The sequence below is a fragment of the Balaenoptera ricei genome, chromosome 3 (assembly GCF_028023285.1).
Source record: "Balaenoptera ricei isolate mBalRic1 chromosome 3, mBalRic1.hap2, whole genome shotgun sequence".
Taxonomy (NCBI): domain Eukaryota; kingdom Metazoa; phylum Chordata; class Mammalia; order Artiodactyla; family Balaenopteridae; genus Balaenoptera; species Balaenoptera ricei.
In genome coordinates, this window is record NC_082641.1 from 27,608,661 (window position 1) to 27,680,749 (window position 72,089).

The window sequence follows — 72,089 nt, forward strand, 5'->3', positions numbered from 1 at the left end:
ATTGACTGCTCATAGCCTCTCAATGTGCCTTACTCATTTTGTGGTCATACCTAGCTCAGAGTTTTCCTCTTTTCCCACTCCAAATGTTCTCTCTCATCTCCCTAGGTCAAGCTTAAGGCTGTTCTCTTCAAAGCATCCTCAGTCTATTCCAATTCAGAGGTCCAGCTCTCTGTGAAGCATTTGATAGCATTTATGGTTATAGCTTTCATTTGACAATTACATGGAGTCTTGCACTATTTCATGTATAGTGATACCTCAAAAAGCAAATTCTCGGCTGACATAGATCTATTCATCTGAGCACAGACCCAGCTGGAGGGAAGCTGCGGGATTCCTTGGTGCTAATTAGTGGTAGTAATAGGTGAGGAGGAAGAGGCAGTGATAGGTGAGGAGGCGCTCTCTTGGATCTTGGAGAAAGGCCAGAACTGGGCTCCGGTAACTCTGCAAAGCCAGCGCTTCCTGGGGCTTGGGCAGCCCTGGCACTGAGCCTAGGGAGGTGCTGTGTGGGCTCCGCCTCTGTACAGCCCATGGTCTCCAGTGGAGTTCCACATCAAGAGAATTTTCCGTTCTTTAGACTCATCTTAACCCTAGGGTCTTTGCACAGCTGCCTTCTCTGCTTGGAACCCCCAGCACCCAAATTTTACCCTGGCTGCTCTTTTCATTAGGGTCCCTGCCCGAATACTCCCACTTCATCCCTTTCAGATCTCAATTAACCTCATCCCAACACTCTTTACTGCATCATCCTGTTTTTCTTTTATTTTTTATAGCACTTATCTGAAATTACCAACTCTATTTAATTCTTTACTTGCTACTGTCTGCTCCATGAGTTTACAGTGACCCTGTCAGTCTTGTTCATTCCTGAATTCCCAGCACTTAGAGCAGCACTGGCGTATAGTAGGTGCTGAATACATTGTTTATGAAATGAGTGAATAAACTGGGGAAGGACCTTTGGGCAGTTTCCTACACTTGAGTAAAGAGAGTTGTAGCTCTTTCTTGGAAGATAGGGAGAGGAGGTTGTGAGTCACATGACTCCAACCAGTGCCCTGAACTCTGTCCTTTCTCATCCAGCATCCAGATTTCGAGAGAGAACCATATCCATGGCTACCAGGGCCCAGGCCACCTGCTGATCTTCTAGTTACCCCACTGTATTAGCTCATCCAATCAGACACCCCCTACAAAGTCCAAGGGAACTTAGGTCAGCTGGCCATAGTCATTGAAGGAGCTTCCTTAACTGCATTTGGGTGTGTAAACTCCAGGCTGGCAAGCTACCATGCTGGAACAGTGGTTCCTGAGTGAGTTTCATCTTTTTACAGTCTAATTTTCATATTTTTATTTTTGACTTTTTCATCTTTCTCATTGAAGTGTATCTTGTATAATGTAAAATGCACGAATATTAAGTGAAATTTTTACATCCGTACATGCCTGTCTAACCACCACCCAGACCAAGATGTATTCAGCATCCCCACAGGTTCCGTCATACTCACTCCAAGTGATATCCCCCAAGGGTAACCTGACCTAGATCCCCATGGGTTATTTTTGCCTTTTTTGGAATGTTGTATAAAAGGAATTATACAGCAAGTGTTTCATTTTTAAAAAGTGGTCATCTAACCTGACACTGAATGAATAGAAGTGGCCTAGAGCATTTGCAATCTGCCTCAGTCTGCAGTAAGCAGTGGGACTCAGGCAGTGCCGGGTTTGAATCATGATTCACTCCCTGTATAACCTAGAGCAGAGCTGATTTAAACTTTTTGACCCTTGGTCTCTTCATCTAGAAAATGGAGAGAATAATCATTCCTACGTTGGAAAGTGCTTGTTAGGATGATAATTATATGTAAAGTGCCTCATTGCAGTACCTGGAACATAGTGGGTGCCTGATAAATGTGTGTTGAATATATATTCTTGGCTATAGTCGGCATTCTTTAAATATAGATTCAGACTCTATTAACCATATTCCTGCTTATAGTATGGATTTCTCTTGCCTTCTGTGAACTACCTTACACCTCTAGGACTTCAGTTTAGGTACTTTTTTTTTTTTTTTTGCCCAGTGGCTTTCCGGATCTTTGTTCCCTGACCAGGGATTGAACCCAGCCCTGGCAGAGAAAGCGCCGAGTCTTAACCACTGGACCGCCAGGGAATTTCCCAGGACTTCAGTTTAGGAATGTGTGTGGGTGTGTGGCCAAGGACTTCTGCAAAGACTTTTCGCACTTTCTGGCATTAAACGTTATGACTTTGGCTTCCTTCCCTCGGATTATACTAGCCAGGATTAAATACCAGAGTAGGGGGTGGCGGGCAAGGATCATTTCTCGGAAAATGGGCCAGAAGTGTTGACCTTTTTCGATCTTTTTCAGACATTTCACTTTAATACGAGAAACATTTATGGAACAAGTGCAAAGCTCGGTGCTTGTCATTCATGTTTTATTCGTTCCCTCACTCACAAGTCAAATCCAATCTTCGCTGCATCTCACTTCTGTGGCATCGGTTCAGGATGAGGGGCGGTCCCTTTAAGGCCCTGGAAAGGGTCTCGGTGTTGGTTTCGGAGGGGAGGCCACGCCCCATCACGTGCGCGTGGTCTCAGCGGGGCGGGGCCGGCGTCTCTTTGCTGCCGTCACTTCCGTTTCTCTGTCAGTAGCGAGCGAGCGAGCTGGAGGCAGTTCGGCTACAGGAGCAGAGCGTGAGTGCTCGGACCCCGCCCCCACCCCCTCGAAACCGCCCTCGGTCGGCCCTCACCTTGCCAGCCCGGCGGCTGCGCGCCCGCAGCGCCGGTCCCTCTCGTCGACGACGGCCGCGGGAAATGGCGGCGCTACCTGACCTCCCCCATGCTTCCTCGGCCTCCCCGGTCCCCTCCTCGTCCCCGACCCCGCGCCCCACGCGCTTCAGGCCTCTCGGCCCCCGAAGCTGGCTCCCGGGAACGGCCCAGGGGCGGTGGGGGAGGCGGCGCCGGGCGGGGGCGAGGAGCCACGGGAAGGGGGCCGGGGTGCCCCCGGGACAATGCAGCGGCGGCCCGGGCGGGGGCGCGTGCGGGGCCTGCGCCTCCCCAGGGTCTCTCCGGGGTCCTCATCCCTGCCCTCAGGAGGGGGGACCCGGTCGGAGGAAGGCCGGCGGTGCGGCGGGGGGGGGGGGGCGACTGGCGCTGGGGGAGTGAACGGCTGCTTTGCTGGGGGGCAGTGAGCTCTTCGAGGGAAGAAAATGGCGCTTGGTGCAAGTCCCTCCTCTCCCACGCCGTCTCCTCCGCATTTCGCCGCCTCCCACGCCCCCTCCGACCGACCTGTCTCCCACCGCCCAAGGCGTTGTCAGCCCCGGGGTTCTGGCGGCTGCCTGGCGTCGCGCGGCCCCCTTCCTCCGTGTTGGTGCTTATCCTCCTCGTGATGTACCGAATTCGCGTGCCTTTTAGTCCTAGTTTGTTTTCACCTCTTGTTTTCTAATCCCTCCTTCCCCATGCCTTCATCAGAGATCGGAGATTTCATTTTTTAAGTTGTGTTTTGTATATATTCCACACCAACGCTCTTAGTAGCGCCTCGCCAGAATTACGAGCCTGCCGCCCTCCCCCCCGCTTTTTTCCTTTTGAACGGTAAAGGCTCATTAAGTAAAAGTGAAAATATATTTTGTTAGAAGTTCAAACAGGCTGGCTTTAGTTACCGTTACCTTGTTTTCTTGTCGGATGGACTTAGTTGGGTTAAACACGAGGTGGTTCTTTGAAATGATCTTAGGCCCCCAGGAACCTTTCATGAACAGATGGTATAGTTACGCCTGACCGTTTCCAAGTGAAAAACAGGGTACGTTCAGTTGGATTACCTTTTAAAAAAAAATGCTTCTTGGCATTATTAGCTAGCATGAAAAACAACTAAATTGATTTTGGAGATTAGGTTGGAAAACGGAGCAGTAACAGGATTAATGTATAAAACGTGGCTATAAATGTTGCTTGCTCCCCTCTGAATTTACTACTCTTGGCATCAAGAAATTGCCAGATAAAATCAACATGGCTGGCTTGGGCATGGTTTGAGCTTTTTGAATTTAGTGGCTAGGCTAGGGATGGCTCATTTCTTTTACCTTGACTTCCTGTTTTGGGATACATTCAGTGCCCTTGCTAATGGCAAGTTTAGTCGAGATCTGGATTATTTATGGTTTTTTTGAAGTTTTTTTTTCCCCTTTTTTCAGCAAACATTATAGTGTGTGTTGTGTATATTGGATCCTTTAGGGCATACATAAGTTAATAGGACTCAAGTCTCTTCTGAGATGGAGGTGGAGAGAGCAAAAGATACTTGTTTTGAAAATAAGCATTTTACCACTTGGTATTATAAGTGCTTTGGAAAGAGGTACAGTGTGAAATTCCTTGCATTTTGGGAAACATAGAAGCACAAGACTCTGCCTTGGCCTCAGGCACTCTGTAAACATCCACAGGGAAAGCAAGGCACTGGCCTATGTACCTCTGTCTGGGGGGACCTGGGGAACTAGGGTCATAGTAGGAATTGGAGGAAAGGTTTTGCCCCTCCCATAAGCAGATTCTTCAAATTTTAGTTGTATTCCAGAGTAGAAAATCAGTGTAAAATGTAAATGAACTGTGAATTTTGTATAACTTTGATTCAGTACTTGCTCCTTTGATTGGCATGGTCAAAAAGCTACAAAAATTAAGAACATATACAAAATATGAAAAATAGGATTATAATGGTAAAATTAATTAGATATCCACATCTGTATAGTACAGTTGTTCACCATGCTGTGTGTAAGTTGATATCATAAGTCTCTTCAGTGGCAAGTATAAAGCAGTACTGAGAATTATTCATATTTCTTCTTGGTTTTAACAGTGATTGCTGTCAGCTGCCTTTTTGCAGTTTACCCTAAACATAAACATCTAACCCTGCTAAAATGAAGTATAAAAAGCCCCACTGACTTTGAGAAAGAGAGAGGTGTAGGAGTATGAGATGTGTATGACATTTAGGTCTTCTTGGCTGGGTTCAGAACTCTTCACTTTGCATGTTATTTTCAATTTGGAAGAGCATAGATTAAGAACATAACTTCTGTGCTCAGTGTAACAACTCCAGTACCAAAAATGGTAGAAAGAACTGTGGAACTTCTTGAATCTTTGATTGGGGGAGGGTTAAGTTGAAGGTAATAGAGCAAGTTATGAATTATTTACATAATGTATTTTTCTTTCAGAATGCCGAAGTCAAAGGAACTTGTTTCTTCAAGCTCTTCTGGCAGTGATTCTGACAGTGAAGTTGACAAAAAGGTGACTATACACCATGTGATTTTTGTGATACTTAATTCAGCAGTATTGCCCACATCCAGTTCTGAAGGACTGCACAGCATATCAGAATTTTAAAATGAGAGCCTGGATGGATGTTTCTGAAAGTGCAGATGTCCCCTGAACCACTTGACTAAAGCGCCTAGGGTGCTTGTTGTACACGCACACGCCAAGCCCCGCGTCAGACTTGAGCAAGTCTTCTGACATTACCAAACTTCCTGTTGTGGCCTTTTAGGACTCCTAAGGCTCCCTAGTGGAGCCTAGAGGAATAGTGCTAGATTTAGGCCAAAGCCATTATTTGCCATTATTTAGTAATCTTCCTAATCTGTAGGTATTCTGTGTAGTTGTTGAGCCAAATTATCTGAACTCCTTGAAAGCAGATGTCAGTTTGACAGTCTTCTCAGTCTTGATGTTTATCCAGCCTTCAAGGATTACATAAAATTTGGCTTGGTACATTTTAAATTAGAATATTATTTACTCTGGTCCCCTCCTTTTAGTTAAATCAACACCCAGCAAAGCTAACATGAAATTACCCATTTTGATGGAAGAGGCTTTTTCTGCATTAGGTGATAATTGTGCCGTAAGCTTAACTGTGCATTCTGCTTAACTGAGCATCTCACACTGTAGTCAGGGCTTCTTCCACGCAGAATTGTCCTTTATCTCCTAGAACCTTACATAGTTGTGTCTCTGAGCTCAGTAGTGTTAGTTAAGAGAAAAGAGAGCTTATATGAGAATCTTGGAGGAGATGGACTTTTATAGGGAAGTACATAGTATAATATCACCTGGAAGGTTGAAAAAAAACTTCAAAGAGCATGCATGGCTATATTCGAGAAGGGAATGTCTCTTAGTTTTTTAACTTGCACACAGTATAGCATTTGAATACATTGATTTAATAAGTTTTTTATTGAGCTTTTATGTGCCAGGTATGTGCCATTCCACAGGGACTATATAGACCCTGACAAAAAGAATAATTGCTTTTTGCTTATTGAGCTGAGGTAATTTTTGCTATTTATCCCAAATAATACTGTTAATCCTGTAAGCACTTACACTAAATGAATCCAGTCTTTCAGTTTGTATACATAAATACATACATTATGTCAGTATTTTACCTAGCATCACATAATTTGGTAAAACATTAATAGTTTATACCTTCCACTAAGGAACATGACTGCCCTCTACTGTTTGGATTGGGAACTCTACTGGATTTCATGGACTGTTGGCTCATTTTTAAAATAAATAAAATTAATTAATTAATTTGGTTGCACCGGGTATTAGTTGTGGCAGGTGGGCTCCTTAGTTGTGGTTCCAGGGCTTCTTAGTTGCAGCATGCATGTGGGATCTGGTTCCCTGACCAGGGATCGAACCCAGGCCCCCTGCATTGGGAGTGCGGAGTCTTATCCACTGCACCACCAGGGAAGTCCCTGTTAGCTCATTTTGAGAATGAAGCTATATGAAAAACTTTTAGAGTAATGCTGCTTTTAAAACATTGTTTTGATTTTGAATGCTAGTGTAACACATTACTGTTTATCTTAAGTGATTTTTTTGTGATGAGGAAGTTTTGTGAAGAGTTGTTGACCTCTGGTGCCCAGTACAAAATACCTTTCTTAGCTTTGCCTACTCATAAACTTGCTAAGCCAATTTAAGTCCCTTTTGGAATTGGCAGAGGCATAAATAATCATAAGTTGGTTGTATTCTTCCTAATTAGTACATTTTCTTTGTAAAAATAAGTGACTAGTTTACTAGACTTGTGGTTTCCAAAAGTTTAAGTTTATTCAAAAGCAGCAGCCCCCGTACCCCCATCTTTTTTCTCTCCCAAAGAAATTTTATGAGGGATCCTAGTCTATAAAATAACTGTTTCTCTGGTGAATACCACTCTAATGCCTGAAATATCTTTTGGGTTTCTGAGAGCACAGTTTGAAAACACTGTATTAGATAGCAGTGCTAGGTTAGTTTCATAGTTCTGTTGTCAAGTGAAACTTGCTTGTGTATATATTTATGATTTTTTTAATTAATAAATGGAGTGTTTTGATCCTTTAAGTCTTGAAAAGTAATGGAATCTTTTGAACCTGAGATGTGTTTTGTTCTTATGCAGATTTTAACCATATTCTTGTTTTTCTTTCAAGTTAAAGAGGAAAAAGCAAGTTGCTCCAGAAAAACCTGTAAAGAAGCAAAAGACTGGTGAAACTTCCAGAGCCCTGTCATCTTCTAAGCAGAGCAGCAGCAGCAGAGATGATAACATGTTTCAGGTAAAGTGGGTTATTTCCTTAGTTCCAGAGGAATTATTACTTGGCTTGATCTAAAGAATGTTAGAAGTACCTTAATCTGATAATGCATAATAATCTTTTATGTATGTTATAATTCTCTTGACTAAGGATATTCCTTGAAATATAATAACAAGTTAGTAGAAATGAAAGCAATTTATATGATGCTAGATGATTGTTGAAATCTAGAGTTCTGTAGTCTTGCTGTATTTAAAACAATGGGAATTTAAAAGTTAGAGAAATGCAAAAGAAGATTGAGAACTGCACGTTTAGAGAGCAGCTTGGAGGAGGTAGGTCTAGTATTGGGCTGTGAAGTATGGATAGGATGTTACTGGAGGGGAAACAGCAATATGACCTGCCTAGTTTTGGCTTGATAACAGAAAGGGTGAATGGGTTTACTAAAATGGGCCCTCAGTTTATATATTGTGGGGATTAAGGTTGAGTAGTGAGGTAAAGTGAGGGAAGTTCATTAGAGGGCTTTGATGAAATTACTCAGGACTGGCATAGCTTCTTTCCTTGGGTTTCTTATCTTGTTTTAGGGAGACTTGTTATTAGCATCATGGTACAAGAAGGATTTATGGGAGAGGCAGTGGGGATAAATTATGTGCAGTGATAAGTGCTTAGATGGTTTTTCCAGAAGGTGAAATAGTGATGATTAAGATTGTTGGTGAGGAAGAATGGACTAGAGGAATGAAGCAATCAATGAAGACTGGTTTTAAATTTGAGAGACAATAGAGATGAAGGTTTCATTGATAGATATGAGGAAAATAAATTAGTTTTAATGGCAGAGGTGGTTAAGTTTGGCCTTTTGGATCTGATTGTAAGTGTGATAAAGTGTCTCTGCTTTAGAACCTAGAAGGCTTAGTTGGGAACTGTTCATGTGGGATCATTAGTATGGTTGACTGAAACCTTCCACTGAAGTAAGTTATAAACCAGAGGGAGAAGAGGAGGTGACTGAGGACATGTCTTGTGATATTCAGGATGGAAGGAAAAAAGGATATAGGTTAGAGAAGGTGAAGGAAAATAAGAAGAGTACAGTAATGGGAGCAAGAAAAAAAAGTGCTTTGTGGGAGCATAAACAAGATAAGCGTTTCAAGGAGACATTAGTATTAGTCAAAGTCAGAAGGTTGGACAAAATGAGACTGCAAACATTTACTTGACTAGAAAGTAAGGCTTGTGTGTGTGTGCACTTATTCTTTTTTTTTTTTTTTAAACTGACTGATGAAAGACAGTACCAGGATTAATGTGAGAATGGGAAAATAGAAGTTGGATATTTTTACTCGGTTTTGTCTTGTTATAACTCTAGATAAAGAAATAGACACATGCTAGCTATGCTTAATACTGTATTGAACATTGGAGATGTACTAAGTAGATTTTTTAGGCGCACTGATCATACAAAAAATGGTAAGTATAAGGAGATGATATGTTAGCTTGAGTGTAGTAGTCTTTCACTCGGAATATGTACATTGAATCATAAATCTTAAATACATACATTTTTTAATTAAAAATTATGTAAAAAAGAAAAGTGACAAAATGCAGATCGATTTTTACAGGTTTTAGTCTTCTGACTTTTGTATATTTTAGAGGAACTAGGAGCAGATTAGATTAATTTGATAGAGAACGTGCAGATGCCTTGAAGTGGGAAAGAGCTTAGATTGTGCAGGAATTATGAAGCCCTTGTGCCTGGAGCCTAGAAAGTTGGCTGAGAGTGTAGGTAGGAGGTCTAGCTGATAAGGAAGGTGAAGGCCAGATCTTTCAGGGCTTTCCTGTTGGGAGCCCAGTTTTAGGAGTTTTAGTTTTATTCTAAGTGTAGTGGGAAGCTATTTTAAGGGGCAGAGTGAAATGTAAAATCTGCAAGAAAGTATCCCTTCCTTTCATAGACTTTCCTCCTATATAGAATGAAGGACTGCTTTGGAATATTTCAACTTATTTTGTACTAAAGGTAAAAACTTTCAAGTATTTGCTTGGCAATTATCTTGGGCTTTTCTCTGATCAATTCTGTTCACTGTATGCCTGCTTGTACTTGGGTAATAGAGCATCTGTGGCCTATTAATGGATTTCATCTTGTCTCCCTTACTCCCGATTGTACAGATAAAGAAACTAGGGCCCACATTTAGAGATTTTATTCTATTAGAGCAGTTTTGGGAAACCAGTTCTTTTTTTTTTTTAAATGGTAAACTTACTGACACAGGATATTTAATATTTTTATTTATTTATTTATTTTTATATTTATTTTTGGCTGTGTTGAGTCTTCGTTTCTGTGCGAGGGCTTTCCCTAGTTGTGGCAAGTGGGGGCCACTGTTCATCGCGGTGCGCGGGCCTCTCACAGTCGCAGCCTCTCTTGTTGCAGAGCACAGGCTCCAGACGTGCAGGCTCAGTAGTTGTGGCTCACGGGCCTAGTTGCTCCGCGGCATGTGGGATCTTCCCAGACCAGGGCTCGAACCCGTGTCCCCTGCATTAGCAGGCAGATTCTCAACCACTGTGCCACCAGGGAAGCCCCAGTTCTTTTTTTTTATAGGGAGGTTATCTCACCAAAAGAAGTGAGTTCAGTTCTTAAGCCCTCATTTGGAAGGTTCCCAAGCCTCAAAGGCTATTAGACTCCTCACCCTTTTGAAAGTGCCTTTAGGAGGATCATATAGGCCTGATTTTCAGAGTGACTTTTCACAGACCTAGTGAATACATTGGTTATGTAATTTAAAAAGAGGACTTCATTTTTATTAGTAATAATGGTTTGATAATTTTATTAGGAAAGACAGGTGAAGGATGGGGTTTTTGGAAGGAAAATCAATTTTGCTCATTGTGTTCTGTAAAGTTTTAAAAAATTCTATTTATTTAATTAAAATAATAGAGATATGGCTTCCCTGGTGGTGCAGTGGTTGAGAGTCTGCCTGCCAATTCAGGGGACACGGGTTCGAGCCCTGGTCTGGGAAGATTGCAGATGCCGCGGAGCAACTAGGCCCGTGAGCCACAATTGCTGAGCCTGCGCGTCTGGAGCCTGTGCTCCGCAACAAGAGAGGCCGCGACAGTGAGAGGCCCGCGCACCGCGATGAACAGTGGCCCCCACTTGCCGCAACTAGAGAAAGCCCTCGCACAGAAACGAAGACCCAACACAGCCAAAAATAAATAAAGAAACCCAAAGTTAAAATAATAGAGATATATATTTCCTATATTTTTCATTTACAAGAAATGCCTTGAAGACAGCTCCCAGAGTGGAACTTTTTTAGACATTGCTAGTATCTTTAAGGACCTGGGTTATCAGGTATACTTTACGAAAGACAAATCTAAAATCTAAATTAAAGTTGTTTGAGTATTGCTTAGTAGCCATAAGGCAGGGTTTTTTTTTTTTTTTTTTTAACCTAAATACCCATCTCTTGAGAATAGAACTGGAGGAAATGATCTCAAATTTTGGAAAAGCAATGTGCATCAAACAAAAGCAGCTCTCTAAATGTAATATTTGAAGAGAATTGTGCCCAAGGAAAGTCACTATGCTAATCTTTTAAGCTGTGGAATGATTTGGGCAGATTCCTGAGTAGAGAGGAGATACTACTAGATGCTTGCTTATGTCTGGTTTCTTCAGCTCTGAATTTTGAGAATTTGGTTCCAAAGGGATATAATTTACCTGAGATGACTTATGTGATGTGGACTGGAGAACTATCTTGTAATTACTTAGTACCTGTGTCTTAAAAGGTCAGAATGATTGAGGCAGGGGACTTTGGTCCCTATTCTTCTTCAGAGGGATCCCTATTCGTCTTCAAAGTTCAGCACAAAGGATCAGTCATACTGCTTTAGTTGATTTGATGATTTTAAGGATAAACCTGTTACTTTTTAAATTACGTTATTACAGAGTCAAGTGTCCTTAACCTGGGGGTTTATTTTGGGAGTCCATGAAATTAATATTTTATTTGGATTTTTTTGTATTGAAGGGATTATTTATAACCATCAGTACCCCAAAGGGGACAGGAAATCAAAAAAAATTTAAGAATCACTGTTCTGTATGACGTACATATTATTTTTTTCCTGTTAACCTCCAGATTATGTGTGTGTAAAAATACATGCATTCTGTTGTGTGATTGTTTTCTTTTATGACATGTAAGTGCAGTGATCTTTATTCTTTCTACCTTTAATTATATCTATGCTACTACCTCCTCATTTTTCTGTGGTTAGTTTTTTTGTTTTTTTTTTTGGTAAGAATTTGTCAGCTTTGTTTCTCCTCAAGGAAGAGGTGACTATTGGGCAAGTTCTTTTCTTTTTTTGAAAATAAACTTTACTGAGATACAGTCCATATACAATAAAATGCACACATTTAAAGCATAATTTGGTGAGCTGTAAAAAAAATACATGCTTTTTAAAATTTTATTTTATTTTTGTTTTAATTTTTATTGGAATATGGTTGATTTACAGTGTTGTGTTAGTTTCTGCTGTACAGCAAAGTGAATCAGTTGTACATATACATACATCCACTCTTTATTGGGTTGGCCAAAAAGTTCTTTCGGGGTTTTCCTAACATCTTACAGAAAACCCGAACGAACTTTTTGGCCAGCCCAGGTAGATTCTGTTCCCCTATAGGTCATTACAGAGTATTGAGTAGAGTCCCCTGTGCTATACAGTAGGGTCTTATTAGTTATCTATTTTATATATAGTAGTGTGTATATGTCAATCCCAATCTCCCAATTTATCCCTCCCCTCCCTCCCCCCACTTGGTAACCATAAGTTTGTTTTCTACAACTGTGACTCTATTTCTGTTTTGTAAATAGGTTCATTCGTACCATTTTTTTAGATTCCACATATAAGCAGTATCATGATATTTGTCTTTCTCTAAATGTACATGCTTTTGTAGTGAGGCCATTTCCATCACCCTGGAAAGTTCCCTCTAGACCTCCCTTTATAGTCCTTTATAGTCCATTCCCTTTCCCCAGGTAAGCACTGATGTAATTTCTGTCCCTAGAGATTTATTTCGCCTGTTCTAGAGCCTCATATAAATGGAATCATACAGTCTGTATTGTTTTGTGTCTGGCATCCTTTGCTCACCATAATGTTTTGGGATCATTCCTTGTTTCAAGTATCAGTGGTTCTTTTTTATTGCTGATTGGTATTCCATTGTATGATTGTACTACAGTTCGTTTATCCATTCATTTTGGGTGGACATTTAGGTTGTTTCTAGTTTGGGGATACTAGGAATAAAGCTGCTGTGAATATTCTTGTACAGATCTTTTTGTGGACATTTTCGCCTTTTGGGTAAACACCAGATGTATTTGCTGGGTCATAGGCTAAGTGTATGTTTAACTTTAAGAAACTGTCAAACTTTTCCAAAGTAGCTGTACCATTTTACAGACCCACCAGCAGTGTATGAGATTCCAATTGCTGCACATCCTCACTGGGTATTACCAGTCTTAAAAATTTTATCCCCTTTAATTAATGGATGTGTAGTTTTACTTTGTATTTCCCTAATGTCTTATATTTTTGTTTGAAAATTCTATTCAGATCTTTTGCCTATTAAAAAAAGGTCATTTGATTCATTGAATTTGAGGGTTTTTTAAAAAATATTTTAAATACACGTCCTTTGTCAGATACAAGTATTGTGAATATTTTCTGAGTCTGTGGTTTACTTTTTTAATTTAAGTATCTTTAAAAAGCTTTGATTTTGAAAATGTCCGTTTTCATCAATTTTTTGCTTTTTTGGTTAATGCTTTTTGTTTCCTGTTTAAGATATAGTTCTCTACCCCAATGCCACAAAAATTTTGCCAGTGTTTTTTTTGCTATACTTTTTATAGTTTTAACTTTCATGTTTAGGTCTCTAATCCATGTAGAATTAGTTTTTTCTGTGTATAGTGTGAGATAGGGGTTGAGACTGATTTTTCACCCCTGTACAGATAATCGAGTTGTTCCAGTACCATTTGTTCAAAAGACTATTCTTTTCCTGTTGAATCACCTTGGATCTTTAAAGAAAATCAGTAAATATACAAAATATTTATCTATTTCTAAACTCTGTTGTAGTCCATTGATCTCTATGTCTGTCTTTAGTACTACACTGTCTTAATTACTATGCTTTTATGGTGAGTCTTGAAATCAGGTAGTGTAAGCCCTTTAACACTGTTCTTCACTTTCAGAATTATTTTTGCTATTCTATGTATTTTGTATTTTCATACACATTTTATAATCAGCTTGTCAATTTTTATCAAAAAGTCTACTGGGATTTTGATTGGGACTGGGTAAAGCTGAAGATCAATTTGGGGAGAGTCGGCAACTTGACAATATTGAAGTTCCTGTTCATGAATATGGTATCTCTGTCCATTTACTTAGATCTTTTTTGATTTCTCTGTTTTGTGATTTTTCTGGTACATCTTTTGCGAAATTTATTCCGAAGTATTTTGTGTTTCGATTCTATCGCAAATGTATTGTTTCTTTTTTTTTTTGATTTATTTATTTTTTTTAACATCTTTATTGGAGTATAGTTGCTTTACAATGGTGTGTGAGTTTCTGCTGTATAACAAAGTCAATCAGCTATACGTATACATATATCCCCATATCTCCTCCCTCTTGCGTCTCCCTCCCTCCCACCCTCCCAATCCCACCCCTCTAGGTGGTTACAGAGCACTGAGCTGCTTCCCACTAGCTATCTGTTTTACATTTGGTAGTATATATTAAGTCCATGCCACTCTCTCACTTCGTCCCAGCTTACCCTTCCCCCTCCCCGTGTCCTCAAGTCCATTCTCTACGTCTGCGTCTTTATTCCTGTCCTGCCCCTAGGTTCTTCAGAACCACTTTTTTAAGATGTGTTGTTTCTTAACTTCATTTTCCAGTTCATTGCTAAACAATATGTACAATATTACATAATATATGTTAAGTATACATATAACATATATTCTATATTTTATATATTTATTTGTTACATATGTATTTTTTAGGACTTCTTAGATTTCTCTGTGGATGATTTTTGTTTTTACATCATCCTTTTCATTCGTTTTCTTGCTTTATTGCTAGTATTTCCAGTACAATATTGAAAAGAAGTGGTGAGAGCAGACATCCTTGCTTTATTCCTGATGTTAGGGGCAAAGTATCCTTCTGACTCTTCTTTTTCCTCTAATGCCTCTATTGCTTAAACTCTGGAATGAATGTGCATACTGTGGATTTGGTGCTTTGGGCTGGGAGAATGAAAAGTCATAGGATAAACGTGGTGCAGTTTTCTGTAGGGCCCATCTTTATTTGAAAATTCGCGTTAAAGCTTTTTATGCTAAAATGAACACTGGAGAAAAAAATTAAAAAATAAATAAAGTGAACACTGAATATATTAAGGGACAGTATACAAAAGAAAACGCACAGTGAGTTTTTGGTTACAATAAGGGGTTCAGATGTTGGTAGAGCAGCGTCGGTCTGCGTCCTCAGGCTTCCCCTCCTTTCACCCCCACAGTTCTTTGGTGCTGGTGTTCCCTGAATCATTATTGCCAGATTTTAAGAGAGTCAGTTTATTGACCTATACCTTTTCCCTACTTTGTATAATTTCTTACTTAGAATAGTCAAACACAAGTTATTTGAGGAGTGATTAGGGACTTCAACATGTGAATTCACAAAGTTTTAAGTACGTGGAGGGTCAGTCACGTTTGGGAGAAAGAAAATGCCTCTTTTTAAGTTCATCTGTAGCAAACAAAAACATTTATACACACCTCATTGAAACTGTGGGTGAGGAAGCTTGTTAGAAGTTTCTAGGGATCGAGGGTAGAAGTGAAGCTAGCTAACAATGTGTTGTGTTAACTGTATTGTACCATGCTTTTTACATAAAATAACTGAGTACTTGTTATTACTAATTTAAGACTGGTAAAATGCCGTTCATGTACTTATAACTGTTTTTTAAAAAAAGGTTGCTTTCAGTCTTGATCTTTAACTTTTTTTCTAGTGAAATTTTAAAGTTGTAACCCTGTTTTTCTGCTTCTGGTTTTCTTTTTTTCTTTCTTTTTTGTCCTTAGTTCAGGGACCTATAAAGGCTTCAGAATTCTCTTCCTGGCTTTTCAAGTCCTTTTCAGTATAGCTCCATCTATTCAGCCTTTTGAATCTCATCAGTATTGTATCTTTCACTTTTTTCTCCCTTTTGCTTAATTAACAGCCTGTCATTTTTCAAGGTCAAATTCCACCACTGGAAGTCTCTTCCACTACTCAAGCCCACACTGAATGCTTACTTGACTTACCTGATCAATATTACTCTAGTAGGTTTTCAGTGTATTTTAATTTCATCTATTCATCTGTCACATGAGCTTACCTTAAAAACCAAAATGAAACAATGTTCAGTTCAGTGCTGTAGGTGCCTGAGATACTTAAAAATATGTTAGGAATTAAATCAGTGTTATAAATCACTATTGGGAGTTTCACTGTGATAATCATTTTGGTCTTATTTATTTAGTTCATCCATTAAAACAGTTTGCTGGGAACGGGTATGACAGGCACTAGGGGACACAAAGAGGACTGTAAAAAAAGCCGTTAGGGCTTCCCTGGTGGCGCAGTGGTTGAGAGTCTGCCTGCCAATGCAGGAGACACGGGTTCGAGCCCTGGTCTGGGAAGATCCCACATGCCGCGGAGCAACTGGGCCCGTGAGCCATAATTACTGAGCCTGCGTGTCTGGAGCCTGTGCTTCGCGACAAGAGAGGCCGTGATAGTGAGAGGCCCGCGCACTGCGATGAAGAGTGGCCCCCGCTTGCCACAACTAGAGAAAGCCCTCGCACAGAAACAAAGACCCAACACAGCCATAAATAAATAAATTAAAAAAAAAAAATGCAAACCTTTAAAAAAAAAAAAAGCCGTTAAAAATGACAGTAAGATCACTGGTGACTTTAGCATAGGCATTGGGAGTTTAATCAATGGAAACAGCAATTCTTGCCTTTCAAAGATTAGCAATAAAGGGAGGAAGGAAACATGAGGAAAGTTATACAATGCAGATTAGGGAAAATGCCTTATAGAAAGAGGAGAATGAGCATGTTTGGAAATGGTAGATAAGAAACCAGCGGAAAGGGAAAGAATGTACAGTTGACCCTCATAATGCAGGTTTGAACTGCCTGGGTCCACTTGTACACAGATATTTTTCAATACTAAATACTGCATGGTTTGTGGTTGGTTTAATCTCGGATGTGGAGGGCCGAGGTATAAATTATACTTGAATTAACCTCTGAGTTGTTCAAGGGTCAGCTGTATATGCAAGAAATGGGATACAAAAGGTAAAGAACTTAAGAATTGATGAAGATGTGGGTAAGTACTGAGAAGAGAGATTTGAAGGCACTTAACCACACCTGATGGACTGTATTTTCTCCATAAAGCATGAGGCATACCCTGCAAATAGGGGCCACACCAGTGGGACGAGAAATTTGAGAACGAAAATGAACAAGACCTGAGACAAGAAAAAGCAGCCTGAGAGGACATAGGCAAGATGGAAGCCATAAATGTGTACTTGTATCAGCACAAATGTGCTTCTACTATAGCAATACTTGATATCCCAATAAAAGGGATTATTTAATCATTAAGGGACCCAGGTTTGTAGGGAAAGCAGCTTTTACATGATGATGTGTTTCAAGCACAAGATCATAGCTAGTATTTAAGTCAGGAAGATTGAAGAGTACGTTTAAAATGAGTCAGATAGGTAGAGGTAGTAGAGGTTTTGATCAGATATCCTGGAAAGTGCTTATAGACACTTAGTTGAGTAAGCCTTTTCCTTCCCTGTGCAATGTGTAGTTTGTGTTAAGCAGCAGTAGAAGGTTTTTGAAAAATAGTTTTCTGTGGACAGTTTTAAGTTCTCAGCTTGAGACTGTAAGTGGAGTGTAATTATTTTTTAGGACTTCTTAGATTTCTCTGTTGATGATTTTTGTTTTTACATCATCCTTTTCATTCTTTTTCTTTATTGCTAGTATTTCCAGTACAATATTGAAAAGAAGTTATTTGAAATGAATGTCTAAAAGGAAAAGCTATCTCATGTTACTATTGACTGGAACTTTGGATTCTTATATTCAGAATGGTTGCTAAACCAATGTAGCTAGCTGAGTCTATGGATTCCTGTGGTCGTAGTTTGTGCAAGATTTTGCTTTGTAATGATCTTTATGGTAAAAAAAAAAAACACTTAACATAAAACTTACCATCTTAACCATACAGTAATGTTAAGTATGTTCACTTTATTGTGAAACAGAGCTCCAGAATATTTTCATCTTGTAAAACTATTATATAACAATTCCCCTTTTCTCCTGATCTCCCCCCAGCCCCTGGTAATCACCATTCTACTTTCTATCTTAATCTGACTATTCTAGGTACCTCGTATTTTTTTTTTTTAAAGCATATGAAATTTAAAAAAATTTATCTATTTTTTGGCTGCGTTGGGTCTTTGTTGCTGAGCGGGGGCTTTCTCTAGTTGCGGCGAGTGGGGGCTACTCTTTGTTGCGGTGCGCGGGCTTCTCACTGCGTTGGCTTCTCTTGTTGCAGAGCACGGGCTCTAGGCACGCGGGCTTCAGTAGTTGCAGCACGTGGGCCCTAGAACGCATGGGCTTCAGTAGTTGCAGTGTGTGGGCTCAGTAGTTGTGGTGCAAGGGCTTAGTTGCTCCGTGGCATGTGGGATCTTCCCGGACCAGGGTTTGAACCCATGTCCCTGCATTGGCAGGGGGATTCTTCTTGACCACTGTGCCACCAGGAAAGTCCCTAGGTACCTCATATTAAGTACTGGAATCATCCAGTATGTATCTTTTTGTGATGAGCTTATTTCACTTAGCATAATGTCCTCAAGGTTCATCCTTGTTGTAAATAGCATGTGACAGAATTTCCTTCTTTTTTAAAGCTGAATAATACTCTGTTATTTATGTCCCAATTTAATGTAAAAGTGATTGGAAACGTGAGATATGCTTTGTTTCATCTTTTTAGAAAGATTTCTTTTTAACAGTGGTAGTTCCTTTGGTGTAGTTTTGATATTGAGAATAGTAATTATTTTTGTGATTAAAAGTAGAGTGAGTGTGCAGCAAGTGTGAATATAAATATGGATGCCATTGTTGAACACCTTTTTATGTTTTTGTTTCTTTTGCAGATTGGGAAAATGAGGTATGTCAGTGTTCGGGACTTCAAAGGGAAAGTCTTAATTGATATTAGAGAATACTGGATGGATCCGGAAGGTGAAATGAAACCAGGAAGGAAAGGTAAGATTTAATTTCCGGAATTTGGTCCTAATGTTGGGACTAAATTTAAAATTATCTAAGCTTGAAATTGTTTGGACTTTATTTGAAATTGAAATAATGTTGATGGTGCATAGGGCATGGGAGATCCTCCTTGAGCTGATTCTCTTTATCTTCTGTAGCCTTTTTGTTTTTTTTTTTTGTTTTTTTTGGCTACACTGTGCGGCATGCAGGATCTTAGTTCCCTGACCAGGGATGGAACCTGTGCCCCCTACAGTGGAAGTGTGGAGTCTTAACCACTGGACCACCAGGGAAGTCCCTGTAGCCTTTTTGGACGTGACACTTAACTTATTTTAATGAAATGTCTTAAATAAAGCTTGTTGAAATATCTCCCTCCCTCCCCCCAGTAATACCCCTAATATCACTTCAGTTGGCTGCTAATTTACTTGAATGTACTTTTAAAAAGATTACATCAATTCTGAAGTAGAATGGGGGCACTGGGAAGGTGTAAAATCAGGAATGGAAAATCCTGGTTTACAGTGTTTCCTTTTGGTTCATCTCCAAACAGATATTCTTTAGGGTGGTATCCTTTAAGTGGGTCTTTGTCCTCCTTCCATTTTTGCTTCATCCAGTCCCAAGCATGTCATCATCACAGAAGCATGCTTTATTCATTCACCAAATAGCTACAGAACATTTGTGTACCAACAGAAATTCATATATTTGGCTGGTTAGCTGCTTTAGGTTGATCCTTAGCTAATGAAAAAAATGCCTTCTTATTTTCTTCTACTCTGCCTGCATGTCATTTTGAAAAGTACCACTTGTTTGCTTCATGTAATTTTTGACTGTATTAAACTTAACCTTTATATGTTTTCCTACCCTTTTCTTCTTCAGGCTAATTTTGGATTGATCATTCAAGTTGTCCCAGTGTAGCCAATGCCAGATTTCTTTTCTTGTTCCTGCAAACATTTACTAAAATGATTTGATTAGCCCTTCCTAAGTATTGCCCTAATATATTCTCCTCTTTCCTCTCAATTTCATGGCCTCCCAGCAGTTTTCTGAGAATTCATTAATCTTCCAATTCTAGTTTATTTCTGTGCTTATAAGGGTCAAGCATTAGAACATTGTAAGTTTAAAGCACAAAGTACTTTCTGTTCATACTTTTATGTCTTAAATAGGAACATGTCATTAGCTAATGTTTTAAATGTTTACGTGTCTGGTGATAGGCTGAGATCTTATTCACATTAGCTAATTTAATTATTCACAACAACCCTTTGAGTTATAAGCAGCATTTTACTGATGAGGAAACTGAGGTTTAGAGGTAATTAATTTTTTAAAGGCCATAGAGTTAGTGGCAGTGAGGCTGGGATTTGAACCCTGGCAGCATGACTCCAGAGTGCATTCTTAACCAGTATGCACAGTCTAAGAAATCCTGTTTGGATCGTGTCTCGGGGATTTTTCCAAAGTGAAGTGAGTGCTTCTGGAAGAACTCAGCACAAAGTCATTCATGCTGAGTTCCTGTGGAAATTTTGAGCAAATGTTGGAAACAACTGGTTGTAGAAACGGGGTGTCACATACCGAATCTGGGTCTGGCCACATAGCCTGGAAGTTTGCAAGCACTTGTGAGATAAATCTTCAGATCATCATTTGCGCTCACTGGGTATAATAGGCATTATGCAGGATGCAGTGTTGAAAGTAAAACTGGGTATAAGATTGACCTGCTAAGGTAATTGTGATGAATGTGTAATTAACAAATGTAAGGGATTTGATTCTTAATGTACTATTGTGCCATTCAAAATGGCAGTTTAGATAAAACAATATTTTAGTTGGAAGTATGAAAATCCTCAAGAGAGCTTAAGTAGATACTCAATTTTTGATTTTTAAACTTTTCTTTTAGGTATTTCTTTAAATCCTGAGCAGTGGAGCCAGCTGAAGGAACAGATTTCTGACATTGATGATGCAGTAAGAAAACTGTAAAATCAGAGCCATGTAAAACCTGTACTGTTCTAGTTGTTTTAATCTGTCTTTTTACATTGGCTTTTGTTTTCTAAACATTGTTTTCCACGCTATTGTATATTTGGATTGCAGAACAATTTGTAAGATGAATACTTTTTTTTAAATGCGCATTATTAAAAATGTTCTGAGTGAAGCTAATTGTCAGTTTTATTAAGGAGGATTGCTTTTGTGTCCACCACCTAGTGTAAAATAAAATCAAGTAATACAGTCTTAACTGTTGTGGCCTTCTTTGATCAGAAAAGTTGGTACTTTTTAAGGCCAAAAGTAACAGTTTATCGACCTTTTAGTTTCAACTCAGCTTTTACGTTCAAAAGGATTAGCATTGCATTGAATTTAGAAAATTTTGGTTTGTGAAATTCATGGTTGATCTGTTTCCTTCTAGTCAAATATCCGGACTTGTTTGATTTTTTTCTTTTCCCCCCACCCCAATGATATTTCACTTTCCCCTTTTTTTCTTCACTTCATTTTCCTTTTAATAACTTGTTATGTTCAGTTTTCATTTTGCCTTTTGCTCTTTTTCTTGAGTATATTATGCTAATTTGGAAAGTCTGAAACTGTCAAAATGTTACTTATCTCAATAAGGTACTTGTAAGTAAAATATTATATGAGAACTACAATCACTAATTCTACTGTATTAAATATTAGGAGATATAGTTTGATAAACAACATGGCTTGTATGAAAACTCCGAGCAAGTAAATGTATGTATGTCATTACCTGTAGTGTTCTGTGTAGTTGTTATCTTATTGCTTAGTCTGCAGAAAATAATGACTTAGATGTCTGATTTGCTTTCACTTATTAAACATATTCACCATGGGATGATGTCTATAAAATCAGATATTGTTAAATTAGACTAGGATTTAATAAAAATTGTGAAAGCTTACTGGCCTAACATTTTATTTTATGACATTGAGAATGGATTATATATATATAGCCAGAGATATAACTGAGCTTAACTGTCATAGTAGATAACGTGGTCAGTTTTTAGGGGAAAGAGCACAAAGAGCACATACTTGCGTTTTTTGGCCTTTGCTTCAGTAGACTTGGTTTTTTTGCAGTTCATTTATGGGACAATAGCATTCTAGACTTAATGTTACTAAGTTTTAGCAGGCACTCTCAAGTGATTTTCATTGAACCATAATGATGAAGCAGACATAGGTTGAGACACAGATTTCAGGGGCTTTGCAGCAATAAATAGGGCATGGTGTGCCTTAGGAGAAGAATGTAAAGAAACTATAACTGAAATTAAAAAAGGTGGCAGTGAAGAGGAAGGAATTCTCTTCACACTAAATGATAACACATGATATTTTGATCACATTGATAGGACACAGTTCTAGATAGAATAGTAAAAAGAAAGGTTTAAAGACATGTAAAAAAATTATTGCTGACATTTGGTAGCTAATCTCAAATGGTTACTGCCATATCAGAAAGTTGCACTATTATACCAAGTTTGATTACCATGTCTAAAACATTTTATAGTAGAGTTGTCAAGGACTTGATTTCAAAACCATCTGCCAGGCCACATAGAGTTATCAGTTTTTTTCTGGCAGCTGTTCTAAGTGTTTCTTTTACATTTTTAAGATTTTTAAAAAGTGTTTTTTAGCAGTAACCCTAATATGTGCATAATTGGGAAAGTAAATCCTCTTTTCTGGTATTTTAGCTTTCATCACATAATAGATACCAAAGTGTTCAGAGTACGTATTTTAGACAAATCATACTTGTTTGAAAACTTTCCCCTTATTTGGGAACATATTAACTGAATTGGGTAGATTTGTAAAGTATTCCTTATTGTATATACAGAAAGGGTAGTTAGAAAACAGAACTCTGATCTTGGTGTAGATGAAGAGGGGAATAATGGGTAAATTTCCTAGGTTTATGTGAAATTACAAGGTGTATGCATTTTGAAACAATCTGCTAATACAGAGATGTGCCGAAATCTGTTACCTAGGCATTTTCTAGCTGTTTAGTATTATGTCATTAAAACTTTCAAATAAGGAGTGTTTCTCTGGCAGATTTTGGTAATGTTCTTGGTAAATTCATTTCAGTACATTACTGGATATGTAATATACAGAAATTATTAATCTCGTGTGTGTGTAGAAAAGGATGAGAACTGGGTTGAAAGAAGAGACTTTTTAAAGTAACTTGTGCTGGAAAGAAAAGATAGGGTATATTGTTTTCTATTTAAACTTTACCTTCTTGGTAAGAGTTCTTCCAGGAAGAAAGTGTGACATTTTCAGGCACTGGTTTCTTACCTGATAATGCCAAAATGAATTTAATTCACTCCAGCCCATGAATCTGTGCGGTAGCAGGGCCTTTGTAGTGGATTTTTGTCTTTGTCTTTTTAAAGTACAAGCAGCATTTGACCAATTTCTAATGCTTTTGGCGTTTGAAGAACAACCACTAAAGAAAAACTCTTATAATTTTATTCTTTTTTATTTTGCTTCATAAATTCTTAAGAACTTCTTTTGAAAGAGGAATACTCCTACCTCATTAGCTAGTCAAGATGCTGTGATGGTCAAGCCTATTCTTCATAATGTGTTTAGGAAAAAAGACAGGAAAAGTAAGTACGTCCTGGCTTGGCTATTGAGGGGAAAAGAGAAAGAATTGAGTATTAATTATTTAAATGTTCCTGATGGGGGTATGTTAGAAGAGAACTATAAAAGTTTGAAATTTTAAAAAAAGTTCTGATATTTAGGTATCGCTCCTTAAATTCTTTGCAACTCACTTTTTATGGAAAATCCAGTGAAACACTCAAAAGTTTTTGCTTTTTTTCTTTAAAGCGGTGTTTTTCCAGATAAACTCTAGGGGTAAACATTCACATAGTAACAAATATGTAATTCTGTAATTGTGGAATACCTGTCTGCTTGTTTGGTACATCTTCCATGGAGATGTCAATGAATATACTGCATCTGTGAATATTTTAAATGTTGAAATAAAAGCAAGAAATGTGCCCTGTGTGTCATCCCAGTTTCACAAACCCAAAGGTGAATCGCTAAGTTATCTGTTGAATGGGTTTTATTAACAAATAGGATACCTTTCTGTGTGAATGCTTTGGAATGTGAATTAGCCTTTGAGTGTTAAATCTTCTGAGGACCTCTGGGACTGGGTGCTGTGGCCTCATTTTTTTCATCTACTTGATCCAAATGAAAAAATGCAGATATTAAGCTGTATGTGACCTCTTTTACTTTACCTGTATGAGTGCTTTGTGGTCTGATTATTCCTTGTTATAATTAATGTATAAAGTCTCTGTTTTTCTCTTCTTGATTAGTAGTTTTGTTTTTTAGTTAATATTGAGATCTCTCATTGTTTAAATTTCTATTTAGGGAAATTTAGGCAGGGATAGAGAGATCCATGGAAGGTTACTTATAACTCTTGTTTTGTTTCACTTTGAATTTTAGTGAAACATATTGACTTAAAAATCTAGTTGAGAACAAAATAGTGCTTGAAATTTATACAGTTGATCACTGACTTTCCAATTTTGTTGTATGGTTCAAAGGAGTTACGGGATAGAAAAGGAGTTTGAAAAGTGTGAAACATTAAAAAAATTATGTGAAATTATTTACTATATAACATTTTATTCAAGACTTACGGCCATCTGTGTCAAAGATCTTGCTACACAGGCATTCCCCTCTTCCCCCACTCACTTCGTGTAAATTCATCACAGAGTTCAGACCTTCCCAGACCTCCTTTTACAGCCATTTAGTCCTGGACTAACAATGACCTACTGTTTCTGCCTCAAGTGAAGCATCTTATTTCACTCTTTGGCTCTTGATACAGTTTAACTAGTTTATCTTTCTGCTAGATAACTTATTTTAGCATGGAAATGATTTAGGCCACTTCCTTTTTCTAAACTCTGCTAGAAAAAAAAAGCACTTATCCTGAATCTCAACAATTGGATACTAAAACCTGCCTTGGTAACAGAATGCTGTATGCAAGGGGCTTCTCCTACCAGCCAAGCCAGAACTTAACTAAAATTGTGTGTGTTGTAGCTCATGTGTTTTGGAAAATGGTGTGAAGTTCCAGTTTGGCCCTCTTCTAATTAAGCCCAGTGTACTGATTGCTCTTACTCTGGCTTTGTTTCTCAAATGAGTTATTGCAAGAATGATACAGAGAATTCCCATATATCCCTTCAACCAGAGATTCCATTCAGATTTTGCCAATTGTTCTAATAATGTCTTTATAACAAAAGCTTCCAACCAATTTCATTGTTAGTCTTCACTCTGACACAGTTCTTCACTTTTTCCTTTGCTTTTACAACACTGACGTTTCTGGTGTTTTGGAGGTTCGAAGGTCACGAGTGATGTTGACAAGGGTGGACAAGGCCTAGAAGCTGGTTGACTGAGGAGTTGGAGACTTAGCTTGGTTGTGAATGAAAAGTGGGATGGCAGCTGTGGAAGCATGTGGGATCAAGGGCGGTTGTCTGATTGAAAGAAACACAGTGTGTGCAACATCTGTGACATGCAGAGTTGGCTGCGTTCAGTACATGTTTAAATTGACCTTTGATGTCAGCTACAATTTCAATCACTTCCCACTTTTGTTTTCTGGTGACTTTTTCATAAGTGCCACGTGAACTGTGAGTACTTCTAATAATTTTTTTTTTAACATTTAATTGGAGTATAATTGCTTTACAATGTTGTGTTAGTTTCTTCTGTGTAACAAAGTGAATCAGTTATATGTATGCATATATCCCCATATCCCCTCCCTCTTGCATCTCCCTCCCACCCTCCCTATCCCACCCCTCTAGGTGGTCATAAAGCACGGAGCTGATCTCCCTGTGTTATGCAGCTGCTTCCCACTAGCTATATATGTCGGTGCTACTCTCTCACTTCGTCCCAGCTTACCCTTCCCCCTCCCTGTGCCCTCAAGTCCATTCTCTACGTCTGCGTCTTTTTTCCTGTCCTGCCCCTAGGTTCATGAGAACCCTTTTTAGATGCCGTATATGTATTAGCATACGGTATTTGTTTTTCTTTCTGACTTATTTCACTCTGTATGACAGACTCTGGGTCCATCCACCTCACTACAAATAATTCAATTTCTTTTCTTTTTATGGCTGAGTAATATTCCATTGTATATATGTGCCACATCTTCTTTATCCATTCATCTGTCTATGGACACTTAGGTTGCTTCCATGTCCTGGGTATTGTAAATATTGCTGCAAAGAACATTGTGGTACATGACTCTTCTTGAATTATGGTTTTCTCAGGGCATATGCCCAGTAGTGGGATTGCTGGGTCATATGGTAGTTCTATTTTTAGTTTTTAAGGAACCTCCATACTGTTCTCCATAGTGGCTGTATCAATTTACATTCCCACCAGCAGTGCAAGAGGGTTCCCTTTTCTCCACACCCTCTCCAGCATTTATTGTTTGTGGATTCTTTGATGATGGCCATTCTGACTGGTGTGAGGTGATAACCTCATTGTAGTTTTGATTTGTATTTCTCTAATGATTAGTGATGTTGAGCATCCTTTCATGTGTTCGTTGGCAATCTGTATCTTCTTTGGAGATAGGAGATATGTCTGTTTAGGTCTTCCGCCCATTTTTGGATTGGGTTGTTTGTTTTTTTGATATTGAGCTGCATGAGCTGCTTGTATATTTTAGAGGTTAATCCTTTGTCAGTTGCTTCGTTTGCAAATACTTTCTCCCCTTCTGAACGTTGTCTTTTCATCTCGTTCATGATTTCCTTTGCTGTGCAAAAGCTTTTAAGTTTCATTAGGTCCTGTTTGTTTATTTTTGTTTTTATTTCCATTTCTCTAGGAGGTGGGTCAAAAAGGATATTGCTGTGATTTATGTCATGGAGTGTTCTTCCTGTGTTTTCCTCTAAGAGTTTTACAGTGTCTGGCCTTACATTTAGGTCTTTAATCCATTTTGAATTTATTTTTGTGTATGGTGTTAGGGAGTGTTCTAATTTCATTCTTTTACATGTAGCTGTCCAGTTTTCCCAGCACCACTTTTTTTTTTTTTAATGTTTGTAAAGCGTGTTTATTTTTTTAATTTTATTTATTTATTTTTTGCTGTGTTGGGTCTTTGTTGCTGCGCGCGGGTTTTCTCTACTTGCGGTGACCGGGGGCTACTCTTCGTGTGGTGTGCGGGTTTCTCATTGCACTGGCTGTTCTTGTTGCAGAGCACGGGCTCTAGGCACACGGGCTTCAGTAGTTGTGGCATACGGGCTCAGTAGTTGTGGCTCGTGGGCTCTAGAGCACAGTCTCAGTAGTTGTGGTGCATGGGCTTAGTTGCTCCATGGCATGTGGGATCTTCCCAGACCAGGGATCAAACCCGTGTCCCCTGCAGTGGCAGGCAGATTCTTATCCACTGCACCACCAGGGAAGCCCCTAGCACCACTTACTGAAGAGGCTGTCTTCTCTCCATTGTATATTCTTGCCTCCTTTATCAAAGATAAGCCCACACACATATGGTCTCCTTATCTCTGGGCTTTCTATCTTGTTCCATTGATCTGTATTTCTGTTTTTGTGCCAGTACCATACTGTCTTGATTAATGTAGCTTTGTAGTATAGTCTGAGGTCAGGGAGCCTGATTCCTTCAGTTCCGTTTTTCTTTCTCAAGATTGCTTTGGCTATTTGGGGTCTTTTGTGTTTCCATACAAATTGTAAAATTTTTTGTTCTAGTTCTGTGAAAAATGCTGTCGGTAGTTTGATAGGGATTGCATTGAATCTGTAGATTGCTTTGGGTAGTATAGTCATTTTCACACTGTTGATTTTTCCAATTCAAGAACATGGTATATTTCTCCATCTAAACAGTATCGTCTTTAATTTCTTTCATCAGTATCTTATAGTTTTCTGCATACAGGTCTTTTGTCTCCATAGGTAGGTTTATTCCTAAGTATTTTATTGTTCTTTTTGTTGCAATGGTAAATGGGAGTGTTTCCTTAATTTCTTTTTCAGATTTTTCGTTGTCAATGTATAGGAATGCAAGAGATTTCTGTGCATTAATTTTTTATCCTGCTACTTTACCAAATTCATTCATTAGCTTTAGTAGTTTTCTGGTAGGATCTTTAGGATTCTCTATGTATAGTATCATGTCATCTGCAAACAGTGACAGTTTTACTTCTTTTCCGATTTGGATTCCTTTTATTTCTTTTCTCTGATTGCTGTGGCTAAAACTTCCAAAGCTATTTTGAATAATAGTGGTGAGTGGGCACCCTTGTCTTGTTCCTGATCTTAGAGGAAATGGTTTCAGTTTTTCACCATTGAGAATGGTGTTGGCTGTGGGTTTCTCATATGTGTCCTTTATTATGTTGAGATAGGTTCCCTCTGTGCCCACTTTCTGGAGAGTTTTTATCATAAATGGGTATTGAATTTTGTTGAAAGCTTTTTCTGCATCTATTGAGATCATATGATTTTTATCCTTCAGTTGGTTAATATGGTGTAGCACATCGATTGATTTGCGTATATTGAAGAATCCTTGCATTCCTGGGATAAACCCCACTTGATCATGGTATATGATCCTTTTAATGTGCTGTTGGATTCTGCTTGCTAATATTTTGTTGAGGATTTTTGCAACTGTGTTCATCAATGATATTGGCCTGTAGTTTTCTTTTTTTGTGATATCTTTGTCTGGTCTTGGTATCAGGGTGTTGGTGACCTCGTAGAATGAGTTTGAGAGTTTTCCTCCCTTTGCTATATTTTGAAAGAGTCTGAGAAGGTGTTCGCTCTTCTCTAAATGGTTGATAGAATTCACCTTTGAAGCCATCTGGTCCTGGGCTTTTGTTTGTTGGAAGATTTTTAATCACAGTTTCAATTTCAGTGCTTGTGATTAGTCTTTATATTTTCTGTTTCTTCCTGGTTCAGTCTTGGAAGGTTGTGCTTTTCTAAGAATTTGTCCATTTCTTCCAGGTTGTCCATTTAATTGGCATATAATTGCTTGTAGTAATCTCTCATGATCCTTTGTATTTCTGCAGTGTCAGTTGTTACTGCTCCTTTTCCATTTCTAATTCTGTTGATTTGAGTCTTCTCCCTTTTTTTCTTGATGAGTCTGGCTAATGTTTATCACTTTTGTTTATCTTCTCAAAGAACCAGCTTTTAGTTTTATTGATCTTTGCTGTTTTTTCCTTCATTTCTTTTTCATTTATTTCTGATCTGATCTTTATGATTTCTTTCCTTCTGCTAACTGGGTTTTTTTTGTTCTTCTTTCACTAATTGCTTTAGGTGTAAGGTTAGGTTGTTTATTTGAGATGTTTCTTGTTTCTTGAGGTAGGATTGTATTGCTATAAACTTCCCTCTTCGAACTGCTTTTGCTGCATGCCATAGGTTTTGGGTCATCGTGTTTTTATTGTCATTTGTTTCTAGGTATTGCTTGATTTCCTCTTTGATTTCTGCAGTGATCTCTTGATTATTTAGTAGCGTATTGTTTAGCCACCATGTGTTTGTATTTTTTACAGTTTTCTTCCTGTAATTGATATCTAGTCTCATAGCATTGTGGTTGGAGAAGATACTTGATATGATTTCAATTTTCTTAAATTTACCAAGGCTTGATTTGTGACCCAAGATATGATCTATCCTGGAGAATGTTCCATGAGCACTTGAGAAGAAAGTGTATTCTGTTGTTTTTGGATGGAATGTCTTACAGATATCAGTTAAGTCTATCTTGTTTAATGTGTCATTTAAAGCTTGTGTTTCCTTATTTATTTTCATTTTGGATGATCTGTCCATTGGTGAAAGTGGTATGTTAAAGTCCCCTACTATAATTGTGTTACTGTGGATTTCCCCTTTTATGGCTGTTAGCATTTGCCTTATGTATTGAGGTGCTCCTATGTTGGGTGCATAAATATTTACAGTTGTTCTGTCTTCTTCTTGGATTGATCCCTTGATCATTATGTAGTGTCCTTCTTTGTCTCTTGTAATAGTCTTTATTTTAAAGTCTATTTTGTCTGAAATGAGAATTGCTACTCCAGCTTTCTTTTGATTTCCATTTGCATGGAATATCTTTTTTCCATCCCCTCACTTTCAGTCTGTATGTGTCCCTAGGTCTGAAGTGGGTCTCTTGTAGACAGCATATATACGGGTCTTGTTTTTGTATCCATTCAGCCAGTCTATGTCTTTTGGTTGGAGCATTTAATCCATTTACATTTAAGGTAATTATCGATATGTATGTTCCTATTACCATTTTCTTAATTTTGGGGGGGTTGTTATTGTACATCTTTTCCTTCTCTTGTGTTTCCTGCCTAGAGAAGTTCCTTTAGCATTTGTTGTAAAGCTGGTTTGGTGGTGCTGAATTCTCTTAACTTTTGCTTGTCTGTAAAGGTTTTAATTTCTCCATCAAATCTGAATGAGATCCTTGCTGGGTAGAGTAATCTTGGTTGTAGGTTTTTCCCTTTCATAACTTTAAATATGTCCTGCCACTCCCTTCTGGCTTGCAGAGTTTCTGCTGAGAAATCAGCTGTTAACCTTATGGGGATTCCCTTGTATGTTATTTGTTGCTTGCTGCTTTTAATATTTTTTCTTTGTATTTAATTTTTGATAGTTTGATTAGTATGTGTCTTGGCGTGTTTCTCCTGGATTTATCCTGTATGGGACTCTCTGTGCTTCCTGGACTTGATGACTCTTTCCTTTCTCATATTAGGGACATTTTCAACTATAATCTCTTCAAATATTTTCTCAGACCCTTTTTCTCTTGTTTTTCTGGGACCCCTCTAATTCGAATGTTGGTGCGTTTTTTTTTTTTTTTTATTATTAATGAATTTATATTTTATTTTTGTCTGTGTTGGGTCTTCGTTTCTGTGCGAGGGCTTTCTCCAGTTGCGGCAAGCAGGGGCCACTCTTCATCGCGGTGCGCGGGCCTCTCTGTCGCGGCCTCTCCCGTTGCGGAGCACAGGCTCCAGATGCGCAGGCTCAGTAGTTGTGGCTCACGGGCTTAGTTGCTCCATGGCATGTGGGCTCTTCCCAGACCAGGGCTTGAACCCGTGTCCCCTGCATTGGCAGGCAGATTCTTAACCACTGCGCCACCAGGGAAGCCCTGTTGGTGCGTTTAATGTTGTCCCAGAGGTCTTTGAGACTGTCGTCAATTCTTTTCATTCTTTTTTCTTTATTCTGCTCTGTGGTAGTTATTTCCACTATTTTATCTTCCAGGTCACAACCATTCTTCTGCCTCAGTTATTCTGCTATTGATTCCTTCTAGAGAATTTTTAATTTCATTTATTGTGTTGTTCATCGTTGTTTGTTTGCTCTTTAGTTCTTCTAGGTCCTTCTGAAACGTTTCTTGTATTTTTCCATTCTATTTCCAAGATTTTGGATCATCTTTACTATCATTACTCTGAATTCTTTCTCATGTAGACTGCCTATTTCCTCTTCATTTGTTTGGTCTGGTGGGTTTTTACCTTGCTCTTTAATCTGCTGCATATTTCTCCGTCTTCTCATTTTGTTTAACTCACTGTCTTGGGTCTCCTTTTCGCAGGCTGCAGGTTTGTAGTTCCCGTTGTTTTTGGTGTCTTCCCCCAGTGTGTGAGGTTGATTCAGTGGCTTGTGTAGGCTTCCTGGTGGAGGGGACTGGTGCCTGTGTTCTGGTGGATGGGGCTGGATCTTGTCTTTCTGGTGGGCAGGGCCACGTCCGGTGGTGTGTTTTGGGGTGTCTGTGCACTTAGTATGATTTTAGGCAGCCTGTCTGCTAATGGGTGAGGTTGTGTTCCTGTCTTGCTATTTGTTTGGCATGGGGTGTCCAGCACTGGAGCTTGCTGGCTGTTGGGTGGAGCTGGGTCTTGGCGTTGAGTTGGAGCTCTCTGGGAGAGCTCTCACCGATTGATATTAAGTGGGGCCTGGAGGTCTCTGATGATCCAATGTCCTGAACTCAGCTCTCCTATCTCAGAGGCTCAGGCCTGGTAGCAGGCCAGATCACCAAGACCTTGTCAGGCACACTGCTCAGAAGAAATGGGAGAAAAAAAAGAAAGAAAAAAAATTAATAAAAATTATTCAAATAGAAAATAGTAAAAGAGCAACGAAACTAATAAAGAAATCCACCAATGATAACAAGCGGTGAAAACTATACTAAGATAAACATAAAAAATCAGAAACATATCAGTCTCAGACAGCAAACCCCAATTGTATAATTTCTCCCAAAGTCCACTGCCTCAATTTTGGGATGATTTGTTGTCTACTCAGGTATTCCACAGATGCAGGATCCATCAAGTTGATTGTGGGGATTTAATCCACTGCTTATGAGGCTGCACAGAGAAATTTCCATTTCTCTTCTTTATTCACACAGTTCCTGGGGTTCAGCTTTGGTTTTGGCCCCTCCTCTGTGTGTAGGTCACCCTCAGGCATCTGTTCCTGACCAGACAGGACGGGTTTAAAGCAGCGGCTGATTAGGGGGCTCTGGCTCACTCCGGCCCGGGTTGGGGGCGGGGGAGGGAGGGATACGGTAGTTAAAATTGAAATTCGGGGCAAGCCTGCCGTGGCGGAGGCCCACATGATGTTGCAACAGCCTGAGGTGTGCCGTGTGTTCTCCCCGGGGAAGTTGTCCCTGGATCACGGGGCCCTGGCAGTGGCGAGCTGCACAGGCTCCCGGGAGAGGAGGCGTGAATAGTGACCTGTGCTGTACACAGGCTTCTTGGTGGCGGCAGCAGCAGCCTTAGTGTCCCATGCCCGTCTCTGGGGTCCGCACTGATAGCTGCGGCTCGTGCCCGTCTCTGGAGCTCCCTTAAGCAGCACTCTGAATCCCCTCTCCTCGCGCACCCCGAAACAATGGTCTCTTGTCTCTTCTGCAGCTCCAGACCTTTTCCCGGACTCCCTCCCAGTTAGTAGTGGTGCGCTAACCCCTTCAGGCTGTGCTCACACAGCCAACCCCAGTCCCCTCCCTGGGATCTGACCTCCGAAGCCCGAGCCTCAGCTCCCAGCCCCCGCCCGCCCTGGCGGGTGAGCAGACAAGCCTCTCGGGCTGGTGAGTGCTGGTCAGCACCGATCCTCTGTGGGGAATCTCTCCGCTTTGCCCTCCACACCCCTGTTGCTGCGCTCTCCTCCGTGGCTCCGAAGCTTCCCCCCTCTGCCACCCGCAGTCTCCGCCCGCGAAGGGGCTTCCTAGTGTGTGGAAACCTTTCCTCCTTCACAGCTCCCTCCCACTGGTGCAGGTCCCGTCTCTATTCTTTTGTCTCTGTTGTTTCTTTTTTCTTTTGCCCTACCCAGGTATGTGGGGAGTTTCTTGCCTTTTGGGAAGTCTGAGGTCTTCTGCCAGCGTTCAGTAGGTGTTCTGTAGAAGTTGTTCCACATGTAGATGTATTTGTGGGGAGGAGGGTGATCTCCACCTCTTACTCCTCCACCATCTTGAAGGTCCCCTACTTTTAATAATTTTAAAGAAAAATTTATTACCTACTTCACTCTGTTTTAACATCAGGAATCTGATCATTTTGGTTCTCAAACCAGTCTCCGCTACTCCCCGACACACACACACACACACACACACACCTGCACTTCTTACTTTTAGACCATGGACTTGTCCAACACTGTGGGCAGCTGTGTGGTCATGTTTGGTGTGTGAGCCAGTCATGAGCCTCCTCCCCAGTTTATTGTTTTTTAAAGCATAAGCTCTGTTGCCTCTATTCACTATTGGCCTTGGAAGATAAAAAGAAAACATTTTCATTTATTCACACCTGAGTGATCCAAAAAGATGAAAGGGTAGTGAGAATATATATAGCAGAAATCTGAGGATTTTGAGTTTAAGAATTGCAGTCCTCGATCTAGGATTGCGGTGGTGAGGTTTGAAGACTAACTCTTTAAAATTTTTTTGGTAAATATTTATTTATTTATTTTGGCTGTGCCAGGTCTTAGTTGCGGCATGTGGACTCTTAGTTGCGGCATGAATGTGGGATCTAGTTCCCTGACCAGGGATTGAAGCCAGGCCCCCTGCATTGGGAGCTTAAGAGTCTCACCCACTGGACCACCAGGGAAGTCCCTTTTTAAATTATTAATTGAAAAATAATTTCAGAAGCCCTATGGTTTTCCTTAAAATTCTTGGTTCAGAAACAAAGGTCTTTTGGTATCCAAGCACTCATAAATAGGTTCTTTTTTGATCTGTAACTTTTTTTCCCCTGAATATGGAGAAATGCTTCTTGCTCACTGCAGAGTGGTTAACTGGTAGGCAGAGAAAGCTCTTAGAAACAATTGAGAACATTTTCAACACATTGGAGTCCTGTAACAATGGTTCTTGAATTTTTAAGTTGAAAGAAAGCTATTACTTGCTGTAAAGAAGTATTCAAAACAGTGCTGTCAGCAAGCCACTTACATTAGAAAACTGCCTCCAGAAGGTTAATGGGTGTGATAACTTTAAAAGAAATAAAAAAATACTTTATAGTCTGGGTTTTGCAACCTTTTTTTTTTAATTTTTATTTTTTATTTTTGGCTGCGTTGGGTCTTTGTTGCTGCGCGTGGGCTTTCTCTGGTTGCGGCGAGCGGGGGCAACTCTTCGTTGCAGTGCATGGGCTTCTCATTGCGGTGCTTCTCTTGTTGCGGAGCATGGGCTCTAGGCATGTGGGCTTCAGTAGTTGTGGAATGCGGGCTCAGTAGTTGTGGCGCACGGGCTCTAGAGCACAGGCTCAGTAGTTGTGGCCCACGGGCTTAGTTGCTCTGCAGCATGTGGGATCTTCCCAGGCCAGGGCTTGAACCCCTGTCCCCTACATTAGCAGGTGGATTCTTAACCACTGAGCCACCAGGGAAGACCTGGGTTTTGCAACCTTTTAAACTCTAGCAATCTCTAAGGGGGGAAAAACTAGAGTGCTTACAACTCTTTCCTGTAAGTATTGGAAAGGATTTGGGTTAGACCCTCCCATGTTTGAAAATTTTTTATCTTTTTTATCTTACTGTATTGTAAGTTTATTTAAACCATCCCTTATCGTAAACTACCCAGTGGAATAATAACTCCATTTGTTGAGTGCTAAGGTGGAGAAGTGTCGACAGTGGCAGATATTGGGAATTTTATTTATTTTTCCATTTAATATTCATCATCCCAGGAGGAGGTACTCTCATTACTCACATTTTACAGGTGGAAATGGAGGTTTCCAGGGAAGAATTGATTTGGTCAAAGCGACACAGTAAGTTGAAGAAGCAGGATTGGAATCCACATCTGGCTGATTCCAAAACCTGAGGCTGTGTTTACCTCACTGTGTTCCTATGGTATATACCTTAGACAGTGGCAGAATTCTCTTGTGGTTCACTGATTCAGCAATGGACTCTATTGGAAGTAACCCTCACCCTGATTTCCCCTGTCCTCATAAGCTAGAATTAGTGCCTGACCCAGCACTTGTTGAGTTTCTCAAAACCATTTCCCCACATTCCCAGCAGCAGCAGAAGGGGCTGTTGTCCATACTTGCATCCTCAGCACCTGGTAGCATGTCAGGGTAGGTTAATTTGCTGAACCCTTTAATCAAGGCTAAATTCTATGAAAGTTGGTGTTGGTTTGCTACGGTTAGATTTTGCCACTAGCCACAATTCCTGAAACGGGTAGGTTGAATTCTTCTTGAGTATAGTGACTAGGATTTCCTTTTGGCCACCAACTTGAGGTACCACAGGCCTTGTGATTGTGTAGAAAAGCTTAACTTGTAATGAAGACACTGGGAAAGAGAAGAGAATTATGTAAAATCAGACTTGATTCTCTTTCCTCCCAACTTTTTAATGGTTATAATGAAATTGAAGCCTAGAGGCTCTGTATACCGTATGTGGGCTGTCTTCTGGGCACCTTCAGATCCACTCTTCGCCCTCCCACTCTGGTTGGCTGGCCTGGATGGACATGGCAACAGGCTCCCCTGCTTTCTGGCTCCTGGCTGGCTTTGGCCGGTGCAGAGCCCCACTAGGAAATTGGAGAGACGGAGGAACAGAGGTCAGATATTTATTCCTCTGGCTCTCTCCCTTCAAGGTCACCTTGGGCTGGCTTTGTCCCTCAACTAAATGTGGCCTCTTAAGGGGGCCTCTACCCAATTCTCTTCTGATTTCCAGTAGTCCCTTCCCTGTCCCTTTGAGCCTAATGTATTAACTATCCCTTCGGTTTTCCTATACTCATAGTTGTAATTGGTCTCTATTATAAAGTCTCCTCAAGTCGTGATTTGTGTGCCATCTGCTTCCTGTTGATACTGGGACTGCTACAGTAATAGGCACCAGAGATGGCCCCAGGAAACGTCACAGTGGGGGCAATGGGACACTAGTAAACTGTGGTATGTGGTGGTGTCACAACCACTTAAGCTAATCAGTGTGGTAGCATGGAAGGCTTCCAGTTGGAGGGCAAGACTTCGATAGACCAAATGGCTGTGGCACCTCATCACTATGGCTAGTTGTGACTATAAAGATTTTGCAGACACCTCGCTTTTGACAGTCCTGAGAAGGCACCTGGGGAAAGAAGAAGTAAAAGCTGTGAACATAGAAGAAGTAAGACACATGAGGAGCTAGAGAGCCCCTATGGTAGCTTTGAAGGGGTCCCTCATATGTGGTCACAGCAGTTCGGGGACAAGCCCAGGCTTGGTAGCAAGGGCTGCATAGTTGTAGCACCAATTAAATGCTCAGTCCTATGAGACCTCTAAGGGCGCTAGGTGGGAAAGGAGGTGGCATTTGGGCTCCAAATCTCCCTGGGCCTCTATTGCCTGCAGAGGCAGGCCACACTACCCCTATTGCCTCTAGTTCCATAACTCCCAACATGTCCCGGTTAGACTTACAGGGCCTGCTCCCGGAGGAGAACCTATAAACAGAGGAAGACATTTGAAGATTTCTCCAGTCTACTGGAGGAGCCTAGAGAGCCATTGTGGGAGTAGCTGCTAAGTGTGTGAGATCAGGGGGGTCATTGGTGGGAGTGGCTCCTTCCATCTAGTGACCACTTGAAGAGTGTTTGTTCCATCCCAGTGACCTTAGACTTGAATATCTCCCTCCACATATTTTATTTTGAAACTTTTCAAACCTACAGAGAAGTCGAACGAATAGTAAAAGGAACGCCCTTATATCCTTCACCTATTAATTCGCAACATTCTGTTTCCCTTTTTGCTGAACCGTTTGTAATGATGTTTGGGTTGCAGTATGTGAAGAAAATTCAGCCTCCCAGAAATATGTAGTTGGAAAAGGGAGGAGTATTTTAATAGACTTTTCAGATAATTGTGGATACTCTTTGATAACAACCACAGAACTTGACAAGTGGTAGTTTCTTAAAGGTCAGTTGCACTATGTAATTTTTGCTCGAAAGCTTGAATTACACCATTGGCAACAAATGCTGTCAGTTGTTTTCCTTAAAGTGACGAGTTCAGTTTGTTCCTTTTTGAGAAATGTCTGCTAATTCCACAAGTCAGAGTAATCATGGTTTGTCAATTGTTCTTGCAAATAAAAGTGGTGCTCCGTAGAAAGAAACGGTAGTTCAGTTCATGTTCTAGACAGCTGTGCTTTTCTTTTCCTGTGCTTAGGCTTAGGCTTTTTCAGCCATTGAACTTCAGTGTCTTTCCCAAGAATAAAGACATTCTTCTACCTAATCTATTAGCACAACTTGGAAAAATTCAGTAATTTTATCTAATAATCAGTTTGTATTTAAATTTCCCCATTTGTTCCCCCAAATGTTGTTTCTTCCCCGATACAGTATCTAATCAAGGTTCATGCCATTCATTTGGTTATTAGTCTCTTTTAATCTGAATAATTACCTACTATTTATGTTTTCCATAACATGAGTTTTTAAAGAGTCCAAGCCAAGTATCTGGTAGGATATCCCACATTCTGGATTTGTCTATTTCCTCATGGCTCAAGTCAGGTTAAATGTCTTTTTGCAAGAATACTACAGAGGTGAGGTCCTGCACTTCTTGCCTCACACCGGAAGGCACATCAGGCCAGGTTGCTTCACTCTGTTTGATCACTAAGCTAGTTAAGGTGGGGATTGCCAGATCTCTCCATTTTAAATTAAGATACCTTCTTCCTTCATCCTTTTTATTAAATTCTTTGAAGAACATGTGAGTTTTGGGGACTTAGTGTGGAGGGGAGGAATGGTTCCGATGAATTGGCAGTGGAGATTACCCTCTGGCCATCTTGTGCTTCTCATGCCACTGACCAATAATAGGCAGAATAGGGAGGTTTTGTATGGATTGAATTGATTGATCTTGATTGTCTCGAGGAAACTAGGCTGTGGAGAACAATGTTTGGAAACCAGGGATTTATTGATCTTTTATACTCCCTTGACCAGTTGTCCTGGTAAGTAAAAGACTGCGGTGACTCACAGAGAAAAGACTTCCAAGAACACAGACACTGTAGCAGTGAAGAGTTTGGACTCCCCATCTGGTAAAGAACCCTGGTCCAGCCAAGATGCTGGGAGAGGTTAAGGGGCACATGGAATGGGCAGTGGGAAAAGACAGCTACAATGACCAACACAGACCTTTTGATGTCAGGAGTGTCACAACAATGTTTTATGTAACTTAATTGTTTCTTGTCTCCCTTCCTTTCCTCTGAAATAAGTTATATGGATAACAACAATGCTAGCAAAGTTTTAGGGTTTTGTTATTTATTTATTTAGGCTGCACCGGGTCTTAGTTGTGGCACACGGGATCTTTAGTTGAGGCATGCAGGCTTCTTAGTTGCGGCATGCATGAGGGATCTAGTTCCCCGACCAGGGATCTAACCCAGGGTCTGTGCATTGGGAGCGCGGAGTCTCACCCACTGGACCACCAGGGAAGTCCCATGTTTTAGGTTTAGATGGGAGTATAAGAAAGTTGATACCAATTTGGTATCTGACATGGTAGCTGATAGAACTTCATGCCCACTCTGTGATGGGGGCTCAATCTTTCCATTAGATGAAGGACCAGAAAGGATGCTGAGGGCAAAAAGGCGTGGGTGGTATCTCTAGCTCTAGCTCTGTATCTCATATCTATCTACTACCAATCATCTATCTATATTGTGAAGTGTATACATACATACACACACAGACACACAGCACACACACATATATGTATATATATGTATATATAGATACGTTCTATCCAGATCCATCGTACCTGTTCTATGTCCTGGGAGGCTGCTGTGTATAGAGTACATCAGTGGGCTGTGCCCTCTCATTTCTGGTTGGGGTTGGTCCATGGTGAAAGGAGACCGAGGTGGAGTTTGGGTCACATCAGGCTCCTCCTATGTGAGTTTCTTGTGTTGGGCTCCAGTGACTGCTCCTGTCCTTCACCTTTTGGCTGTGGAATGGTGACAGTTCCTCCATTATTAGTAGTCCAGGGTCATAGCATGGTTACCCTTTGGTTTTCCTGACCTTTACCCACTCTTTTGTAAATAATCTATTTTAATAAACATACTCCTTGAATTAGCTTAATTTGAGTATATCTTTTCAAATTGGGAAACTGGTAATTGGCAAATAGAATTAGCAGAGAGAACTGTTTTCGGGAAGAATCTCTGTTGCCTGGCCCTCTGAGTGTGTCTTCAAATCTCTGTCTTTGGCCTTGCAAAAAACTTTGTTCACTTATTTTTAGAGTGTTTGTTCCTCTCGTGCTGTGTGGCTTCTAAAAACAGTCATATACATGACCATAAACATGTCCTAAAATCATCAACCAGAAATCAATCCAAGAAAGAAGAGTTTTTCAAAGTCTAGTCCCCTAATTGAATTAGGCAAACTCCTCTCTACTCCAAAGCTACATATTCTCTTTGGCCCATCTCAGTACCAGAGAGAATCACAGCTGTCGGGGGACACGAGATTACTGGCAACCGCTAGGGTGGCTGCCTGCCGCTGTGCAGGGATGAGTGCCAGGGGCGGCCATTCCACTGCACACGTCCCTTGACGGAGAAGCGGTTCCCAGCATGTTCAGCCCCCAAGGTTGGTTGCCAAGTGGCTCAGACAAACGTGGTCAGAGTTAGATAGGGAGACGAAGGCGTTTCTGAGTGCTTGAAAGGTGTGGGAGATGTTGGCCACCTTAAAGCATGGCCAGAGTAAATCCCCAAGGCGGGCACCCAAGTTGGACATCAGAATCCCAGTCTCAAGTGGCAGACCTGGAAGCCTGGATACTTTATTACATGAGGTGATGTCAACTTTTGGCCGCAGACAGGTTTTCATTCTCCTTGTCTGCCCCACGGGTACAAGTCTTTTTACAGGGGAGGAATGTACTGAAAGCCAAAGGCTTTGGCAGTTTATAAAGCCCAGCATCCTAACCACTAGGCTACCAGGGAACTCCTACAACCCTGTATTTTTAAATACAGGAATATTCTGTGAGTGGCTTCTGAGGGAGTGGCGGTCAGTGTCACGGGGAGCCATGCTGACAGCTGTTTTAACAGCTTTAGTGTATAGATATGTTCCCGTGCATGCAGGAAGCCTGTCAACAACTGGCGAAACATTTATATGAACATCCACATCTTCCTTTGTATCAGTCTCAACATTTACAAATGTCCCATGCAAGGGTGACCGAATTGCCTTCTCTATGGGCTTGACAAATAGGAAAGTTCTGACAACTGTGCCAGGCTACACTGGAAACGTTTGTAGCACATGAAGTGCCTTTTTACTTCTCCATTGGAGGTGCCATTCCAAAGGTCACGCAAGCAGTCAGGGAGAAGATCCTTGGTCACCACCTAGTGGCCATCTAGGGAATGTCGAGGGTGATAGTGCTGCTCAAATTATCTGCGGTGAAAGACTTGTCATTTCCAACCGGTTGTGGACCAATACTTTTGTAAAATACAACAAAAAGTTGCTAGAAAAGTTATGTACAAAATACAAGATGCGAGTTGCAATTTTTTATTCGATTCAACACACATTTTAATAAATGTAATCAGAACAAAACACAGGGAAATGAAAATAAAAACTGTACACATAGTTCATTGCAACTGTAAACAAAACTAAACAGAGTGAAACAGCTCTTTCCCCATGTTAAATGACTAAATGCAGTTTTGAACAAACACCATATGTACCAATGTTCAAGTTTTCTACCAAGTATTTGATGTAAATGAGTATCAGTGTTTGTTATGTAGAAATAATAGGTTTTTAATGTGTTAAATGAACTTGTTTCTCACTCATTAAAATATGTCTAATCTAGATTGAATTGATGACAGTGTTACTGATGGGGGTAATGTACATATAAACTATTTCTGTGTTTTGTTTTAATAACATATGTAGTAGAGAAACCAGTTCACAAGGACAGGTTCAAGATACTAATTTTTGACTTTTATGTATAATGAAGCAAGTGAGGCTATATTTCCAAAATTGATCTTTAATTCTTCACAAGTAGTCAATTCTAACAACTTATTCTGTATTGTTACAGTTAAATTGTATATTGACACGAAAGAGATGAATTCAAGATACATTTCCATCTTTTGATGAAAAATATAATTAAAAACATTCTATCCAGTATCTAAACTATTGATTGATAATTGTTAAATTATGGTAATGTTATTACAGTCTATATAAATTTTGTTTTTCCAAGTTGTAACCCTTTGATCTTATTTGCCACTGAAAAACATGTTGCATGAAAGTATTAAAATCATTAAAAGTACTGACGCTATCAGGCAAATAAGTAGACATGGCTGTTCAAATTGTATCATTAAGGGCTTCCCTGGTGGCACAATGGTTAAGAATCCACCTGCCAATGCAGGGGACACGGGTTCGAGCCCTGGTCCGGGAAGGCCCCACATGCCGTGGAGCAACGAAGCCCGTGTGCCACAACTAGTGAGCCTGCACTCTAGAGCCCACAAGCCACAGCTACTGAGCCCACGTGCCGCAACTACTGAAGCCCACACGCCTAGAGCCCGTGCTCCACAACATAAGAAGCCACCACAATGAGAAGCCCGCGCACTGCAACAAAGAGTAGCCCCCGCTCGCCGCAGCTAGAGAAAGCCCGTGTGCAGCAACGAAGACCCAGTGCAGCCAAAAATAAAAATAAATAAATTAATTTTAAAAAATTGTATCTTTAAAAAGTAGAAACCAACTTTTAAAATTAAGAGTTTGTTCCTGAGTTCAAACATTCTTATTTCAGTAACTACCGTACTTCAGCAAACAGAAATAGTTGTTTATGATCAGCTTCTATTATTACCACATAATAAAGGTAATATTCTTGATGTCAAAGCATTAGCTTTTACGTCATTCACAATTTTTGCTCTGTCAATAAACATACTAAGAACATCTGACTTTGTATATGCACAAATTTATAAAGTAAACTGGTGTAATATTAAAAATTGGTGAATCTAGGTTAAAGGGTTTATGGGAATTCTTTGCACTATTCTTGCAACTCTTCTGAAAGTTTGAAATTATTTCAAACTAAAAAAAAGTAAAAATAAATGATTATTTGATTGGAGAGTAACCAAACTGCCAAAATTTTGTCTACTATCATGACTGTAAACATTATTAAATCCTTTAAAATAGTAAATCCTTTAAAATGGTACAAGTTAGTAACATAAATTGCTTCACTAATTTAGGTGGTAGTGTAAAACCATAGATTGAAAAAAATTAACCTGATTAAAATTAACATTATTGTAAAAATTACAGTTATAAAAAGAAATGCTTACATCTTCTAGAATCGTATTGGGTGGGCCAAAAAGTGCCCTCAGTTTTTTGTTTTTTTTTAAACATCTTTATTGGAGTATAATTGCTTTACAATGGTGTGTTAGTTCTGCTTTATAACAAAGTGAATCAGCTATACATATACATATATCCCCATATCTCCTCCCTCTAAAAATATGGAATGCTTCACGAATTTGTATGTCATCCTTACGCAGGGGCCATGCTAATCTTCTCTGTATCGCTCCGATTTTAGTATATGTGCTGCCGCAGTGAGCACATGCCTTCAGTTTTTTGTTTGTTTTTTTTAATATTTTTATTGGAGTAATATTCCATTGTGTACATGGACCACTTCTTCTTGGTGCATTCCTCTGTTGATGGACATTTTTGTTGCTTCCAAGTGTTGCCTATGGTAAATATTGCTGGAGTGCAGGATTGCCCCCCTGTGACTTTTTTTAAAATTAATTAATTAATTTATTTATTTTTGGCTGTGTTGGGTCTTCGTTTCTGTGCGAGGGCTTTCTCTAGGTGCGGCAAGCGGGGGCCACTCTTCATCGCGGTGCGCGGGCCTCTCACTATCGCGGCCTCTCTTGTTGCGGAGCACAGGCTCCAGACGCACAGGTTCAGTAGTTGTGGCTCACGGGCCCAGCTGCTCCGCGGCATGTGGGATCTTCCCAGACCAGGGCTCGAACCCATGTCCCCTGCATTAGCAGGCAGACTCTCAACCACTGTGCCACCGGGGAAGCCCCTTCAGTTTTTTAAGTAAAAATAAAAGACACATTTTTCATTTTCCCAAGAACTTTATTGAGCAACAACATACCCTTTTGTTCCACTACCTTAGGCCATTTTTTAGGCAACTTCATAATTCCATCTTCCCAAAACTTTTTATCTTTTTGAGCAAAGAACTGTTCCAGGTGCCTTTTACAGTCTTCCAGGGAATTGAAGTTTTTTCCACTAAGAATTTTATAAAGACCAAAATGAGTGGAAATCCGAAGATGCAATGTCTGGTGAATATGGCAGATGAATCAGAACTTCCCAGCCAAGCTGTAACAATTGTTGCCTGGTCATCAAAGAAACATGTGGTCTTATGTTATCTTGATGGAAGATTATGCGTTTTCTGTTGACTAATTCTGGATGCTTTTCGTCAAGAGCCGCTTTCAGTTGGTCTAATTGGGAGCAGTACTGTTGGAATTAATCGTTTGGTTTTCCAGGAAAAAAAAAAAAAGAATTTTTGGGCTGGAACTTTGGGTAAATAAGCTGTAATTTGGGTACTTGAATTCAAGATTTCAGAGGTGGCTGAGGAGACGCAGAAAATTTGCTCTAGATAGTCAGGGAAAGGAGAGACTAGGATATCGAGTGGATGAAGTCATCTTTGATAGTGACCAGGAAGTCTGTAACTGACAGTAACATGGAGGCTTGGTGAGGGCCTCGCAGACTGCAATCTGTAGTTTAAAAACCTTTTAATTCTTTCTGAAATAATTTCAAACTTTAAAAAGGTACAAAAACAACACTAAGGATTTCTGTAAGCACTCCACTCAGATTCTTACAGTGTTAATATCTGATACAACCGTATGATTATAAAAATCAGGAAACTAACATTGATACAATACAATTATGTAATCTTACAGACATTATTCAAATTGCACCATTGTCCCACCAGTGTCCTTATTTTTGGTCCAGGATCCAATCCAGGATCACACATTGCATTTTTCGTCATGCCTTCTTGGTCTCCTCTAATTTGAAACACTCAATCCTTCTTGACCTTGAAATTTTGAAACATACTGGCCAGTTATTTTGTGCAGAATGTCACTCAATTTGGGTTGTGCGATGTATGCTGATGATAAGTTCAAGTTCAGCATTTTTGGCAAGAATACCACAGTAGGGATGTAGCTTTCTCAGTACATTTTATCAGGAGGTACATGATGTTTATTTGTCCCATTACTGGTACCAAATTTGACAGCTTGGTTAAAGTGCTGTCTGCTAGATATTGCCAGGTTAGTTTTTCAAGGGGCGAGGAAGGAAATGTGGTGTGCCAAGGGGCATACTTTGGAAGGAGGAAGGAGGACCTCTACCCAGCCTCTTGCCTCCAAGCTACCTGGCAAGTGAGGGAAAACCCCAGCATCCGTGAGGAAGGCTGCAAGGTCATTGTCCTCAGGGGACACCACATTCTCACTTAAAATTATTCCTCCCAGATTTTCTGCTTGTTTTCTTGGCCACCATTTTGTTCTTTTATTGCCACTGTTGAATATTGTGTGTTAAAGACTTTTTTTTTTTTAAAGTTTTTAAATTTTATTTATTTATTTATTTATGGCTGTGTTGGGTCTTCGTTTCTGTGCGAGGGCTTTCTCTAGTTGAGGCAAGTGGGGGCCACTCTTCATCGCGGTGCGCGGGCCTCTCACTATCGCGGCCTCTCTTGTTGCGGAGCACAGGCTCCAGATGCGCAGGCTCAGTAGTTGTGGCTCACGGGCCCAGTTGCTCCGCGGCATGTGGGATCTTCCCAGACCAGGGCTTGAACCCATGTCCCCTGCATTGGCAGGCGGATTCTCAACCACTGCACCACCAGGGAAGCCCAAGACATTTTAAAAAATTCATTTCTTTAGGTATTGGAGAAGAGAGAGTCTGTGATCTTGCATTCCTCTTCTATCTTTGCCTTTTAACAGCTTTTTTTCTGTTGTTGTTATGATAGATGTGGGTGAAATAAATATACAACGTAAAGTAAACAAAACTATGGAAACTCATTCTAATCAAAGATCATAAGATGTTCATTATTTTGCCAGAAGGTGGTAGCAAAGTTATAATCAGACCTTGGGTAAAAATTTTCAAAGTGTCAACACTCAACAAAAAACAAACCAAACCAAATGAAAACAAACAACAAGAACAAACTGGGAAAACAATGAAATGTCACCTACTTATTTAATATTTGATTTTTATCTTATAGTCCTGTTGTAGAACTCAGTATTATTAAAAGAGAAAAAGTTATAAAGTAAATACAATTCTTACATTGTAAGTTTGATGAAACAAATGATTATTTAAAAATTCTTCAAGAGTCAGAGGATCTTTATCAAACTAAATTTTCTTTCTTTTTTTTTGGTTGTGCCATGTGGTTTGCAGGATCTTAGTTCCTTGACCAGGGATTGAATCCAGGCCACAGGAGTGAAAGCGCTGAGTCCTAACCACTGGACTGCCCGGGAATTCCCTCAAACTAAATTTCTACTTTGTTGGTAGTACTCTCCACTGAATTAAGAGGTTGGATATGAAAATGAAATTAATAGTAAACCCATAAAATTCACTGCATTCTATATATTTTCACAATGGTATGCTATTTGGTGTCAAATTATAATATTGAACATGTTCTGCAACAGGAAAATGTTGGGAAAGAAATTAAGATCTAGTAATTAAAACGTTCTCTATGGAGACTATCATAATTAATTTATGAAATATTGGAGTAGAGAATGTTGAGAAGAACCTAAACAAATATGTTGTTTTCTTGCTCCTATTTTCTGTCCTGTTCAGGCTATTTTAAGCATTCCCTTATCTCCTTTTCCACTATTGCCCATCTGATGAATCATTCATTCATTCAAATCAGTCATTACGTATTCTTTATTTAAAAAAATTATTTTTTAAATTTTATTTTTATTTATTTATTTATTTTTGGTTGCATTGGGTCTTTGTTGCTGTGCATGGGCTTTCTCTAGTTACAGCGAGTGGGGGCTACTCTTTGTTGCCGTGTGCGGGCTTCTCATTGCGGTGGCTTCTCTTGTTGTGGAGCACGGGCTCTAGGTGCACGGGCTTCAGTAGTTGTGGCATGCAGGCTCAGTAGTTGTGGCTTGTGGGCTCTAGAGCACAGGCTCAGTAGTTGTGGCGCACGGGCTTAGTTGCTCCGCGGCATGTGGAATCTTCCTGGACCAGGGATCAACCCGTGTCCCCTGCATTGGCAGGTGGATTCTTAACCACCGCACCACCAGGGAAGTCCCACTTATTCTTTATTGAGTTTACTATATGGTAGGCACTCTTCTAGATGCTAGAGAAGTCACAGTGACAAAGAAAATAAGGGCCCTGCTTTGATGGCGCTTTCGGTCTAGTGCAGCGCTACCCAACAGAGTTTCCTGAGGCGCGGGTGATGTTCTCTGTGTGTCCATCACAGCAGCTGGCCACATGTGGCCACTGAACAATTGAAACGTGGCCTTTGTATTGGACAGATGAGTTCTAGTGAGTGTATTGGACAGATAAGTTCTAGCGCAAGCTGATAAACAAATACACTGGAGAATTTTGGAAAGTGATAAGCAGTACAAACAAACTGGTTAATGGGATGGAAAGCTGGAAAGGAAGACAATGTTAGTTTCAGTGGTCAGAGAAGGACTTCGTATGCACAACAACTGAGGTGAGACCTCATGGAGAAGCCAGTCATGAGATAAATGGAGAGAAAAAGTGTTGTAGTTCATGAAAAGGTGCTGGATGGAGGGATAATCTTGTACACAATAGGAGTCACTCCCAATTCCTCCTCTCCCCTCAGCCATCGGCAACCTTTATGTTTGTTGGTTGTCTCTCCGGGTTTGCTTATCTTGGGCATTTCATATAAATGGAATCACACAAAATGTAAACTTTTGTGTCTGGTTTTTTTTACTTGACATAAAGTTTTCAAGTTTCATTCATGTTGTAGCATTTATCAGTTACTTTATTCCTTTTTATTGCCAAGTAATATTCCATTGTATGGATATATGCCACTTTTTGTTTATTCATTTATAAGTTGATTGACATTTGGTTTGTTTCCACTTTTTGTCTATTATGAATAATGCTGTTATGGACATTTGTGTGTAGGTTTTTGCATACACGTATTTTCAGTTCTCTTGTGTTTATACCTAGGAGTGGAATTGTTGGGTCATATAACTCAATGTTTAACATTTTGAAGAAATGCCAAACTGTTTTCCAAAGTGGCTGAACCATTTTATGTTCATGTTAGCAATGTTATGTGGATTCCAACCTTTCCACATCCTCACCAACACTTGTCATCTGTCTTTTTGATTATAGTCATCCTAGTGTATTACTAGTTTTTAACAAAGACTAAAGAAAAATTTAAATCTAATATTTTCAGAGGATAAGCCTATCACCTAAAACCTTGTGTTAACTAGACTTTTAGAATTTTGTGAAACCTAGTCTCTTTTTGCTGTCAATCAACAAACAAGCTCCTGTTGAAGGCATGATTGGATTCCTCTGTGCTCTAGACATGAATGCAAGAATCAGTTGCACACAGGGTCTTTCTTTCCTTTTCTGTTTATGGTTTTTCTTCAGAGCTGACCATATAGTTATGGGGTTAGGCAGAGAAGCATCCTTTCATTTCGGTCCTCCTCACAGCCCACACCCTCACACACTGAAGAAACCTCGCCCTGTGCACATGCTCGGAAGTGTGCCATGGACTATAATTTACTTTCTGAGGATTTCCATGAAAGTTCCTGACTCTAAGACTTGTGAGTCATTGAAAATTGAAGCTCTGTTGCCAGAGGCATCTGTGGAGCAGACATTGGGATGAGAAATGCCTTTTAGCTCAGTAAAGAGAAACAAATCTAGTTGTCAAGAAAAAAATTCTCTTGATTTGTCAAGGACAAGGTGAAAAAAAAGGACTTCCCTGGTGGTGCAGTGGTTAAGAATCTGCCTGCCAATGCAGGGGACACGGGTTTGAGCCCTCGTCCAGGAAGATCCCACATGCCGCAGAGCAACTAAGCCCATGCACCACAACTACTGAGCCTGCGCTCTAGAACCCGTGAGCCACGACTACTGAGCCCGCGAGCCACAACTACTGAAGCCCGCATGCCTGGAGCCTGTGCTCCGCAACAAGAGAAGTCACCACAATGAGAAGCCCGTGCACCACAACGAAGAGTAGCCCCCGCTCGCCACAACTAGAGAAAGGCCGTGCGCAGCAGCAAAGACCCAATGCAGCCAAAAATAAATAAATAAATAAAATAAACTTAAAAAAAAAAAAGTGGGCCAAAGTTTTAGAACAATCTATCTCAAAGGATTACTTTTTAAGATGTACTTTTCTAGCTCCAATGTTCTCTAATTTATGTAAGGCACTTACAGGCCAGCGAGCCAAAGCTCACACCCAATCTAGGGATCCCTTCTCTTACCTGCCTGTCAGATCTGTGTTGCTCTGGAACGTTTGATACAATGGGAGGCCACTGTGACTTCATGACACAATTCTATTTTTGGAAGTGAGTAAGTTTAAGTAACTCTCTGTATATCAAGCTGAGGTTTCTTGCTCGATGGGGTCACCTAGTTTTATGCTTTGAGATCTAAAAAGGAAGAATCTACGCTTCTTTTGACATGAGGAAACCCATCAACACCCAGGTAAAATCCACCCGGGGGTCCCCAGAGGTTGTGTGGAGGGAGTCTCCACAGGATGCTAGCTCCATTGCCCGTGCCTTTCTCCCTAGGGACCCCCTTACTAATTACAGCATCACTAGCTCATTGGCCTTATGGGGGGTTGTGTCCTCCACTTATTGGAGGGGGGCTGTGTCCACCCCAACACTTCAGTGCTCCTGCCCATGGCCCTTATTTCCCCACAGTACAGCCAGGACCAAGAGCAGGTCCCTCCCACCGTTCATAGGTTTTTGGTAAACACAATGATTTTCAGCAGCGTCTTGTGTTTGCTCCCAAGAGGCGGAGGAAAGAGGGCATGCTCAAAGATTGTATTCCAAGCCCAGTTTTCTTCCAAATTCCATCCTGCTCCCACCCCCTCACAGCTTTTGGCCGAGGCCCAGTGGGAGCCAGCCGTCCAAAGGCAAAGGCAGTCAGGTTGACCCAGACCATGGGTTCCCCTCAGGCCGGCAGGCAGGTGCTCTAAGTAGCCGGGTTCGAGGAGACGCGGTGGGAAGCATGGAGGCCAACAGCAGGTCCGTGGCCAGGTCCTCACCAGCCTTCCCGCCGCCCACCCTTCTCGGTCACATCCCAGTTGCTGTTTCCTTTACACCTTCTCTTGATTTGTCAAGGACAAGGTGAAATCTACTTAGAAACCCTATCACGGCCTAGTTACTGGTTCCAAAAGGAAAAGAACGAAAAGTTGAAGAAGAGAAGTGAGTAAAGGAAATATTTATGTATTTTCTTCTTACACATGTCTCTCTGGAGAGTGAAAGATCCAGAAGGGGCAGCGTGTTAGGTGCTGTCAGTAGAGGTTTAAATTCAGGCCTGCCTTGGGCGGGACCAGACTCGGAAGGTTTCTTCTAGCCTTAAAATTCTGTCATTCTATCTCCACTGGGCAAAATTCCACAGACGCCTTTGGCAACAGAGCTTCAACTTCCAATGTCTCCCAAGTCTTAGAGTCAGGAAATTTCGTGGAAGTCCTCAGAAAGTCAGTTACGGTCCATGGCACCCTTCCGAGCATACGTGCACAGGGTGAGGTTTCTTCAGTGTGCGGAGATGAGAAGCAAGGAGAACCAAGGATAGGCTGTGAGGAGAACCAAGAATGAAAGGATGCTTCTCTGCATCTAGGAACTCATTAAATGTGAATTCTTAGCCCAGCGGTTGGAACGCTGTAAGCGAAGGAGGAAAATAAAACTCTGAAAATATGAAAAATAAAACTTGGGGAACTGCACATGCTTTGCCTCAGAGTTGCAGGCCTCTCTGAAGTCTATAAAGAAGACTTATCTCCAGAAACTGAGGCCACGCTACCAGGGTCCCATGGTGGGTGCAGAAGCCACGTGTGGACCTCAGCACACTGTGTGGACCAAGCCTGTCTTGCACACTAGCGAGTTGAACGCCTTACAGAACTCATCCGAAGAGCTTCAGTGGTGTTTGCTTTCAGAAATGGCTCCATGTTTCACAACAGGACGACTTTGTTCGCCTGTCCAGTGTTGTCTCCTTATACTGTCCTCACCGTGACATCAACATAGAATTTGGAGTCAGGAGACCTGGATTTCAGTCTCAGGTCTGCCACTCATGAGCAGTGGGGCCTTTATCAAGCTACTTAACTTCTCAGAGCCTCAGTGTTCTCGTCTGCGGAAAGGGGATGATATTACTAATAGTACCGTGGAAGTGAAATGAATGCTTTATCATATATGAGCATGTACAGTAAACACTGTACAAGGGATTATTCTTGCTTTTCTCCTTGTAGGATCTTAGGACAACACAGTAAGGCAAGTGGCTGATCAAACTAGCTCATTATGTGGTGCAACCAGCTGTATTCCCTCATGCACCAGTGTGCACGGGCTTGTCCTCCACCTTGGATATTGGTTGGAGTTTGTTTGAGTTTGTTTTATAACCATCCAGCAGGGTTTGAGAGGAGAGGTTTGGGTCATATCTAGAAGCAGAAGGGGGAAGTGGAGAAAGAGCTTCTGTTGCAAGTGTTTTGACAGAAGCACAAGCACTGCCAGCTTTAGGAAACCATAGCAGTCAGTCCAGACGGAGTCATAAAGCAGTTCTTCCTTTGATCTCTTCACCTCTCTAAGCAGCCCTCTATGCCCTGGGGGCCGTCCGCTCCACTGCTATTTCTCCTTGAGGGTCTCTGCCTTCACTGGCATCCTAAGGAGGCTCTGGGCTCTCTCAGGAAAGGCCTTAAGATCAACCCATCCTCCATTCATAGAAACCCTTTCTTTCAAGGGTTTACTTTGTTTTCTAAGCTGGTCCGTAGAATATGTATTAGCACAGTTCAGCCCGGCAAGTGAGGAGGGGCCAATATCTATGCCTCCCAGTTCCCCTCTGTGCTTCCCATAGTCTGAGGATTTGAAGGCAAGAGGCAAGAGGCACGAGGTAGAGAAGGAAGGCTCTGAAGATTGGTCACTTTTGTCTCCTCTTAAATTTCCGCACTTACATAACATCCTAGTGACTTCCTGGGCGCTGACCATCGGGAGTAGAAGAGACAGGACGAGAGCCTGGGGACTTCGAATCGTTGGGCCTGGTCAGCTTCTCTGCTCAGAGGCGGTGATGTCCTTGTGGTAGAGACGCGCTAACGAACAAGCACCTGCAATGAAGATGCCTGCTCTGATCCCAAGGGAAATAATAATAGACCAGCACTTGCATGTGGGCAACGAAATCTTTCAATCTGATAACCTCTCTTGGTCTAGACCTACACTGTCCAATACACCATTATTTTAAACAATTACGAAAAATTAAATAAAAATTAAAGTTTGTTTGTGGCCACATTAGCCACATTTCAAGTGCTCAGTGAGGCTAGTGGCCGTTATCCTGGACCACACAGGTTAGACTAGCCACCTGTGAACATGGGAGGGCGTTATCATTCTCACCTGGTCCGCTAACCAACATTGGATGCGGATAAGAGGCCACAGACTCAAAGGCCTTCAGGAGCCAGACAGGGAAGGAAAAGGAGTGGGGGGCCGTCTGTCCTAGGGGAGCGGTGGGGACTGGCAAATTGAAGAGTGGACGCATGGTCCAGAAAGCAGCTGCTGCTTGGCTTTGGCCAAAAGTTGCCATTTGAAAATGGAGGCCCAGGGGCGCCAGATCTTTCCTTTTTTTTTTGACATTGATAATGAATTTTCAAAAATTCAACATTAGATGAGCCCACAAACCCCCAGATTTCAAATTCTGCAGATGGACCAAACACCTGAAACACCTGAAACAACTTTCGTGGAATCACCTTCCGTGTGGAGAGAGGAGGTTTTAGGAATGTTGTCTGTAAGAGTCCAGAACTTGTGTGTGAGCTTCTAGAAATGGGCAGACTAAATAAAGGAGATTGTGGCAGGAAAAAAAAAATCCCAAACCCTCCGAACAAACACACAAGCTGCTCTTTTTTTTTTTTTTAAGGATCAAAAGCCAGAGAAGTTTCCAGTGTTTGCACAGGCTGATGGAGAACAATGGGGATCGGCCTCCAAACATGAAGGAGCCCAAATTATTATTATTTGTTTATTTTATTTTTGGCTGTGTTGGGTCTTCGTCCACGGCATGTGGGATCTTCCCAGTCCAGGGCTCAAACCTGTGTCCCCTGCACTGGCAGGCGGATTCTTAACCACTGCGCCACCAGGGAAGTCCAGGAGCCTGAATTAGAGGTGATGATTTTCCCCACTGATAACTTTTGTGTGTCAACAGTTTCCATGCCCCAGTGCAGACAGTTTTAGTTGCCTGCCACACCCTGCAAATCTTCATTGTACGACTTCAAAATCATAGTACAGGAAAACAACTCAAAATAACAATACAAACATTTCAACAAAAGGAATGGATGAGGGGGAACAATTTAGTTTAGTTATAGAGACATCACTTAACTAATGATCATTGTGCTGTTATGTGATGAAAGTTATTGCATTTCCAATTCAGCCCGTTGTTCTGACTTATAGGGGTTAGAGACAGCCTTCAAATTATCAAAAGTAAAGAGCATCATACAGAAAGTATCCGTTTTATGAATTCAACACTGCAGAAAAGAAAAGCTGTATGTTAAAGTTCCAGTCTCTTTAACCATCTGTACTAGTAGACTGTATTTGCTATGTGTTTCTGGTTCAGAAAATTTAAGAAAAAAATGGTTTATTTGTGTTTCAAATTCCTGGGTTATGTCTTAGTTATGACTCAGATGTTCTGCTGATTGTCTTAAGACTGCTGTTTTATAATGTTTTTCTGACACGGCGCCAGGAATGTTGCAAAAACAAACAAACAAACAAACCAAAAAAAAAAAAAACCAGATTGAGAAAAACCTGAGTCAGACTGAGGCAAACATGAGCAACCTCATCCAAATGTGAAAAGAACTAGCAGTTTTCTCCAAATACTTCAAATGGCTGGGTGTTTGTTTTGTTAAATGTCAATGTGTAAGCCAACATTTATTGAGCGACAATTGCATACCCTCTATTAAGGGCCCTGGGGATGGGACATAGGGATAAATTCAACACTCTCATTCCTACCCTTAGCAAGTTCAAAATTCAGAAATGCAGTCATAGTATTTTCTTCTGAAGTTCAGTTGAAGTTGACGAATAATGACTGAGGGTCTAGTGTGTTCCAGGCAACATGCTAAGCATTTGGAAGTCCCTACAGGATGCAGACAGGAATACGTAGCTTGCTGAGTAACACTGTAAAAAGCCACCATGGTGTTTACAGATACCAGAATTGATTCTCTCTCAAAATGTGGATGTTTTCTGGAAAAGGAAATGCTGTTAAAGCACAAAGATGCTATTGTCTTTCGATCATGGAGTGCCTTTTCCCCTGGGAGCCTTGGAGCATGTACTGCACTTTGTTCAAACCAGTAGCAAGTTTGTTAGATGCCTCTTTTCCAGGTCCTTGGAGAACTTACATTATCCTGTGAAGATGTCGGGTTTTAACAGGCACCTCAGCAAAAGGCAAGACTTGTTCCAGGAGCTAGGGGCCTTGCCTTCTGGATTAGTCTGCTTGGGCTGCCGTGGCAAAATACCACAGGCCAGGTGGCTTAAACAACAGAAATTTATTTTTCTTCACAGTTCTGGATGCTAGGAGTCTGAGACTGAGGTGCCATTGGGCTTGGTTTCTGGTGAGTCTGCTTTCCTGGCTTGTAGAAGTTGCCCTCTAGCTGTCCCCTCACATGGCCTCTTCCCTGTGGGCCTGCGGGAGAGAGATCTCTGGTGTCTTTCCTTTTCTTAGAAAGACACCAGTCCTATAGGATTAGGGTCCCACCCTTATGACCTCATTTGACTTTAATCACCTCTTTAAAGGCCCTATCTCCACATACAGTCATAGCGGGGGTTAGGGTTCCAACATATGAGTTTGGAGTTCAGTCTATAACAACTTCTTTCATTATCCATATCAAATCGTTTCATCTAGGAAATGGTGTCTGTATGTAATTTTCCCCCACCCCCAATTTTATTAAAAAAAAAAACCCCAAAAACCCAATAACCAGATCATTCAAGGTGAACCCTGGAACGAGAATTTCCTGGAGAAGAGGAACAGCTGGATCTTATAGCTCTGTTGTTTGTCCCCACGTTCCACTGTCCTGAGGGGATCTCTCATAGGCAACCCCAGCACCACCAGCGCCCCCATGGGGGTAGGGGTGAAGGTGGGGAGTATCATTTCCCCTTTGACAAAACTGACCTAAACAGGGAAGCGTGACCCTTCCACTCATGCTCGATAGCACAGCCAAGGTCATGTCACTGGAGAGAGGCTTTCCTAAGAGCTAGGACATGACAAAAGGCAGAGGATCACTGAGTGCAACAGGAAGCACCATAGTCCTTTGGCCAAATTGTCCCTGTTTATGGTCCACTGGAGCGAGCTGCCTTGTTCCCTGATTCCCAGGGTATGAGAGATAACTAAAGCTTCCAAATTCTATCCCACAAGAGAATTCTAAGCTCCATTTTTTCTATTTCCCATTGCCCCGCCAGCTGGCTCTCCCAGCAGTGACCACCCCTCTGCAGAGGAAGTCATGATGCGGAACCCCCCTGTCAGGAGGCCCCTCAACATTTTGGAAGAGGATGGCCCTTTGCCGGGAGTCGTCACCCCTTTGTCTCCGTGGATGTGGCTCCATGGTGTCTCAGCCGTACCTCCCCAGTGCTCCAGACCAAGCACCACGATGTGCCAGGCACCCTTTATGGACTACATTGCTCACGTGTCATCTTTCTCTCTGGGTCCTAGATAGTCACCACTTTCCTCCATCTAGTCACTCTTGCATCATCCTTCCTTCCAAATGACAGACATCCATGTGCACAACACAGAAGTCAAGAGGGAGGAGACCAAATATTTATATCAGATCTTGCTTAGAGAGTTTATTTTTCATAATTACTAAACAACCTCGGACAACATGAAAATCCACCCTAAAATCCCTATAGGCTCCCCCAGAGTTTCATGGCAATCATGAAAGGACTAAAATATATATATTTATGCCTAGACATTATGTGAGTCTAATCTTTGTGACAACATTCAAAAAAATACTGTTTTTCATACATGCATTTTATCTACCAAATGAAAATTGAAAGAAAAATTTTCGTCTTGTAAAGGAGACTTTTAACAGCAAACCACCAAGGTTTCATTTATTTTCCTGAATCAGTTGAAGCTATAATTGTCAGCCTTCTGATGTCACTCTTCAAAGCTGGTCCCTAGTCTGAGATCTGGGAGATGACACCAATTCCTGATTCAACTCCTGACTCTCGTGCACAGGAGTCTTCTTTGAGCATTTCCTTGAAGAACTTAAACTAATTTACTTTCTTAAAGAGAAAATTACAGAAACTTAGAGCACTGTGTTGTGGTCTTAGTTGAGACAAATGTCCAAAAGGAGTTTTTTGGTGGTGGTGGTTTTTGTTTGTTTTTGTTTTTACTTTTATTTTTAAACAGGCAGTGATAGAAAAGGCCAGGAAGACAGACTCAATTTTTCTTCGAAAATGTTTAATTTCCAGGTTTCCTGTTTTGAGTATTTGGGCCTGGCGATAGCTATGAGTGAAACCTTTTAAATGCACTAATGTCCTTGAATTAAAACAAGCCTCTCAATCATTCATTCCTACAGTAAGCATTTATCAAGGGCCACCTGTATGGGTAGCAGTGTACCAGGTAGGTCCTGAGGGATGCAGAGTGGGAAGGGGCGCCCTCCTAGCCTTTGGAGGGTGAACTGTCAGGACCTACGGTGGGGGAACAGTGCCCTGAAGGAGCCCACTTCAGTAGTGTGGCCAGTTTCGTGGCCTTGGCGGGGAGAAGGGTGGCTACTAGGTTTAGAGCAGTTTGGAATGATGTGGGGTTGTGTCCTTTAGGACCTGAGCTGCTGGCTGATCCACAGCAATATGAAGCAGGATGTGAGGTTGTGACTAAGCAGGGCCCTATGGGGCCTTCCTGGAACGGACCTCCACCCACCATGTCCTCAACGTGCCTCTTGTCTGTAGGAAAACTTTAGCCTCCTAGGCCTTCCCTGAGTTTCAAAGAGTAAATTTAATCAGAGAAGTGAGAAAAGGCAGAAAGAAAGGAAAACAGTCAAGCAAGACAAAATAATAATAATTTAGCCATTAAGCAAAGTCAAGGACCTTTAGTTCCTTCTCAATGACTATAGATAATATTCTGAGCCACATCCTTTGAGCTGGTTTGCAGAGACTGAAACCCCCCATCAGGTGGGAGAAGTTAACTGTATGCTGCCCACAAGCATGTAGACCCTAGACCGGTTGGAACCGGAAGGTTGACCATGTTGACTCCCGATTACCTCACCACCAACCAATTGGAAGAATGTCCACGAGCTGATCACACACCCCACAACCCCCTCCCTCACCCTGTCTTGAAAACCTTTCCCTGAAAGCCTTCGAGGAGTTCAGGCCTTTTAAGCACTAGCTACCTGGACTCCTTGCTCAGTGCCCTGCAATAAACGCTGCACTTTCCTTCACCACAACCTGGTGTCAGTAGATTGGTTTTACTGTGAGTGTGGGCAAGTGACCCAAGTTTGGTTCGGTAACAAGGGGGAGACTGCAGCTTCGTGGCTCCCCAGGTTCAGCAGGGGATTTCAGAAAGAAAGTTGTTTAGATGACTCAATAAAGAGAAGAGATAGGAACCCAAACCTCTTAATCAAACATGACTGACTCACAGGAGGATGGGGCAGGGAGAGAAGAAGTGGGGGAGAAAAGCGTGCATCTGTACATCAGTGCAAAGGCAGAAGAGTCTAAAAGGCAAATGGAATTGACTGGAAAGGGAAAACCTTAAAGTAAACACCACCAGAGTGAGCTGATGAGCACAGAAATGTTCTGGTACGGGGCCTAGCAGGGCCAGCATCTCTCCTGGCAAACACTCCAAGGCCTTTGTGATACTATGAAATGAATTTTTATTGTCTATATCACTCTATAATATTTTAAAATCTCTGCGATCTCGCTTCTGCTATTAGTCTCTCTCTCAACCACCCATGGGAATTTCCCCCGTCATTTACATTCCTTTGAGTCTTCAAAGCTGAGCTCATTCAGTTTTGTCTGGGAGGTGGCTGTGTCTAACTCAGTCAGCAGATGTCACTGTCGAGTAGTTATGGAGTCCTCCCCACCAAGTCTTAGGCCAGAAGCTTCAGGTTCCCTTGGATGGATTTACTCTCTACTCGGTTGGCTCTGTAAGGTCTAAAACCTGACAGTGGTGTGGCCACCTCTTCATTTCAGATATGACGTTTGGGATGTGATTTGCCCTGGGGTCTGCAATCCCCGGCTTTCACCGGCTGCCAGCTGCAGCACATTGCCTCATGCCCCAAGAAGCCACAGTTGCCCTTCAAGACTGATTCAATGGCATCTAATAGTATCTAACCCTGGCCCATTGCCCTCTGGACTTAGATCTTGAAATTGTGGCCAAAGTCTTAGCTCCGAAGATGGAGATGGGATCAGGTACCACAAGGTCCTGAGCGCAGGAGCCAGTCTGAGTGTGTCCTGTCACTTGATCGCAGACAGGCACTCTTCATCAGCTACTCAGGACTCCAGGCGCCAGGAAGTAAGTTGAGGTCAGGGAGTTTGTTTTATCTACTGATTTGGAAAAATATTTAGCCTCCCTGGAACAGGGATGTGCATTCCGTGTGCCTGAAGCCATGAAATTTGGCAAGTCCCATATCAGATGCCTAAAACTGTTATACAACTCAGTCTAATTTAGATTGTAAGGCTTCCAGAGGGAACCAGGTCTCTCCCTTGGTCCAAAAGTCCCCTCTGGCAATTCTTAGGGCCCAACACTATCAAACCATAACAATAAAAATGATAATGATAATAATATTCATTGCCCAGATTTGACCTACAGTTCAAGACACACAGTTTTGGGTAATCAGAAGTTGATCTGGCCCAGAGGGAAATATGAGTACTTGTGCAATAATTTGGCCATCCTACAAATGAAGACAAAGGTACTGACAGCGTCAGTTGTAGTGAAAACATCTCCCAAGCTAGTGTTTCTTCCACAGTTTGCTCTGGCAACCAAAAAAGAAAAGCCATCTTTCTCGTAACTTTTCAAAGGAGAGGTTGTTGCATATCTCATATAATTTTTATTCAGAATTGTCTTAAAAAGATTTAATCCTACTTAATGTTGCATGGTATGTACGGATCTGCAAGAGCAAGCACTAAAAAAAACAAAAAAACCCCCAAAAAACCCTTTGTTCTCTAGGAAAGTAACACTTAAAATAAAAGCAAATTCAAAACCAGAATGTCTAACACTTACATTCCAAATTGGGATTGACATGTATACACTGATGTGTATAAAATTGATGACTAATAGGAACCTGCAGTATAAAAAAACAAACAAACAAAAAACAACTAATACTAAACTTTCTTTGGGTTATTTGTATGGAAATATGTTAATATAAATGTTTCAGACATCACATGAAATTTCTAAAAATCTTATATGTTCTGGTATAATGTTATAAGTCAAAATTCTAGCTATTACTTTAAAATGTATATCTCAGAAATAACTAAATTTCCTTGTCAATTGCAAAAACAAAAACAAAAAAAAACAAAAAAACCCTTTGTTCTCTAGGAAAGTAACACTTAAAATGGAAACGCAAACTAAAAACCAGAATGTCTAACACTTACCTTCCAAATGATTGAATGGTACTTGTGTGTGTATGTGTGCACGGAACCGTAGAAAGAACGTACGTTTTAGATTTAAGTAAAACTAGGTTCAACTTGTCACTCAGCAGATTCTTCAGGTTTCTCATCTTTATGTTCTGTTCCTTATACCAAAGTGTATTCTGCTAATTTTGTAGAATAGGAAAAAAAGATCACAGGAAAGAAAAAGGAACAAATGTTAATTAAGTTTGGGAGATGCTGGGTTGAATAAAGTTCAACTGGCTTTTTTAAAATTAATTAATTAATTAATTAATTTTATTTTTATTTTTCTGCCTGCGTTGGGTCTTCGTTGCTGCGCATGGGCTTTCTCTAGTTGTGGCGAGAGGGGGCTCCTCTAAGTTGCAGTGTGCAGGCTTCTCATTGCGGTGGCTTCTCTTGTTGTGGAGCATGGGCTCTAGGCGCATGGGCTCAGTAGTTGTGGCTCGCGGGCTCTAGAGCACAGGCTCAGTAGTTGTGGCGCACGGGCTTAGTTTCTCTGCGGCATGTGGGATCTTCCTGGACCAGGGCTCGAACCCGTGTCCCCTGCATTGGCAGGTGAATTCTTAACCACTGCGCCGCCAGGGAAGTCCCTCAACTGGCTTTTTAATTATAGGGTCACTCAGAACCTTTAATATATTAAAATAGAATGAGACTATCAAAGAGGGGAGCAATAGATAAATTAAAGCACAATGAATATCCAAGAGTTGCCCAAACTTATCTATGGAAACTTTTTCTCCTAGAGCATCTCATGGAATTCAGGCATTCAGGGAAATAATGACAACATTCCTCAGGACTCTTCAGGCTGCAAATAATAGAGACCAAACATCAACTTAGAAACCATTTGCTCGGGGAACCAAATCGAAGGTAGGACGTGGGTGGAGGTAGCCTCGTGGCCAACTGGAGCAGCTTCTAATAGTTAATATTTATTGTGGGGTGACCATGTGCCAGACACCATTCAACATACTTCATGTGCATTAATTTGTTCAACCTCACAACAGCCCCGTGAGTTAAGGACTATTATTATCTTCTTTTTACAAAAGTAGAAACTCAGGTTCAGAGAGGTTGTTTCCTAGGCAGTCTGTCTCCAAGCCCACACTTGGAACCACTATTCATTGTGTGTCTCCAGGGACTTAAATGCTGTTAAAGTTTATTCTCTCTGTGTGACTCTTGTGTCCTTGAGTCTATTTCATTCTCTTCAGCTCTCCCCATAAGATTAGAGACCCGGCTCCCACCTCTGAGCTTGCCCCCTCACCTCATTTCCAAGAAAGAGCTCTTCCCCCTTAATATTCTATTAAAAACCTTCTGCAGAAGAGCTGCGATTAGCCCCTGACTTGAGGTCAGGTGCCTGATCTTGGTGGGCAGGTGGGTGGGGTATTCTATTAGCTCAGCTCATGTGCTGCTACTGTGGCCAGGAGAGTGAGGAACCACGATTAGCCACGTCCGCTATATCAACATGGTCTTTACAGGGTGATGGGAGCAGCTCTCTGAAAGGTGAAGGTGTGTTTTCCAGAAGAGGCCTGGGGCACTGACATTCTGAGCTCTGACACACCCAGGAACTTTTAGGATCACAGGGGAGATGTATGTAGAGCTGCCCACATAGTTCTAGGCACTGGAGTAGGTTGTCAATTCATCGTGGCTACTCTTCTATGCAGGTTGCAGAAGAGAAATATTCTCCTTTGAACGATGATGCTAAACTAAACAGGTGGAAGAACTAGCTGTGAAGTGTTTTAGATTTAAGTAAATCTGGGTTCAACTTGTCACTCAGCAGATTCTTCAAGTTTCTCATCTTTATGTTCTGTTCCTTATACCAAAGTGTATTATGCTAATTTTGTAGAATAGGAAAAAAAGATCACAGGACAGAAAAAGGAACAAATGTTAATTAAGTTTGGGAGGTGCTGGGTTGAATAAAGTTCAACTGGCTTTTTAAAAAGCCAGTTCAACTGTGCTTCATATGAAAGCCATGGTGTTATAACAAGACGTGTCTGTCAGGTCAAGGTCTATGTCTCAGAGGTCAGGCCAAGCTGGAGGACAAACAAAACCAGGTTAGAAGTCCAGGGAATGGGGCAGCGAGATCCAAATTTGTCATAAAATGCAAACATGCTCAGAGGAAACAGGCCAGGAGTCAGCTTCCAGAGATCCCATCTCAGTGAGAGCCACAGGCAGCCCAAAGTGAGGTCTGGATGTGCGCACTTGGGCTGGAGTGTAGGATGTCAGGTGGGTGAAGGTCAGGGAGCAGTCCCCAGATGTAGAACAGGGAAACAGAGAACAATCCTGCAGATTCCAAAGTCTGGGACTCACTGGAGAGCCAAGTGATGCCAGAGAGAATTTCCTCCAATGCCTTGAAGGGAAAGTCAAAACAGACAACACATTGATTTGTTTCAACCAACTCTACCCACTAATTCTACAGGTCACCATGGACTACTTGTAGAGATGGGTTGTCAAATCCCAGACAGTGATACACATGGGGCTCTTGGTGCCAGTGGCTTGGGTTCTGGTGGGCGGTCTTCAGGACAGTCTTCGCAGCAACTTTGTTCTCTGGGTGAGTACGGAGTGGGGGGCCTCTTCCTTGTCATCCTCATCCACCTTTGTCATTGTTTCATACTGCTCCTGCGATCAATTACCATGAACTCAGAGACTTAAAACAACATGAATTTATTATCTCACGGTTCTGGAGGTCAGAAGTGAAAACGGGCTAAAACCACTGAGCTGAAATCAAGGTGTCTGTGTTCCTTCTGGAGGCTGTAGGGGAAAGTCCCTTTCCTTGCCCTTTTCAGCTTCCAGAGGCTGCCTGAATTCCTTGGTTCGTGGCCCCTTCTTCCATCTTCGAAGACAGCAGCCTAGCATCTTCCAGTGTCACTCTAACTCTGATCTTCCTGCCTCCCTCTTATAAGGACTTTTGTGATTACCTTGGACCCCAAATCTTCCAGATAATCCAGGATAATCACCTCTTCTCAAGGTCCCTCACTTAATCATACCTGCGAAGTCCCTTCTGCCATGTGAGAAAACATATTCACAGGGTTTGAGGATTAGATATGGACGTCTTGGCAGGGGGGGGATTAATTAGCCTACCACAGCTGTCATTTTCACCTTTAAACCTCCAGACAGCTTTGGCTGTTTGTCATGTATATATGTCATTGCCACAGTGCTTCCATTGGTCTGTTGCAGATTTTAGAAGCACCTGCCTGGGCGCCTGCAGGATGGGAGCTGCACGCCCTGGATGTATGAGGTCTCCTTGTGGAGGAGGATAGGGCTGGAAGGGCCATGCTGTTCCCCCAGTGAGGTGGGCTTCTGTAACAGCCATTGCATACAGGAGAGGCCCAGGCTACCCAGAGCCTTCCGGGACCATTATGTTCTCCTCCACGAAGGGAAGAATTTCTCAGCAAACTCTGGTTGCTAGCTACAGCCATATATATTGCCATACTTAAGCAACCTTTATGGAAAAGCAAATGGGATGGATAGATCTCTCTGGAAAAACTCTGTTGCCTGTGTTCCAGGAAAAATGCATGAGAATATTCACCAAAATCTTGTTTGTAATGGTGAAAAACTGCAAACAACTAAAATTTCCTTCAGTAGCAGAATGGATAAACTATTGCTATACCCTACAGCAATCAGCATGAATGACTTAGGAGTATGCATAATGATATGGAAAAATACTAAACACATAAGGTTAAGTGAAAAAAGCCCCAAGTTATAGAATTATATTGTTTATGTACATAGGAGGTAAAAGTGTAAAAGTATGCTTGGGATGGAAACATTCCAGCTTCAGAATAGTGGCTTCCTCTGGATGGGAGGGAGGAAATGGCATTGGATAAAGCCACACAGAGAACAGCGGCCGCATAGGTAAATTTCACTTCTTTAACAAAAAAACTGAAGTGAATATGGCAAAATGGAAATATTTGTTATAGCCATGTGGTAGGGACACTCTCTATACTCTTCTGTATATTTTGAAATATTTAATAATAGAGCAATAATTAATTTAAAAATCTAAGCATAAGACACAATATAGTTATTTGGGTTATTTTTAAAAGCAACATTTTTTTCTATAATAAAATGTTAAAAAGAAATTTGAACTAGTTTCATTATGGAGTCAAACTACATACCAAACCAATGAATGATTTACAGTTTTCAACACTGTACCCGACTTAAAAATTGATTTGACTCAAATTTCAACTCTTCAATTATTGTATAATTAGTAATTTGCCTACTTGTCTTTGTAAACAACATGGTCAGTGAGAATGTATTCTCTTGTTTTCCTTTTATACAAAATTCCACGTGAAAAGGGGATAAAGTTTTTTTTTTTGTATCAACAGTAATTCTTACTGAAAACCTCTCTAGTATGGTCATTCCAGCAAGGACTTGCTTTAGCAGGGTAAATCAATGTTCCAGAATTTTACCCCCAGGGACTTATGCAACAGATGTTAATTTTCTCCATGGAATTAGATGCAGACATATGTTAGGTAAAATTTTTATATTGAATACAGAACTTCTTCACTATGGTAGTATTGAATATGGAATATGACTTTATCCAAATGATAATATGAAAATCCAGCTTCACCAGTTCTACATTTCTGCCTTATACAAAATGCTACCGGCAAGTGTAAAAGCAACTGTCATTTAGAAATTTAATCCAATCCTCCTGCCCGTTCTTCTCCAGTCACCTGGTACTTTGTACAGTCTTTATTCTGCGAGTATCATGTTGTGCTATTTCTCCAGTCTTCCCAAATTACAAGGGTGAGGTTCCTGACACTCTGCAGGGAAGGAGAATTTATAGTTGAAAAACAAGATTTTAAGAACTGAGACAGTGTAGTCAGAAGTGAACATGTAACAGTTCTTATACAATTTTGTGTTGTTCACTAGAGCAGTAAAGATAATACATTCAGGGCTGTTGCCAGGTCATACAGCTCCTCTGTGCAAAATTTAAAATGCACTCTTTCTCTGGGTGGACACAGCCACAACTGGCCACGTGCCCTTGTGCAGTGCACAACCTGCCCAACCACACATGGCAGCTCTGAGAGGGATTATCCATAGTGTTTTATACATCCTAAAATCGTGGATATGTTACAAACAATTTAAATGTGCAACCCCTTGCTTGGCAGAATTTTTTTAGGGTCTCTTTCCTCTGAACTTGCAACAATATGCATGCAAATGTGTTCGCTTTGCTGAGATAGCATGTGCAGTAAGAGGCATTTTTGTTCCTCTGCATCTGCATGTCCATTCAAATGGTCTTTGAGTCAGGACTGTTGAGTCATTTCTCCCACTCACCCATTGTTCCAACATGATGGCCCCAATAGAGCCTGGGGAGGGGTGGTGGGAGCAGGCATGTGTTCAGGGCAGTGATCCATATGGGGCTCAAGCAGCACGGGAACAGAGTAGTGCAGTGGTAAATTGGTTCTGCACACAGACGGCACCCTTGAGTAGAAACAAAATAACCTGAGTGCCAAGCTATGTCTCCTAAATATTTTTGCAATGCCCACATGAAGGCTCATCCAGTCAGTTGAAAGTCAGCAGTCCCAGGCAACTGAAATTCTGAAACTCAGTAAAGCATGGCGCTGGGAGCTTCTTGTGGATGGAATACGTGATGGATTTCTTTTATTATTTAATACGCCTCCCTATAATTGGCTGGGATTAGAAAATTCCAAAAGGAAAGAAAAGCTGGAAACGTCCTGTTGAATTTTTTCAGACCATTGTCTCTGTTTCAATCAGAATTGAATTAGTGTTTCTATATGCACTTTAAGAAATATATATGTATATACATAATACACACACACACACACATATATATATATACATAATTTTGGACAATCACACAGAAAAGTTGCAAGTACAACACAGAGAACTTCTTTACCTCTGAAACTTCTCTTTCCCCCTTTGTAATTAATAAGTATTTTGTGAGGAGAGAATCTGAAACTATGTAAATGTGTTCTACCTGTAAACTTACAATTCATTGGTTGTTTTATCAATATGAATATGGGTACATGTGTTTGGGTAATAATCTATTACTACCATAATTTAACTTGATATATTATCCCTGTTTTGCCCCCTATTCAAACTGGCTTTTGTGTCCTTTTGGCATGTCCCCTCATTCTTTGAGCACCTCTTGCTTTTCTGGCATGACATGCTCCAGGCTTACCTTATACTTTCCCTGCCCCAGCCTAGAGTCACCATTTCCTCAAAGAGTTCTGGTTCCTTTTAGTGGAGAATGGTGCTTAGGATTCAAGAACTGGGGACTTAGGTGTGCTCATTGCTATTGGGGTGTTGTTGCTCCCAGGCCCTTTTAGTGGATAGATTTTCTGCCTGTCTGTATGTCTCTCTCTCAATTGATGTATGTATATAAACACACTCTTCCATCTAAGTTTATTGAAAACCGTGACTTCACACAAATATCACCAATTCCAATCCACCACCATTGAGTTCATTCAGCCCTTTCCATATTTACACCTCTCTTCTACATGAGAAACCTGGCTCCATTATCTTTATTTACTCCTTTGATCAACCCTCCAGTATATTGTCAATCTACCATCTCTGCTGCCATCCCTTCCCCTGCCCAGAGGCCCTCCTTACTGGTGCTGACATCCCTTGCTGGGCTGCCTTTCCACAAAGACATCCTTCGCACCCTTGCCCCTATGCCCCACCTAGCACCTCCTCTGCGGGGACACCCTTTCCTCCCTGTGCAAGAGCTCTGATTGCCCCCTGGCTGTCCCCGTGTGTGGGTACCGTGTTCTCCTTGCTGAGCTCTGACACCTGCTCTGGGTCAGCGCGGCTCTTTCCTCTTCTGGTGCAAAGCTGCCTTGTCCTGCCTCACCTGAAAGCCTTAGAACTGCATTGTTTGAGAAGGAAAGAGATGGGAACCAGAAGGAGGAGGAAGAGGAGGAGTTATATGCACTTTTTAATAATAAAAAGCCCCTAACCCTAACCTCACTAAATAAATGTTGAGCCATTTTTAAAAATAGCATTGGTTTGAAGACGTGCTACATTGTTGGCCTTCCCGGGCACCTTGTGTCTCTGCTCAGCCCTGGCTGTCAAGCCCTCTTATGTATGTCTTAGTTCCTTCCTTCTGTACGATTCCAGAGCACAATTCTAAGGAAGTAGGCTTCTCTCAGCTTCCTTTATCTTCTTAAGCGCTCACTGCAGAAATGCTCTGTGATTTACCTTCGTTTTCTATTTTCAACAATCCCACTTCCACCCCTGTTCTTCCTTATCTAAATATGCCCATCAGGAATGACTTGGGTTTACTGGAATCAAAATTCTCAGGCTTGCCAAAGAGATGGATAGCAGTCAAGGTTTGTTGCTAGAATTTGTCTACCAGGAACTCGTGACTGAATTTCTATACGTGTTTATTCCTGAGTCTGAAGCTTTTTTAAAGTAATTGTTTTTGTCTTTTAAGACTTGGCATTGTACCTGGTACATAACAGGCAGTCAGTGTATGTTTGTTGGATTATAACAAGTGATCTTGCTTGATATTACAGCCCACAATGTTCCAACACCTGAGCCGAAACTAGAAAAACGGTCATTTTCAGTCTTCTGACTTTTAAATTTTTGAGTAGGTTGTCCCTTTGTTCTGGGGAGAACCAGTCAGAACGGCCTTTAGGAATGAAAGGCGGAGAAAAGACCTTCTTCTGGAATGGAGAGGTGCACGCTAAATGATCTGTCGAATCGTGCACACAAGGGCCATTACTGGGCCGAGCTGCCTCACTGCTCTCTTCCCTTCAGGGAGGGGAGGGCTTTCTAGGTCCAGATCCAGGCTGTGTTGTTTTGTACATTGCTGCTCCAGATATTGGAGCAATGTGTGTTCTTCAGGGTCTCTTCAGTGGAGATCCTGAAGAGCCTGGGAACACACACAGGCCACATCTTCCCTTCCCTTGTGCTGGAGGAGAGACTGTGTCAAGGAACTTTGCTGGGAGCAAAGGGACCGGATGGGATTATGGCTGACCCCACATGGTGTTACTAAAGAGTGAATAACCCACTTGGCAAACATCCTGATCTAGAAATGTGTTCTGATGTCTTTCGGAGCTAAGGAACAATATCCAGTCCCGGGGGTGGAGGCTGGAGTCTCCCCTGAAAGGAATGGAGAGTCTGACCACCAGTCATCCTGAGAAGAGGTTAGTCCCGGGGGAGGAGGTGGGAGCATAAGAGGAGGGGGAAGAACGTCCCTTCTCTCCGAGGCCTTGGGTCAGTCAGGCCTGCATGCTGACCAGTGGAAGCAACCTTGTGTGGTGGTGGGGTATGCGGGGCTATGTGACCTGAACACAGATGGCGAAGGACCCAGAACAGGTGAAGTGTTCGAATCTATTCTTTATGTTGTACTTCTTTTCTGTGATTTTGAAAACACACACAGACACACAGACAGACACATACATACAGAATTCAAGTCACCTAGGTTGGAAAAAAAATCCTTGGAGCTATGGGTAGAGTTCATCACCTATAAATTAAAGAAAATACGACAGGCCACATAGGGTTGCTGTGTGGATTAAGTGGGGGTAACCTCAGAACACCTGTAAATGTGCTCACTAAATGTGAGTTTCCTCTACTTTGCACAGTGAGCTGCTTTAGGAACTATCTCCAGGGAAGCCTCTGTCTCACAGACTCTTAGACCTGCCTTGAGCCCTTCACTCCAACCAACCAAAGCCAGCTCCTTACTCCACATTCTTTTTTTAAAAATTTTATTTATTTATTTATTTACTTATGGCTGTGTTGGGTCTTCGTTTCTGTGCGAGGGCTTTCTCTAGTTGTGGCAAGCGGGGGCCATTCTTCATCACGGTGCGCGGGCCTCTCACTGTCGCGGCCTCTCTTGTTGCAGAGCACAGGCTCCAGACGCGCAGGCTCAGTAATTGTGGCTCACGGGCCTAGTTGCTCCGCGGCATGTGGGATCCTCCCAGACCAGCGCTCGAACCTGTGTCCCCTGCATTGGCAGGCAGACTCTCAACCACTGCGCCACCAGGGAAGCCCCACATTCTTTATTTTGATAAACATGCTCATGTGTGTCATGGTGGCTCGCAGCATTTAATTATCTGGTTCATCCAACATAAATGTAAAGAAACAATGACAGAAAATAAAGTGATGAAATGTCCGAGTGAAAAGAACTTAGAGATGATCTAGTTTAGTTCCACAATAGGGCTCTGTTGGTTTTCCAGACGTAAAACAAAAACAAACAAAAACTTTGTTCATGGGACTATTCCCCCTGCCCGTCCGCCCACCCCGTTACAGGGCATTTAGCGTTTTTGATTCTCTTAGTTTTTGTGCCAACCGAAAAACACCCCACACATTTCCAAATGACCCCGAGGTGGGAGGAAATAATGTTCTGTTGAGAACCATTAAAACCTTCATTTTCACTTGAAGATAGGTAGGGCTGATGAAGTCATATGACATGTTGAAATTACAGACCAAATAAGAGAGCTAGAAAGGAAATCTACAGGTAAATCTTATTACCCTCTTTACCTGGATAAAGGAATTGAAGTTCAGAGTGGTTAAGGACATGCATTACATCACACAGTTCATAAATGACAAAGCCTGTATTCAGCCCCAGACCTAGCTGGTTTCAAAGCCCACACATTGTACTGCATTACGTGGTGCTCATAAGCTGATTCACATTCAGTTAGAAAATGAAGACCCTGACATGCCTGATACTTTCTGCTGGATGTTTCCCCCACCCGTAACTCACAACTAACCCAGGGATAAGCCAGAGATTTTCTGGTATTTTGAAAATTACCTAATTTCCTCTTGTAAGTTACTGTAATTTTCACTCATAAGTTACCGTAAAAGTGATAGAAAATATAGAAACCTCTAGAGAATTTTCTTTTGTTATTACCTACCTATTAACTCATTTTGAATTGTGCAAATAAACTTGCCCAATCCTACATTCTTTCAGTATGACCAACTTCATCACGGGAGTTTTCATACAGAGATATAAAATGTCAGTGGAACATTTTACCCTAAATGTATTATTAATAAAGGCCAATTCTTTGAATATCTGACTCTGGAAGTTAAAGATAATTATATTTCGTAAAATGAAACTAAATATTAAGAAGAGATTTCTGTATAGCCTCTCTTCACAAACCTAGCACTTTAACTATTGTTAGCTCTGTTAATATGTCATCAGAATCATTCTGTCATTTATAATAAAATCAGCACACACAAGATTGCCTTTTCTTATATGGATGATATGAGAGCTATTCTTCACCGAAATATTCTTAGTGCTATCTGTTCATGTTTCCAATATACTTGTAAACAAGGCATAATTATAAATTAAAGAGAGTGATTTCACCAGTGAAAATAAAAAGATTTCTCATTGTTATAACACAGGTGATCAACCAAATAAACCATAACATACTAATATATAGTTTTTTGAGATTATTTTAGAAATATAAATGCAAAATTTAAACATTCTTGGGACACTCTTATGTCACATACGAAAACATTTCTTCACAGCTATCAGTGCTCTGTCCTTTTTTTTTTTTTTAAGATGCTGTAATTCATAGTGTAACTCAGCCATGTAATTTAGAATAATTGTTAGAATTTATTTAGAAAGACAATGCATGTAAATTTTGGTTATGTCAAGGACCCTCAAGATGGTGGAGGAGTAAGATGTGGAGATCACCTTCCTCCCCACAAATACATCAAGAATACATCTACATGTGGAACAACTCCTACAGAACACTTACTGAACGCTGGCAGAAGACCTCAGACTTCCTAAAAGGCAAGAAACTCCCCATGTACCTGGCCGTATGGCTGACAGGGTCTTGGTGCTCCAGCTGGCTGTCAGGCCTAAGCCTCTGAGGTGGGAGAGCCGAGTTCAGGATGTTGGACCACCAGAGAACTCCTGGCCCCAAGTAATATCAATTGGCAAGAGCTCTCCCAGAGATCTCCGTCTCAACGTTAAGACTCAGCTCCACTCAATGACCAGCAAGCTCCAGTGCTGGACACCCCATGCCAAATAACTAGGAAGACAGGAGCACAACCCCACCCATTAGCAGAGAGTCTGCCTAAAATCATAATAAGTTCACAGACACCCCAAAACACACCACCAGATGTGGTCCTGCCCACCAGAAAGACAAGATCCAGCCTCATCCACCAGAACACAGGCACCAGTCCCCTCCACCAGGAAGCCTACACAACCCACTGAACCAACCTTACTCACTGGGGGCAGACACCAAAAACAACAGGAACTACAAATCTGCAGGCTGTGAAAAGGAGACCCAAACACAGTAAGTTAAGCAAAATGAGAAGACAGAGATATATGCAGCAGATGAAGGACCAAGGTAAAAACCCTCCAGACCAAACAAATGAAGAGGAAATAGGCAGTCTACCTGAAAAAGAATTCGGAGTAATGATAGTAAAGATGATACAAAATCTTGGAAATAAAATGGAGAAAATACAAGAAACGTTTAACAAGGACCTAGAAGAACTAAAGAGCAAACAAGCAATGATGAACAACACAATAAATGAAATTTAAAATTCTCTAGAAGGAGTCAATAGCATAAAAACTGAGGCAGAAGAACAGATAAGTGACGTGGAAGATAAAATACTGGAAATAACTACCACAGAACAGAATAAAGAAAAAAGAATGAAAGGAATTGAGGACAGTCTCAGAGACCTCTGGGACAACATTAAATGCACCAACATTTGAATTATTGGGGTCCCAGAAGAAGAAGAAAAAGAAAGGGACTGAGAAAATATTTGAAGAGATTATAACCGAAAACTTCCCTAATATGGGAAAGGAAATAGTCAGTCAAGTCCAGGAAGCACAGAGAGTCCCATACAGGATAAATCCAAGGAGAAACATGCCAAGACACATATTAATCAAACTATCAAAAATTAAATACAAAGTAAAAATATTGAAAGCAGCAAGGGAAAAGCACCGAATAACATACAAGGGAATCCCCATAAGGTTAACAGCTGATCTTTCAGCAGAAACTCTGCAAGCCAGAAGGGAGTGGCAGGACATATTTAAAGTGATGAAACAGAAAAACCTACAACCAAGATTACTCTACCCAGCAAGGATCTCATTCAGATTCGACAGAGAAATTAAAACCTTTGCAGACAAGCAAAAGTTAAGAGAATTCAGCACCACCAAACCAGCTTTACAACAAATGCTAAAGGAACTTCTCTAGGCAGGAAACACAAGAGAAGGAAAAGATGTACAATAACAACCCCCCCAAAATTAAGAAAATGGTAATAGGAACATACATATCGTTAATTACCTTAAATGTAAATGGATTAAATGCTCCAACCAAAAGACATAGACTGGCTGAATGGATACAAAAACAAGACCCGTATATATGCTGTCTACAAGAGACCCACTTCAGACCTAGGGACACATACAGCCTGAAAGTGAAGGGATGGAAAAGATATTCCATGCAAATGGAAATCAAAAGAAAGCTGGAGTAGCAATTCTCATGTCAGAAAAAATAGACTTTAAAATAAAGACTATTACAAGAGACAAAGAAGGACACTACATAATGATCAAGGGATCAATCCAAGAAGAAGATATAACAATTGTAAATATTTATGCGCCCAACATAGGAGCACCTCAACACAAAAGGCAAATGCTAACAGCCATAAAAGGGGAAATCGACAGTAACACAGTCATAGTAGGGGACTTTAACACCCCACTTTCACCAATGGACAGATCATCCAAAATGAAAATAAATAAGGAAACACAAGCTTTAAATGACACATTAAACAAGATGAACTTAATTGATATCTACAGGACATTCCATCCGAAACAACAGAATACACTTTCTTCTCAAGTGCTTATGGAACATTCTCCAGGATAGATCATATCTTGGGTCACAAATCAAGCCTTGGTAAATTTAAGAAGATTGAAATCATATCAGGTATCTTTTCTGAACACAACGCTGTGAGACTAGATATCAATTACAGGAAGAAAACTGTAAAAAGTACAAATACATGGAGGTTAAACAATACGCTACTAAATAACCAAGAGATCACTGAAGAAATCAATGAGGAAATCAAAATATACCTAGAAACAAATGACAATGAAAACATGACAACCCAAAACCACGGGCTGCAGCAAAAACAGTTCTAAGAAGGAAGTTTATAGCAATACAATCCTACCTCAAGAAACAAGAAAAATCTCAAATAAACAACCTAAACTTACAGCTAAAGCAGTTAGTGAAAGGAGAACAAAAAAACCCCCAAGTTAGCAGAAGGAAAGAAATCATAAAGATCAGATCAGAAATGAATGAAAAAGAAATGAAGGAAACAACAGCAAAGATTAATAAAACTAAAAGCTGGTTCTTTGAGAAGATAAACAAAACTGATAAACCATTAACCAGACTCATCAAGAAAAAAAGGGAGAAGACTGAAATCAACAGAATGAGAAATGAAAAAGGAGAAGTAACAACTGACACTTCAGAAATACAAAGGATCATGAGAGATTACCACAAACAACTATATGCCAATTAAATGGACAACCTGGAAGAAATGGACAAATTCTTAGAAAAGCACAACTTTCCAAGCCTGAACCAGGAAGAAATAGAAAATATAAACAGAGCAATCACAAGCACTGAGATTGAAACTGTGATTAAAAACCTTCCAACAAACAAAAGCCCAGGACCAGATGGCTTCACAGGCAAATTCTATCAACCATTTAGAGAA

At 41.0% G+C, this 72,089-nt stretch overlaps 1 protein-coding gene and 1 non-coding gene across 2 annotated transcripts; one reads left to right on the forward strand and one right to left on the reverse strand.

Moving 5' to 3' along the window:
• The first annotated feature begins 2,558 nt into the window (after window positions 1–2,558).
• Window positions 2,559–23,587, forward strand: SUB1 (SUB1 regulator of transcription). The gene is made up of 5 exons (XM_059916180.1): window positions 2,559–2,668; window positions 5,152–5,224; window positions 7,363–7,485; window positions 18,542–18,650; window positions 20,521–23,587. Exons 2-5 carry the CDS (start codon window positions 5,153–5,155, stop codon window positions 20,598–20,600), a joined length of 384 nt encoding a protein of 127 aa, XP_059772163.1. The 5' UTR covers window positions 2,559–2,668; window position 5,152; the 3' UTR covers window positions 20,601–23,587.
• Window positions 23,588–42,230: 18,643 nt separating this feature from the next.
• On the reverse strand, window positions 42,231–42,337 carry LOC132364265 (U6 spliceosomal RNA). The gene has a single exon (XR_009502804.1). It is a non-coding gene; the product is annotated as a U6 spliceosomal RNA (small nuclear RNA).
• Window positions 42,338–72,089: the final 29,752 nt, after the last annotated feature.

What these genes read in the sequence shown, in the direction of transcription:
- SUB1 (XM_059916180.1), top strand. Translation starts at nt 5,153, where the DNA reads ATGCCGAAGTCAAAGGAACTTGTTTCTTCAAGCTCTTCTGGCAGTGAT. An exon ending in GAGATGATAACATGTTTCAG is followed by an intron (nt 7,486 to 18,541) that starts GTAAAGTGGGTT and finishes TTTCTTTTGCAG; the next exon opens with ATTGGGAAAATGAGGTATGT. An exon ending in AATGAAACCAGGAAGGAAAG is followed by an intron (nt 18,651 to 20,520) that starts GTAAGATTTAAT and finishes CTTTTCTTTTAG; the next exon opens with GTATTTCTTTAAATCCTGAG.